Source organism: Equus quagga, chromosome 11, assembly GCF_021613505.1.
Source record: "Equus quagga isolate Etosha38 chromosome 11, UCLA_HA_Equagga_1.0, whole genome shotgun sequence".
Taxonomy (NCBI): Eukaryota; Metazoa; Chordata; class Mammalia; order Perissodactyla; family Equidae; genus Equus; species Equus quagga.
The window spans coordinates 59,642,066-59,713,968 of record NC_060277.1 but is presented as its reverse complement, the minus strand read 5'-3'; the positions used below and the strand labels follow the sequence as shown (position 1 = coordinate 59,713,968).

The following is a 71,903-nucleotide window of genomic DNA, read 5'->3' as shown; positions in this document are numbered from 1 at the left end:
AAGGGGCCGCAGGTGCAACAGCCTTGAGAAGGAGCCTGGTGGCATGATGGAGGCAGAGCGCGCAGGCCAGGCAGTCTGCAGCAGTGGGAGCAAAGGAGAGCGTGGGAGGAGAGCGGGCACAGAGCAGCTTGTGGGCTGTTTGAGGGACTCTAGCTCTTTACCGAGACGTGACAGAATCTGACCTCAGGTTTTAAGAACATAACAGAGAAAATCTCCAAAAGGATGCACACCAACCCGTTAACGGCAGTCACCCCCAGGGAGAGGCATGATGGCAGGCAGGCCGGGAGCGGGGAGGAGGGAATGACTTTACATTATGTTCGTTCCGTGGGCTGCTTTGTTTCTTTGTTATGCCGTGCACGGATAGCTTTCTTCAGTCTTTTAAAGAGCCCCTTTGCCATGTGTGAAATGCAAAATAAAGAACTTCTCCCAGAAAGGAACCCCTTTATTCCTGGATCGCTGGATAATCGAGGGATTGTCCGGGTGACGTTTCAGGTTGGGTCCCCTCAAAGCAGACTCTGAGATGACGATTTGAGAAGGAGTCAACTTGGGAGGTGACCCCAGGGGACACTGGTAGAGGAGTGGACAAGTGAGACAGAGAAGGAATGAGGCCAGTGCGACCGGGGCTCTGTCCTCCTGGGAACTCTGAGAGACAGCAGGAAACCTGCCTCAGAGTTATCCACCCAACCCAGGAGCCAGGAGGCTGGCTGTTACCCTCCACCTCCTGCTCACCATTACTGAGGGGGGCTCCAGGGACCTCAACTCCCCGGCCCCTCCAGGGTTCAAGAGGAAGCTCCCAGGTGGAGAGTTGCTGGTGCCTGGGGTGGGACACCATCGGCACATGCAGGCGTGGGAGGGGACGTGGGCTACCTGCTACAGAGCACATTCTACCTTTTAAAAATTACGATGGTTTGCCCCTCAAGTTTTTTTCACCCAACTTTTTACAATGGCCGCGGCTCTTTAATTCACAGGAAGACGGACGAACAGAAGGAACGGGTTGGGCTGAGAGGTGAGCTCAGGGAGTTGCACAAAATGCGCATCTCTCCTGCCTCTCCTGGAGCCCACGAGAAACCGAGAACACCCTAGAACCAGGGCATGGGTGCAAACACCATCTGCCTAGTATTCCCTGGTAGAAAAAAAAATGTTTAAAAATAATCTCTTTGGAAAAGTCTGTGTTTACCAATTTTTTTTAAGAAAAGGAATTATAGACAGCAGTATACTTTTGGACTTACCTAGGACGCCTCACTCTCTCCTCCACACCCATTCGTGTCACTCTCCTTCTTCAAGCCCAGCTCTAGAATGCTCACCTCTTTCAGGAGCCCTCCTGAAGGAATTCCACCTGCCCCCATCCAGTCTACCAGGAGGTGCTTAGCACTCAGCCCACCAGGCCCTCTACCCTTGTCCATGACACATGTCAGCAGTGGACCTGGAACACTTGGAGGTATTGAATTCAAATACTCAACCAAATCCCTGGTCCTCTCTGACCCTCTGTTTCCTCATCTTCAAAATGATCGGGTGAGATTACAGGAGCTCTGTCAAATGATCTTGAATAACCATTCCACTCACTCGATCCTTCTATGGTTTTAAAGCAACTGCTTTTAGGGATCGCTCATGAACTGACTCAGAAAATGATTACCAAAAATGGAGCCCAAAAGACTCTGAGTAGTCCCAGCTTTGTTGGAATGAGGACGCAGCCTTTCACGTTGATGACTTTGAAGGGGACAGCTCTCATTGAGCATGCGAGTTCCTGTACACACTTTTTAAAATTATTTGTGGGCACCTCAAAGGCAGGTCTTAAATCGCCTCTGCCTCATCTCCCCATGTTTAAGGTTCCACATCAGCTTGTTGATAAGCCAGGTGGGTGAGACACGACAGCCCGACAGGTGTTACCTCCATTTATGGATTCAGCTCTTGCCCTGCCTAATCTTTACAGTGGCCATCCACAGTTCTTAAGAAAAATATTTGTTCTTTGATTTGGTTTTTGACAAACAAACCTCCCTCCCTCCCCAGCCTCAACCTGGGTCTCTTGGCCCACAGCGCCCCCCCCACACCGGGCTTCTCCCAGCATGCCCCTCCGGCCCCGCATCAGGATTATCTGAGATGCTCGTCTCCAGGCCCCAGCCAGACCCGCTAAATCTTGCTCTCTGAACACGGATGCCAGGAATCCGCGTTTTTAGCACATGCACAAGGCAGTTCTTAAGAAGTCAAGTGTGGAAGCCACTGCTTCTGCTAGGCCGCCCTGACCTTCCTTTAAAGTCCGGAGTGAGCTGAGCCCCTTCCCACCCGGACTGGGTACTGTTGCTGCGTAACAAATTGTCCCAAAAGTTAGCAGCCTAAAGCAGCCAACACTTCTTCTCCCACAGAGTTTCCGTGGTGAGGCATTTGGACCGGCTTAGCTAGGCACTCTGGCTCAGGGCCTCCCATGTGATTCCAGGGTGTGGCCAGGGGCCCCGCACCTGAAGGGGCCAGAGATCTGCTGTCAAGCTCACTCATGTGGCCGCTGGCAGGAGGCTGCAAGGGCCTCTCACAGGGCTGTTCACACGATGTGGTGGCTCGTCTCCCCAGAGAAGGTGACCTGAGGCGCAGAGAGTGGGCCCCGGGGGGACATACTATTGTTTCTGCCATATTCTCCTCATCAGAAGTGGGTCCTTGAGTCCTGCCCCACACTCGAGGAGGGAAATCAAGTTCTTGAAGGGAGGAGTATCAAGGAATTTGTGGACATATTTTTAAACACACAAATCCAAGTCAACACCTTCTGTGGTTTTTTTAAGTGAAACGCCCCCCATCAGCTGCACACACACACACACACGCCCACGCACGCCCATGCACCTGCTTGCCAGGCTAAATCCTGCTTACGCGTCGTGTCAATCAAGCGTGGCTTTCTTCCAGGGCCACCCTGTACGGTCGCACAGGGGGGCAACTGCACAGCTGTAGTTGGTGCTGTGTACCCAGCAGTCATTGTAGATTCATGTGTTTATTAAAACAATTTTTCAGCAGGTGACTGACAACATGAGCGGCCGTATTCTCAGCTACCAGTCCCAATCGGCAGGGAAGTCTTTGTCCAGCTGCAGGCCAGTGAAGAGATGTCTCAGGAACCCCAGAGTCCCACCTCGCATGGCCCCCTGCCAGTCCCCCACACTCATAGCAGAGCTCTTACAACAAGTGTCCCCTACGAGGATGTTCCCAAACCCAATGTGCCAGCTGAGCTCCTGGCTGGGTGATAGCTCCCGGGCAGTTGGCAAAACTGGTGAGTGTGAGTTCTGGTTCTAATCGGGTCAGAATTCCTCGGCAGTTTGCCGGGCCCATGCATCCTGAGCTGGGTGGCTGCACCAGGCCTTTGCTGGAGGAGCGTGAGCTATCACCTCTGGAGGATCCAGAGCAGGCACCGCGGAACGGGCCAGGGCCAATGATGCCTGTGTGGCAAAGCCGCTACGTGGTGAGCAGAGCTGAGGCCCGGCAGTCAGGCGCAAGCTCTCTGCTCGTGTGAGCTAACGAGAGGCTCTTAACTCGGGGCTTCCCCGTCTCCAAGTGGTCAGGCATTAAGGAAGGTAGGTGAACACTCTGAGAGGTACACTTCCGTACAAATAGAAGGCATCGTGACACGCAGCCAAGACGGGCAGGTCGGGGAGAAAGGATCTCTAGAGCTCTGAGACTTTGTGGAAATTAAATAGTCAAATCGAATCAGGAAGCACAGATTGCTATGCAGTGTCACCCAGCCGTTTAAAGCCATTTAAAAGAGTGACTCAAATCTCTACCCATTGACTTCAAGGATATTTGTGACATATTGCCAAATGAGAAAAGCCTAAAAAATATATTTTGTAAGATCCCACCTTTGTAAAAACAAAGATTTCTTTTCTAAAAAAAGGAAACATTTATTTAGCCTTTTCTACCTATAAGGCCAGGGCTGTCATTTACACTACTCTAGGGAATTTCATTTCTCTTATAGTCTATGTGAAATTGCATCCCTACGCCCATCACTCTGGAGTGGTGCAGTTCTCAGCATGTGCAACTGTACAAGGAACCCTACAATGTGTGCAGGCACCTAGAGAGCATAAAAAGCAGGGTGCGAGAGTCACTACCCCTGCTTTGCTTCATGATTGTCCCATTTGAGGTCGCTTGAGCCCCAGGACCTCTGATCATCCCTGTGAGCACTTTGGAGGCCAGAACTCTCCCACCAATAGGCACATAGGCTTCCCAAGAGCCTGCAGGAAAAGAAGCTCAAATATGGGGCGTCCAAACATCATAGCCCACCACCCTCAATTTCCTCTGGATCAGGCCCTAGAGAGTGGCTAAGACACTCAGGAAGTGGGCATAGAAGATGAGAGGAGGAGACCCCTCAGGAAAGACACCAAGATCCACCACAGCAATAGCTGTAATAGGGAAAAATCGGAACCAACCTGGATACCCCTCAGGGGAGGAATGGATAAATGAACTCTGGCACCTCACAGCACCCAAAAGGATGGAGGCAATTTATGTGCATCAACAGGGAGAGATGTCTAGTGAAAAAAGCAGGCTGCAGAATACGTATAGTGGTCCCATTAAAACTGACCATGTATTGAAGCCAGCCCAGTGGGGCAGTGCTTAAGTTCGTGTGCTCCACTTCAGCGGCCCAAGGTTTACAGGTTCGGATCCTGGGCACGGACCTAGCACCACTCATCAAGTCATGCTGTGGCAGGCATCCCACATATAAAATAGAGGAGGATTGGCACAGATGTTAGCTCAGGGCCAATCTTCCTCACGAAAATAAAATAAAAATAACTGTGTATTATGATATGCATGTATTATGTATACACATACATTAGACATATCTGTATTTGCATTGAAAAAAAGAGTCTGAAAGGATACACGGCACTGTGAACACTGATCTTTTGCTGGGGTAGACGTCAGGGAGAGGCTTCTACTATGCACCTTACATGCTCAATGCCCAGATCTGACAGGTGTCGACGTCACAAACACTGACCTATGTCAGGGGTTTTCAACATCTTTTACATAAAATATGTAGGACTACAAAAGGAAACAAATTACTTTGAAACTAAATAATCTAAGTATTTTTAAAATAGATGTGTGCTAAGTGTACTGCAGGTTTTATTAGTGTGTCAAATAACAAACCACAACAGCAAGTCAAATGACCGCCATAATTCCAGAGCAGCAATGAGCACAGGCGATGTTTCGAGATAGCCACACTACCACGTGGTGCGAAAACATCTGTGATACCTACTGCAAACAGCTCACTGAAGAAAGGCTGAAATTCAGGGAGAGGTTAGTGAAAATAAAGATGTGATTTTTTTACCATCCAAGTTCACGGACTCCTGAATTCTATCTGTGAATCCCTTGAGGGTCCGTGGACTTCAGTTTAAGGACCCTGATGGTTTCTGCATTCTGGAAGGTCAGCTCTAGTCTCTCGGTCAGTTCCTCCTTTTCTTCTGAGAGGGACCCCTTTGGAGAGTTTGTTTATTCGTGCAGATGTCAGGGTTGTTCTTGCGGTGTCCAGGGGCAGGGAAGTAACCCAGATGCGGATGCCTCTGATAGCCATGTTGGATGTTCTGTTAGCTGATGTCAAAGAGGTCTTTTCTTCCAGCTTTGCTGAGATATAGTTACTATGTAACATGGTATAAGTTTAAGGTAGAGTGTGCTGACTTGATACATTTATATATTGCAAAATGATTACCACCATCGCATTAGTTAACACCTCCATCTAGACACATAATTATCACTTCTTTTCTTGTGGTTAAAACATTTAAGATGTACTCTCTCAACAACTTTCAAGTATATAATACAGTATTATTAGCTATAGTCACCATGTTGTACATTAGCTCCTCAGAACTTAATCTTATAACTGAAAGTTTGTACCCTTTGACCGTCTCCCCATTTGCCCCACCCCCAGCCCCTGGCAACCACTCGACTCTGTTTCTCTGAGTTCAGCTTTTTCAGTTTCCACATATTAGTGAGATCGTACAGTATTTGTCTTCCTCTGTCTGACTTATAAAATAGGTCTTTTATTGAGACTCTGCCTTTGCTGGTGTAAAGAATAATTCTTCAATTAATATATAAATAAGGACTGTACTTTCATAAATTTATTCAGTGGTAACAGTGGTAGTGATGGAGTTGCAGACAGATGGTAGTGGTGATGGTAATGGTGGTAGTGATGGAACTGCAGATGGAGATGGTAGTGAAGCTGATGGTCATGGTGGTGGTGGTGCTACTGCTATTGTGTGTGTTCTGTGAAGGAGCTACCCTCTCTTGGACGTCAGTAGGCATAACTTCCCCACATTCTGGCAGCAGAACCCTAAAGAGGACTAGACGAAAGCCCTCTGCTCTACCAAGCTGTTCTGAAGCCCCAAACACATAGTGTTCTGTTGAATATTATGATTGTCTTTTCCAGACCAGGAGAACTAAACCACATCTTACGGATGAGGCAGTTGGTATTCCCAGTGGCAATTTTGTCTGTGATCAAGACAAGAGGGTGGCTATCGACAGGGGAAAGTGAGGTGGAGGTGGCTCCAGTATCTCCTGCATGAAGTGGGAATCGGGCCTGGAATCTGAGTTAATGGAGATGCACTGAGATCCGTGTTGGAGGTGGAGCTGGCCCTCACCAGGGAAGAGAAATCAGATTAAGGAATGTGGGCCTCCAAAAGTGGGTGCTTCTGGTAGCAGTTGTCATTTACTCTGTCACATTTCTGCAATCCCCAAGCCTCAGGACAGACTTGTTGACTGTGGCAACCAGGGCAGAGCTGTGCTTTGGGAAGCTTCAGGGGCACCCAATGGCTAGGTTGGGGAGAAGCCATATAGCGATGCCCTGGGACCTTGAAGCAATTTCTTCTGGAGTGAGATGGATGGCCAGGGTGACATGTAGCCACAAGGATGGTTTTGCAGAATATGTAAGCATTCCCCAGAGCCTCCCAGAAAGCACTGCACCTGGGAACTTCCCACTGTCCTCAGGAAGGAGGCTCAGACTCTCCATATCTGACTATTAAAGGGACATACTTCTCCTAAAGTTTGTGAGGTCAGGGTCATCTATACTTCATGGAGCCTGAGTCGCTTAAAACAAGCATCATTTAATTTTGCAAGGACAAAAAGATAAATAACAATGAAGGTGAAAAAAGCAGGGAAGGAGAGAAAGAGAGGGGAGGGAGGGATGGAGAGGGAGAAACTGTATGATATAACCAGAGGGGGAAGGAGGTGGAGCTAGAGCAATGTCAAGCAGAGGTTCCAGCACAGAACAGTGCCTCTTCCCTGGGTTGAAATGTGCTCCCTGCCCCAAGTCTACAGAGGGGCCTACAAAAACCTGGAAAAGCTGGTGGGAAGCAGGGGCCATCTGTCGTAGAGAAGAAATGGAAAGCCAGAACTGGTCTTCTTACTCTGGAGGTCTGGGCCAGTTGAGGTGGGGTTCCGTGAGCCAGGCGCCAATGCTGAAGGCTTGGACCTGGCCCTTGCCTGAGGTCTGGTGGGGACAGTAAAGGGGGTCCTGAGGTCTCCTTGAAGCTGCCCAGCCCAGTCCTCCAGGACAGAGGCAGGGAGGGAGGGAGTGTCCCGGAACAAGCAGTGTGCAAATGTGGACCCTGCCTCTGTGTAGCTGCAAGGGGTCGAGAGAGAGGCCCTAACCCAAAGCATGGAGCACACCTGCGCCAGGTGGTGCCCCTGGTGCTACAGACACAGACAGGGCCGCTGGGGCCAGACGCAAACTGAAGGCAGCTTTGCAAAGTTTGAAAAACTCACCAGGCCACTAAACTTCAACTTGGCCAAAACTTCGCCATGACCTCACTCCTTTTTATGAGCAGCTGTCCTGACACTAACCCTGCCTCCTTCCATAAGCCCTTTTTCATGAGCCTGGAGAGAACAGGTCAGGAGCCGAAAGCACATCCGCTCTCACAGAACCCTGTGCTTTGGGACACGCAGCCCGGCTGCAGTAGGAGAACGTGGTTGTGCCACGTCCCCACTGCCAGCTATGAGGCTGAGCGTGTCTGCCATGTTCACAGCTGGGCCAGGGCACAAGCCAGAGTTCAGTGCATATTTGCCAGGTGCCCATCGGCATGGCTGTAAATGGGATGAGAGAACAAATTAGGTCTGTGCGGTGATGTCCCTCCTGAGGAAGGCCAGAGAAAAAACATGATCGACCTGAATCTCATCCTCTGGGCATGGATGGGTCATTCAAAAGAACAGAAGGACTAGACGTTAAGTTCTAAGATACTGTGATTCCTCTTCCTTCTGTCCCCCAATATCCCATAAGGGAGGGCACCTCAAAGGTACCTACTGAATCCCTGATTCGAATCACACCATCAGGACGAGCGCGCAACTTTACGGCAAAGCTGCCTACTCGATGCCTCAAACTTTCTGCAAAACCTGGCCAAGCGGCTTTTCCAGCCTCTGCACCTTATGGAAAAAGTCACCTCTTCCCAGGGCATCGTGCTTCAGAGGTTGGGACTTGCTGTTGTAAATCGTTTGCTCAAGAAATAGTTGAGCACCGACTACGTGCCAGGCTGTGGACGAGGCTCCAGGAATACGACAGAGAACACAACCAGCCTTGTCTACATCTCAGGGCACTCTCAGACTCTCCATCCTACCTCTGCTGGTCCGCCAGCACACAGAGAAATTGCCCTAAGAAAGTGTGCCACATAAGGAGGGGTTTCTAATAAAACCACTTCACCACAGAAGGCGCCATGGCTAAACCTGTGGGCCAGCACATCTTTGTTTGGTCATCTGCCCTACCTGAGGATACACCAGCAGGACTGCCATTGATGAAACCGAGGAGGAGGAGGAGGAGGAGACCTGAGTCAGGGGAAGCAGGCTGGGCTCGGAGTTGAGAGCCTGGGTTGCAGCCCCAAGGGGGCTCACTCGCCTCAGTGTTAGCTAGTCAGCCAGGTAAGCACGGTAACCGCCTATGGGCAGTAAGAGAAACTCTAACACACGGAAGTGTGAGCAGACAGCCTGGCGCACTGAGGATGAGCTTCCTTCCAGCTGCAACTCTCTCTGGTACTAATTTTGCTCTCCGCAAAGATCCTCCCGACTGACAGACACAAAGAAACGATTCCACAGAGGTGGCTTCTCACATCCCTTGTCTCCCAAAAATAATGGAACATTCTGGGCGGCTGAACAGTTGAATCTAGAGAGGAAGTGAATTGATACCATGAGCCCGGCTGGGCCGAGCAATATAAGCTTCCTAGAAAGGCATCCGGTGGGGTGGGACTTTTCATTTGCCCCGGCATACAGAGCCTGGGAGAAGAGACAGGGGTCTCAACACCAAGTCTAATGTCCTTTCCATGACACCATTTATCCTGCCCTGTCCCCTAGGGAAATCAGTTCACAGTGGGGATCAAGGAACAGACTCAGGGGTAGGAGAGGACGTCACTGAAAATTGAGGTGTTCCTGCCTCCCCTGCTGAGGCTGCCTGTCTCCTTAGGCCCAGCGCCTCAGAGGAATCCCACATACATGCGCAATGCCAGGAACAGGCCCACCCAGTCACGCCCTACAGGTTTAGGACATTGTCGTGCGATTTCCAAGTACCTAACTAGCTGGCTGAGGCTTTGGGTCCTGGGTAAGAGATGGGAGGAGAGGGAGGAAGAGGAAGAATTTCCTGATTACTTGACAAACGTAAACCCAGGCCCGAGCTTTCCTTGGGGCATCACAGTAAATCTCAGGGCCCTGGTTACTTCTCTCCCCGGCTCTCCTTCCACCTTCTCTTATCTGGCAGTATTAAAGTGCAGGCTCTGAAGATGTGCCCCGTCACTCTAGAAGAGCGGGGACTCCAAAAGCCTTCTGGGAATGAACGGCTCCGCCAAGGCTGAGAAGAGCCATGTCATCTAGACGCGTACATTTGCTCGCACACATCTCCCAAAGCACTTCTGCGGCCTTTCTACCGCTTCTGTTGACACGCTGAGCGAGGCTGCGGGGCTGGGAGTCCTGCTGCTAGTGCTCTGTCTCCACAGACACATCGTTGGTCCCTGGTTGGGATTCCTGTGCTGTATCTCCTGCTCCGTGTGACTTCTCTGCTACCTCTGCAGACACCCATCAAAGCCCAGCGGTCAAAATTCCAGCCTCCAGCTACCCGTTTTGTTCCCCCTGTCCTAAAAAGAAAGACTAAGGGGGCTGGGAGGCATTTGTGCCTCCTCCATTGGGCTCTGGAGCCAACAAAAGGGAGAACAAGATTTGCTATCATGCTGTGCTGGTCACATGCGCTGTTAATAAAGTCCAAAATTCTCGAAGGATTTATTGTTCAGGTCCCACCCTGGCTTCCCATTCCGGTTAGAGAGCTCCCAGGCCACCCCCAAACATCTGGCTTGCACACACCTGCACCGGCAGGGCTATGCAATTATCTCCTTGAGGACCTCTGTTCAGCCTCTTATCTGTTCAGCAGCCTAATGTCCTTCAAGACGTGCTCCCAGGCCATGGCTGGCATGTTGCAGGATGTGGAACCGTTTGATGTGCTTACTGCCCCGGCGGAGTGAAAATGACCAGCAGGCTCAGTCATGTCGCCGAGGTTAAACATCAACTGTTTAAACCAACTGTGGAATTTGCAAATGGGTAAATACCATATTGGGCTTGGGAGCCAAAGAATTTGTTCAAAAACAGCTACTCAACATGTGTCAGAACGGGGCCTTAGCTACAGAGCGACACAGAAGGGCCAACAAAATACATATTCTGGTGTTTAATAATCCTACTACAGCAGGGAGACTAATTAAAACAACTCTTCTGCCAAACAGAAAATTCCAGATGCTGAGGAGATAAATAAAAAGACGCTGTGGGCTGTGGAACATCAGAGCAAGCTAGTCCCTCTTAGAGTAACCCGAGACACCCGAGGCCCCCCCAGCTTGGACAGGGAGATGAGGTTACATCAGGAATGACCCACATTCCATTCCATGCCCCACCTGCTGGTGTCGAACTTCAGGCCTGCGGAAGGGCTCCATGCCTATTCTGGGAGCATCGGAGGTGTCTCTCAGGTCCTTATGAACAAAGCTGGTCCTACCAAGCATCCACTGGGATCTGCCAGACCTGCTTGCTTCTTGTGCACACCCAGGGCAGGGGGACCTTGCAGGCTGGGGAGTTGTGAAGCCAAGGGGAAGCTCTCTCGCCACTTTCTGTTGGTACCACAGGGCCTTCCAGGATTTTAGCAAACAAGACCTTGCTCAGAGAAGGTCTGGACCAGGAGGCAAATCTAAGCCACAGACACCCACAGCTTCCTCAGGATCACCTTCCTTTCCCCAGTGACAAAGGCTCCATCACTGGGTCAGCCATTCTTGTCCAACTGCTTCTTTCCTGGGAGAATTATTTTCCAGCAGCTTCCTCAGTCTTCATGCACAGTCATGGCTGGTCATGTCTCCATGGTGGCCAGATTTGTGAACCCCAGCTTGGGCTATAACATAGTCCCTTGTTTCAAAAGGAATTAGACTTTTTCTTTCTTAAAATTGCCTCAGGAGGCGATGCAGCTGGACTGCAGTCACAGACGCAAGCAATTTTCATCACAACGCAAAGTGTCAATGATGTCCTTGGCTTATGCTTGTGTTGTTATAATAAGCTAAGAATTAAATTAATCTAAACAATGCTATCTAAAAAAACAATCATTTTAATTTACGGAGTATATACTTTTGTGAAAACCACTGAACACCTAGAAATTAAAAACAAAACTGTAATTGCTCTGCCCTCAAAGCAATTAGAAAAAAATCATCGCAGATCCCTATAAACTCTAAGAGTCGGGGAGGCTTCCCAAATATACTCTGGCTGTAAACTCCCATAAAAGGATAGAGGAGATAAAAATTCTTTTGGGAAATTCTTATCACCTGCCTCCATGTCTATAAATGTTCCAGGGACACAAAATACAGTCCTTCAGATTCCCTGGAAACCGCTATATTTTTGCAAGAATTCGTTCTGGCCAAGAGCTGGGAACACAGGAATGGGTCTGTCCCCACACAACTCGCAGCAGCCAGAGCTGAGCGCAGAAGTTTCCGCAAGATTCTTGGTTGGAGAGAATGCATTTGTAGGACGAATTCAACTTCTTCAAGTGGCATTTATAGCAACTAGCCCATCTCATCCTCTACATCTCTGTGAGAGAAGCAGGAGGGGTATTAACTGCTTCACAAATATAAACACAGAAACTCAGCTGAGGTCAAAGAAAAGAAAAGGCACCAATGGAAACCTGCTCCGTAGAGAAACCCCAAATGGGAGACCAGCGGGGTCTACCGGTCAGAACCAGATCCCCCTTGCATCTGAAAACAAAGCCTGTCTGCCTCAAGACTGATTTATCATCACTTGCTTTGGGGCCAATTGGGAACAGCTCAGAGCACGGGTGGACCAATTCTAGCTGTGGCCAGACGAGTAACAGCTGGGGTCCAGCCAGGATCTTCTCCCCCGCCAGCGCAACTCCACAGGCAAGCCTTAAAGAAGTGCAGGGAGAAAATCTTCCATATCTCGGTGGGGGACACCTGGGCCCCTGTTGCCTCTTTGTAAACCCTCCAAGGAAAAACATCTCAGTACGAGGTTCAGGTGCCAAGGGGAGCAGTAAGGTGGGATCACTCAGAACCCCACCATGCTTGCTATTAAGCTAATTTTCTCTTGGCTTCAAGTCCATCCTTATATACTACACTTTGAGATACTGGCGTTGGGATTCTGCACACAACCTGTGTGCTTTCCTCTCTGATCAGCTTTGCCCATAGGGGGCGCTAGAGGGAGCCTGTGACACTGCAAGAGGAAGAAGGAACTTGCTTCTGGTTTGCTTCCTGTTCACCTTCTGTTGGCTTCCCATCCCTGTCTGTTTCCCCTAGCAAATCTTCTTCACTCAGGCAGTGTCAATTCCTTCCAGAAGCATTTGAATCCAGTTTTCCATTTTCCCGACACTCACAGACCAACCTCAGCCAAATAGCTCCCGCTCCTCAGAGGCAGGGGTGCCATCCCCACAAGGACTCCCCTCTGAGCTCAAGACACCAGCACCAGCTGAGGAGCAGCCCCACTCCCCCACCTCGGAAATCTGAGATTCAGCCCACATGCCCCTTCTGCAAGCATCTAACTTTTAATAAGTCCAATACCTTCTCTTTGTTCCCCCAGCCTCAGGGTGGTAACTACTTCCTTCAGGTGCTTCCTCTCCTGAAACCTTTGTGTTCTCCTCCTGCCTTTTCAGTTACCTGGTTGATAATTCTTTATATTAAATTATCTCTGGTTAAACAACTGGTGTGATTTCTATCTCCTGCCTGGACCAGGACTAATTCACCCATGGTTACATCCTAAGCAGCTGCAGTGGGAACTAGAGCCTGTGGCTTCCCAACCTCATCTAACTGCGATGCCAGAGGGGGTGCACCCACCCACCCACAGCCCACATTCTAATCTGGTTTACCTTGGGCAACCGCTGCACAAGCAGGCGCGAGTTCGAATCTAAAGAACATAGTGAAATTTGTGGCAAATGGATCTTAATTGCTGTACAGTCTTGGGGGATGGCTGCAGGGACTCCTTGCTAAACATTTGGATGTTTCTCCTTGCTGACCAGAAGTGAGCCATACGGAAGCATCCTCATCATAGGTTTTCGAGCGAAGATGATTTTGTTATAGTTTGCGGTGGGACTGTCTCTGGAATCTGTATGAACGTGGGTGGGTTCTGGGATAACAGTGGGACCCATGGGCGATACAGAGCAGGTGCCCCACACCGATAACATGGTCTCTGATCTCGTGTCCTTGAACAGCATGTTGCCAGAGGACTTGGATGACTTTTTCCTCTTCAGTTGGATGACACTGAAAGGCTTGTTCTGCCTTAATGTCCGTCGGCTTTCCTCCAGAGCTTGCATGCATTCCAGTTCTCTAGCTTTGCTCTTCTCGATGAGTTTTTTCACAACTGGGGAGGCATATGTGACATAGGCTGGCCAAGGGTTATGTTTTTCCAGCAGATTCAGGGGAAGCCCAATGTTTTCTGTGAGTTCTACCAGCAAAGAGAAATAGAGGCAATTTAGAGACTCACATACCACAACAACTCAATCCTTCCAAGAATTGGAAGGTATTGGAACTACATTTTAAATTTCTCTCTGTCATGCATAGTAGCCCTTCCACTCCTTGTATGCAGTGGGATTAAAATCTCATCCAAAATTGGGAGACAGAATGACATTCCATAGAGTATATTGATTAAAGAACAGCATGACGGCAAAGAGCAGGAACCTGAAGTCAAGCAGGCTTGGTTTCAGATCTTTGTATAACATCAAATTGTTTAACCTCTGAACTTCTATTTTTTTCACCAATAAAAGAATGTTACCATAAGGCTATTGTAAGTATTAAATAAAGTGATATATTCAAAGGTCGTGGAACAGTAGAGCTTAGGGCTTGAAAGCATGGGCTCCACGCATAGACTACTTGAGTTCGAATTCCTTCTCCACCCCCTTAACAGCTGTGAACTGTGAGCAAGTCTCTGGGCTCTTGTAAACTTCAGTTGCCTCGTGTCTAAAACGGTGATTAGAATAAGACCAGCTTCACAGAGCTTTCTTGTGGATTAAAGGAAATAATATGTATAAATCTTTTAGCCCAGTATCTGGCATGTAGTAATCAGTGATTGGTAACTGAATATTTTGGCTTTGTCTCCTTACTTGCGTTATTTCATTAATCCTTGTTACACCTTATAACGAGTATTATCCCCATTTAATAGAGGATGAGACCAAGGCTGACTGGCTTACACAACCAGCAAAGGGTGGGTTTGACCTCAAGTCTAACAGGCTCAATAATCCATAAGCTTTTCACTAGAGCCACTGGCCAGAAGTTTGGGGTGTCTGGGGGTTGAGGGACCTTACTAGGAATTCTCCCCACTAGTTTCCCAAGCAGCCTGTTCCTTTGTGGACACCAAATCATGGCACATCAGTCCTTCCTTCTTCCCTGTGCAGCTTCACTCTGTCCCGCAGAAACGCCTCAGAATGTCTCTCCTGCCGCACTACCTTCCCGTTTCTCAAGTGGTGCGTACGTCCCCTAATCTTACATCTCTGGTCATTTCAGCAGGAATTTGGGAAACAGGGGAATCAAAAGGTTCATCTTGCCATCTCCAACCTGAATTCCATGAAAAACATCATAAATGGGAATAATCAAGAGAAGAGGCAGGTTACACAGCTATTCCCGGGCTGCCTCACGGATGTACAGGGCTGGAGCTCATCTGGGGACAGATCTGTCAGTACAGAGCGTGTTGTGGAAGGTTCCATTTCTTTGTAAGAGCCATGCATTATTCTGCCTGAGGAAGGCAAGATGTGTGACATCACCTCGCATTAGAAAACGCACCTCAGAGCTTCCAAGCACAAACTTGACTGTTCATCCTTGTCTCCTCAAAGCAAATGCAAAATTCAAAGATCTTGCAGGTTATTAGGACATTGGCTGATATCCGGCAGAGGCGAGGCTAAAACTTTCTGGAGCAAAATGAGCAGCAGCCCCCTCCTGTCTCCCCAAGCCCCGCCTCTCTGCCAGGGTAACACACGAGGGGCCACTCCCTCAGCCCCATCTCTTTGCCTTCCCACCCTACATCCTCCAACTTGAGCCAGCCCCGCAGCAGGAGCTCCCATTGTTAAGGCCCCAAGGCCTACCTTCCTCTTTCTTCTTCTTTCTTGCATCAATCCTCTCCATTTTTAGAGAGCCCCTCACATTGGAGGTCCAGATACCTTTGGGAAAATACGCTCGTTAGCCAGGGCCACCACAAAGAGACCTGAGAAGAAAGTGATTAGCAGCCACCCTGGGATCCCAGAGCAAGGGTCTCTGCGTGAGGCTCAGATGACCCCGCCCTCAGAGAAGAGGATGAGCCTTCTGGAGAGCCCAGCACAGGAGGTCACGTCGGTCTCTAGGCCTTCTGCTTTCTGGTCTCCCAGCTTTCAAGGACTGAGTGCTGGGCAGGCCTTGGGGCTATGTGGAGGCTGGCCCATGGGAAAAGGTGAAGAAAGAAACGTCCCCACTTCAAAACTGTGCCGTCTTCTCTACCAGAGTCCAAGAGTGGTCATATTTCTGTGAGTGGGCTGATTTCCTGCTCTCCAAGCTGCACTTCTCAGCCTGGCAGTGGGGAGAGGGGCAGCTGCCAGGAGTCAACTGAAGGGGCCCCAAACACAGGCTGAAATAGGAAAGTCTTAATGCTCTACATGGCCACTCGTGTGAGCAATGAGATGCTCACTGAGGTCTAGTGGTTCTTGCACTTGAGGGTGCATCCACCTGCAAGGCTTGTTAAAACCCAAACTGCCGGGCCCCACCTCCGCAGTTGGTTCAGCAACCAGCCTTCTAAACCAAAGGTGGGGAGGGAAACGCTGAAGATTTGTAAGGTTTTATTATTAACTTCTTAGAGGCAAGAAACAAGTCCAGGAGACCTTTGCAGTTCCTTTCTTATTCTAAGACTGGAAAATGCACATCTGAGAATTTTCGTCCAAGAAGTCATTATTTTGCATGTTCAGTTTCACCATCTCTGTCTCCTTTGAAATTTACAAGTGCCATGGAGCGTTTCCACCATCACCTGCCAATGCCCAGGACCGAAGAGTCTCCAATGGTTTTAACACCTTCCCAGGTGATGCTGGGGCTGTTGGTCGGGAGACGACACTTTGAGAACCATCAGTCTAGGCCAGTGCCCTCAAACTTTGTTGAGCACTAGAATCATCTGGAGAGCTTGTTCAAACACAGACACTGGGTCCCCCCTCCCCAGCCACTCTGATTCAATAGGTCTGTTTGGGGGACCTGAGAATGCGTTTCTAAGTAACTCCCAGGTGCTGCTGCTCGTTTGAGGGCCAGACTCTGAGTAGCCCTGGTTTAGACTAATGGTGCTAAATCTTTCTTTCAGCTGTAACATAGATGAGGGATGGCTTCCTCATGTGTGAAACACTCTCCTGAGAGAAGCAGTTCCAACGTTTCCACCCCTTTTTTCTCCTAATCAAAGAATCATTGTGGAATGAAAGTAAGTGTATTGGCAGGAGCAACCTTAAATTCCACTATATTTGTAAAGTAAATTATTTGTAATGTCAGCATTTTATTATAACACACCTAACAAAGGATAGCATTCTAGAGATTCATTCATACTCTTAAGAAAAAGAAAATAAAAAACTAGTTTTTGTCAAACCTACTCAGATCCAGGTCTTACAAATCCCTCCTGTCAAGTCTTAGGGGCAATCTTTCATAGCAATACATTTTTAGGAGAATTCACAATATTATTTTTCTGAGGCTAGGAAGAAATAATGCTCAAATAGTCCTCTAACCTAGAGACAGCTTCATGTAATAATAACTGTTTAAAAAAGGGAATTGAAGTGTCTTACTTCTCCTCCTGAGACCTACCATAGGATGTCAGAATTTCAGGTCACCCATTCCAAGTCCTTAGTAGAGTATGTCGTCCCAGTGGTCACCCAGCCCGTGCCCACCCACCTCCAATGAAAGAGAGTTCTTCACCTATCTTCCACATGTGTAGAGCTGTTAGAAATGTGTTTGTACTTCTCCCCATAGTACCGTAGGATTAATCAGTCATGTCAGATGGTGGAAAAATGTTTTGAGCTGGTGATATTTGGGGAATTTGGGATAATTCATCCTTGCTTCTAAGTTTCTAGTTAACAAACCCTGAAGTCTCAAAGAAGCCCAGTTATTAGAAAACTCTTTGTTTGAACATGAGTGTGCATTTGTAGGATCCGCCATCTTGCTCAAAGTGTCTCACCATATCTCTGTGGGCTCCTACAGCAGTCTTCCGTCTGACGGGACAATTCTATAGACTGGTAGGTTTTTCTCATACCTGTTGATGCAGGGACTAGGAAACTATAAAACCAAGGGAGGGAATGTTTGAGAGAGCCTCAAAACTCCTGGGGAGGACTTGTTTGTTTGAAAATAAAAAGAGACAAATAGTTGACATTAAGTCTGAAGACAAGCTGTGGGCTCTTAAAATTTCCTTCAACTCTGGCACAAAGGTTCCATTTTATCTGCCCATAAATGAAATGCAAACCAGCAGTCTATGGACAGAAACAGCATTGATGGGAGGGGCACGAGGCACAACATTGAAGTGGTTTTCTTGTTTCTCCTACAGGCACAAAGGCCCATGTTCAATCCACTTAGTTTTCAAGCCCAGCTCCTCCCACCCCCCCATCCAATCTCTTACCCAGTCATTTCCAGAATCTAGTCTGATATGCTGGGTTTGGCTTAAATAAATTCAAAGGAGTGACACTTGCCTGAACCTGACACAAATTTGTGAACTTGATTATAATCCTTAACTTCTTAGGACCTCTGCGATCTCACTGACGAGATGAGGATGAATTCCTGAGCGGCTCCTCTCACAGAGGCATGGTTGTTATAATAAAATGTCTGGAAACCAAAGTGCTTCTAAACCAGCGGTCCCTCGGCTTTGCTGCACATTGGAATTACTGGGGATCTTTTAAAAATTCAAATGCCTGGCTCCCACCCACAACACTGATTTAATTGGATTGGGATGCAACACAGGCATCGGAATTAAAAGCTTGATTCTAATGTGCAGGAAAGTCTGGGAACTGCTCTTCTAGAACCTAAACCAAAAAACACTGAGGATTTATAAGAGATAGTAGACAGGTCCGGGAGATCATTTCAGTCCTTTTGCAGTTCTAAGACATATTTTCATTCAAGAATTCTTCATTACACATATTCAGTACTGCATATCAGTGGCTTTTAAACGTTAAAACGACCACGGAGCATTTCCACCGCCACCTGCCAATACCAGAATTGCCTTAGATCAAAGGAGAACCAGTGCCTTCAAGTACTGAGCTAAGAAAACTGCGTGTGTGGATGGTATTCTCATGCAAAGCTAATCCCACCCTCTGTCCACCACCACAAGCTGCATCCTTATCTGAGGAAATCATCTTGCAAAAGGATTTTGTTGGTTCCAGACAGGATTGATGGGTGAGTGCACTAGCATAAGTCAACACCCCTCAGACTTTTGTCCCACTTAGGCTGTAAAAGTAGTGTCATTTTCATACTCGGGATGGGCAAGACATTATCTTAATTTGGTGTTTCCTAAGCTGTGTTCCATAGAATGCAAGAATCTCTCAAGATGTTAACAGGTGTTAAAGGGAAAAAAACAAAGTCCATGGCAAGGGTCACCCAATAGGGCCACATAGGTTGTTTAATCCAGGGGGCACCATTTACATAGTCTGTCTTGTTGTGCAATATTAATATATTAACAGGAGACCTGTCCTCATCAGGTAAGTTGGAAAAAATGACACGTTAAACAAATTCCTTTAGTGCAGGACTTCTGGAGAGATTATAATAGGTTAACTTGTTCTGTGACTCTCCTAAAGGGAGATCGATATGAAGCCTCCCCGAGTCTCATTTGCAGCAGATTAAAATGCAGCATCCCCTAATCTCGTTTGACCAGGAAACCATTCGCTCACTCATTCATTCATTCATTCATTCATTGTTTAGGGCAGCTCGTGGAACAAGCCAATGTGAGGGCCTAGCGCTCCACTGGAGTCCAGACTGCCTGTTTCCCTCTCTTCCGCCTCTTTCCTCTCTTCTCTGCTCCAATCTGCAGGCATCTTGTCTTGCTTGTGTCTCATCTCTCACTTTTCTCCCTGAGCCAAACCTCAGAGTCTTGTCTGGCCCCAGGAGGAGAGCTACATTTTCCCAAACAGGAGCTGATGCATGCAATCCTCCTCAACCTCCCGTTTCCTCCCCTGCCCTGCCCTGCCCTCTGGCTGGTCCTCATTTATTTTTGGCTGAAGAGGAAGCTGCCATTCAGGCCAGAAGTGTTTTGGAAGGTTTATCTCTAAGATCTGGAGAACCATTCCGGCCTTGCATCAATTTGGTGCAGTGCATGGTTTGCGTGCAGATCTCCATCCCGAGTGGCCTACCCCGGAGACCCACAGAGACCCCAATCTTTCAGGTCAAGTGCATGCTCTGACCCCCTGCATTTCAGAGCTGGGGACATACAGTGCACACCCGACAGACTTCCCGTTAACCCTGCCTCCTCATGACTCTCTCCACCTCTTTACCCTGCCCCTATCCCATGGATGCTATGGAAACTCTTGCCATATCCCCACCTCTCCCTAATGGGCTCTAGGGGGCTGCACACAAGGTAATGGTTTGATGTGCCTTTAGTGACACTGATACTGGGGAGCATGGGGAGTCCTAGAATGGTTAAGACAGGGAAGAGTCGGGGGGGAGGGGCAAGTTGGTTTTGGGAGAGAGGAGGCATTCTTTCCCCCTCTCCCTATGCAACAATATGCTGGCCACCCTCTCTTCCTCATCACTGCCCCTCCCCAAACACACACCCTCCAAGGAGAGGAGAAGCAAGCCCATTACTGCACTCTGTTAAAAAGTCAAGTTGCATAAGATGGGCAGCTTTGGTAGTAGTAAGCATGTTCTAATATAAACCCTGCCTCTTTCCAGAGAGAAGCAACTATCTCTAGCCACATCTAGGGTGGGGAGGTGGAAGTCTAATCAGAAGCACCCATCTTCTAACACAGACCTGGCAGTATTTATTCACCACTCACAGTGTGGGGGAGGGGGGTATGCTGCTTCTTGGTAATGCTTCTGTACCCTACATATTTTCTCTAATGATTATATGTGTACTTTGAGTGACACAACAGTGGAAACAGAGTTCAAGCATCTATGGCCATGCAACATCAATTCACGCATTCATTCATTCATGCATTCAACAAACCTACACTGAGCTTCAAACACTACACTTCCAAGAGGTGCGGGTCTTGTGCTCACCCAGAACCCATTGTGGATTCCCCACACTTAGCTCTTGCCTTGGGAGTCTACCCTTCTCAATGTCAAGGGTCCACAAAGCAGGTTTGTTTCCCATTCCGATAACAAAACAAATAAGAATAATCCATGTCATCTAAGTCATCAGAAACAAAAGCAAAGAAGTCCCTGTACATAGGTCAAAACAAGTGCCATCAGTCACTCTGCAGATGGGTACTGAGTGTCTCCAGGTACCAGGCACTGCAGTAGCTGATGGGGACACAAAGCAGAATGAGGCAGAGCCCTGGTTCAAGGAGCTCAGAGCCCCATGAGGAGACAGACCACAAGCTTCCTCACTCAGCCCGCGTGGGGAGGGATGTCAAGAAACAGGTTCAAGAAGAGAGGATGGTTGTGCTGAGTCTTGAAGGAGAAGAGGAATGATGAGCAGTGGGCATGGTTTAAATGCCACCCTCAATGTTTTCAAATCCTGAGTGAAGTGTTTCTCTGCTCAGGGTCCACTTTCTTCTTCTAGTAGGCGAATCTTATAGGCTGTTTCCAGATGGAGTATTGCCTGCATATGAACTACAATGTTGAGTTGGCTGAATAAACACTTGACAAATTCACTACAGGGAGAAGCACTGGGTATTGTATACTTATCAGGTATAACTATGAATCTGAATTTTAGATGTATCTGAGGAATACTCTATCATAAATATTAAAATCCCCATTTTAAGATGTCATATGAAGACCCATCAGGCACAAAGTACATGTGGCCATATTATCTGTAGATTGTTTCAAATTTTACAATGAAATTTCCAGAACAAGCCAAACAGACATAATCAGAGGAGAGCTTTCAACCTTTCCTTCTGTGGACATTTTGGGGTAGGTTGTACATTGATAGGCTAGACAGGTAGGAAAGATATGGAGAAACAGGCAACAAGAAATAGCCCTCTAATTTCATATTCAGGAAACCAAACATGAAAGGCTTTAAGCAATTTGTGCTCAGAGACCCTCTCTCCGCCTGACAGCTGGCTCAGGAGCAACGGGATCATGAAAGTATGTGGTCTCACAACGTCTAATCAATCAGAAAAAGGAAGTCCTGCTCCACTGGAACAATGGGGCATTGTGAGCCTAGAGGACACATGGGAGAAACAGGCAGGCATTTCCCAGGACGGGCCTCAAACAACGGGCCAGGCCACCTCCTTTTAAAATGCCCAAAGCAGGAGGAATCCAGGCCAGAGTTTGTTCTGAAGAAATTGACTTGCATTTGAGACTTTGCCTACAAGCAAAGAACGGAAGTAGCTGCCTTCTGTAGGATTCGATTATCCCATCAGCCTGTTGACAGCATGTCCTCAGTGTCACACAGTGCTCCCAGTTCATGCCAGAGTGTGAGAAAATCCATGCCTCACACATTGCAGCCAACTCTTGGGTCACAGATAATGCCAAAATATGATTAAATCAAAACTCCCAATTGTCTGGGGTGAGTTGTCCCCAGTAGACGCACAATCCAAATAAGGCACCCTCCTGAAAATTAAGAGTTTCACTGGACTTTGTCCTTAATGCTCTTCATTCATACCCAGCCATAATTTTAGTTCTAAAACAACTTACAAAATGGAAATTAAGTAAAAGGAAGAGGCAACACTTGGGGATGAAGAAAAGGAAAGAAAGCTTTGTAGATGGATGCTCAGCACTGTTAAAGTTGGAAGTTGGAATGAAGGGCCTAATTTCAATGCTGTGCAAAGACAATTCTACCCAATAAACAGAGTCCCGTACTCCTTCCCACAGGGGCTGGCCCCGACATTCACTAGCAAATTGCAAGGAGGAATTAGAACCAATCACCTTTACTAGAAAAGCAATTCAAGGCGTGTGTCACGTCGACGATGACCAGTTGCATTTTGCTGTATTTGTTTGTATATGCTCTCATAATAGGAATTATATACTATCAACATTATAAAAAGTTTGGGAAATGTTATTTTTCAATCTCATAATCCCATTACCATCACACAACTCTTATCTGTATGTTCTCACCCAGTTCTTACATGGTTATGGTCACAAAATGTATATATCCTTTGAATCCACCATTTTAGCTCTAACCTTATGTTATATTTTCTCATGTTCTTAAATATTCCTCTAATTATTTTAGAGGCTGCTTAGTAATCCATCCAGTGAATGAACCAGGATTAATCATGCCTCCGTTTGGGGATTTGAAGGCGTTTCCAATTTTAGATGGGCAGCATCTTATAAAATGAAGAACTCATTGGCATTCTTCTGCTTTTTATAAATCTCTGTATAGCAAGGTGCTCAGAAAATGCTGGCTGCTGAAGGTTCCAGGCTCCCAAAGGTCTCAGAACTGCCAAAGCCATCCCCCTCTCAATGCTGAGAGGTGAACAGAGTCCTCCCTGCTTCCCTCTGTTCATGGACAAAGAGCAGGCAGGGTATTTGCCACTGTGGTCTCTAGGGTTCCTACCAGCTCCAAGGTCTTGGTGATGAGGCCAGAAACTAAAATAGAATCTATGAGAGACTGCTCCTGGCACCAAAGTGAGACAGACTTCAGGCTGGAGAACTACAGCAAAAGTCCCCACTGCCAGCCTAGTCACAGAAGAGTCAGGGAAGAAGTTAAAAAGAATCAGCTCACTGTGGCCAAGACCATCCACGCACAAGGAAATTGCCCAGAAACACACGCTACACCCTGCAATGCTTTGTGAAGACTGGATGTGCCAGCAAACAAGACCAGTGGGATCAATGAAAACTATTCTCTCAGCTTTCAAGCACGGTGCCTGGAGCTCAAGGCACGGGCACCAAGTGAAGACCACCCAGCAACCCTCTCCAACGCGGAGGTGTAAAATACTCCAGCCAACTGTCAAGACATGCATGATTGCTGAGGGAACCAAAGAACCATGAAAAGCAAACCAATTCACTACAAAAGCACAGAAAGCATGAGCCATTTAGTGAAGAGGCCACCAGTCTCAACTCTCCACCCCAGCCCCCAACTGTCATGAGGCCATTCCAACATTACCACTCCCGATAAAAATCACAGATGCTCGTGTGAGCATCAAGAAATTGTCGAATTTTATCCCATATTTTCTACTGAGAAAGCAAGGAAGAGTGAAAAAGACCCTTCCAAAGTTTGAAAGCGTCCTCCCTAACCCTAACCCTAACCACGAACTTGGGAACATCAATATTTGTTCTCTGAGAAGTGAGTCAATAAAAAGGGGGGATCATTAGCTATTTGACTTGATGAAAAGTGGCTCCTTTTGCTCTTATTCACTCAGCAATCTTCTGAAAATTGATATATGAAATAACTCATGAGCATATGTCCCATTATAAATTATAAGATTGGCATCCTGAATTATTAATCATTTTCCTTTGAGTTTGGTCAAAATTAATCACTTCCCTAAGGCCTTATCACTCTACGTCTTTGGTACCAGTGGCGCCTTGATAATCACCAAAAGATGCTCCTAGGACCCATCTGTCTTCTAAGACTAGATTCTTATTTCCAACTGCTAATTAAACAAGTTCCACTAAGTGTTTTGCCTTTTCCTCAAAACAGTATCTGTTGTCACCCCATACTTCCGTGAACATCTCCTCTGTCTTCACGCCCTGTTTCTGTCGATGACATCACCATCCTTCCCAACTCTCAAAGTAGACACTCAACTCCTCCTTCCCTTTTACACCCCAGATTCAGGCCCCACTCCCCAAATATGTCTTCTGACCTCTATTCTCTTTCTCTCCAGCTCATCCTCCCCAGCCGCAAGAATGATCATTTATAAATATATTCACTCAACAACTATTTACTGAATCTTTATTGTGTGCCATGTACTACACCAGGCATGACATTCTAAGCAGAGAAACCAACTGAGTAAGATCTGATCGTGCCACACTTTCTGTTCAAAACTTATTTACTCCCTACGGCCTATGCAGTAAAATGCACATTCCTTAAAATCTAGTCCCAGAAAAGCTTCCCAGTCTTGGCTCCTATCACCACGACTCTTCCCTGTACACTCTCTCTCCTACACACACACACACACACACAGAGCCATGCACGCACACCCAGCACCCCATCGCTCCCCGCACTCGCCGAGCTCCCGTGCCTCGACTCCTTGGCGAGTCTTGCTGCCTTTGCCCTGAATTCTCTTCCCACTCCCCACTTCTAAGGAACTGCATGTCCTGCAAAACCCAGAGCATAGCTCAGCCACTCAGGGAAACCTTTCCCAACACCCAGGAGGAGAATCTGTCCTTCCACCGTGCTCTCAGAGGAAGGCAAAAATGCATTATGTTGAGAAAACTGGCAGGGATCAAAAGCCCTGAGTGAACTGAAAAAATTGTATTCAAAATCTGAAAAGCTGAGGATAAGCAGCTGAAATTTGGAGATACCCCGACCCCCATGCATCCCTGGGACTTTCTGCCGAGAGTGCTCTCACTAAAGGAAGTGGCCTCTCTCCTGGCCTTCACGACACCACGTCCCCTGCAGGCCTCTCCAGGGAGGGCTGTTTCTCCCTCCATGACCCAGAGGTTTCTGGACCTGGAGGGGTACTTGTCCTCCCTTGCCCCCAGTGCCTTTCTCAAACCATTTTCCTTCCTCCTTCTTTGCAGCTCGTGGCCTCAGTCTATAGCACCCCCGACCCACCTGGTTGTTGACAGGTTCTGACGCCTGGCCTCTGCCCCTCAGTCACTGACAACTTTAGCTCCCAGACGCTGGCTTCCTTTGTGCCATTACTCCTACTATCATCAGTGGTTTCTTCATCATCTCATGAATGATCCATACAAATCTCTAGCCCAATCGTCCTTGATCTACTCACCTCCATTAACCTCACCTTCCTCTCACTCTCCACCACCTGCCCTGTGGTCAGTCCATTGTTCTTATTGTCACCAATAACCACACAACAGCCACAATCTCAACTGTGAGCTCCCCACTCTAACTTTTCCCTCTTCTATCCTTCCAGCTCACCCTCAAAGCAGTTCTCGATCTAGCAATTCCTCTCTTTCAATCCACTCTGGCCTCCCTCTGTCACCCCTTCATGCCCTCGCTCCCTGCTTTATCCTGTTTAGATTCCATGGTCCGTTGTTATAATCCCTCACAAACAACCTTAACCTCCTTATCCTTCTGGCCTATCATATTTGCATGACAAAGTCCTAGTACTAGTACTAGTTAAACCCAACCTTTGGGCTCTTCCAGGTGCCTCCAATTCAGCAACTAAACATATGGGAGAGAAAAACAATTGTGCTGACTGGTCTCACATGAAATGCCATGTACTATGTACTGGGCATAGTCTAAGCACCTAACCTATATTAACTAATTGAATCCTCAAAAAATCTTGTGCGTTAGAAACTATATTATCCCCATCCTACAAGCAAGGAAACTAAAGCCCATAGGAATGCCCAGTAGCTTGTCTAAGGTCACACAACCATGGAGGGACAAACCAGGATTTGCACTCAGGCTGTCTAGGTGCAGAATCCTTTTGTTTAACATTCCGCACTCTTGCTCCTCTATCCCAAAGTCAGTCAACATAGCTAGCCCATCCTACTCTCCCCCCTGTCCAAGTCTTTTCGCTTTCCCACTCCCCAGACAACTACCTCAAACCTCCTCATCTCCTCCTTCTCCCTCTCACTCTTGGCTGATGTCCTTGTCTCAACCTCCTTCAGGAAAAATCTGAGAATCCATCAGGAACTCCCTTGTCTCCCCACCATCACACCTATCAACTACTGCTGTGCACGCTGACTTCCCTCCCACTATGATGGATGAAGTGTTCCTATTCTTATCAAAGAACACCTCTCCCCTTGTACTCCAGGGCCCTCCCCTCTTACCTTCCAAGATGCAATGGTCATGGATAGAACAGAACACTCTCATGTTCTTGAAACATTTTCCTACTTGGCTTCCGTGACACCACACAGACCTGTTTTGCTCCCATTGTCACTTGCCACTCTCCTTCTCAATCTCCATTGATGATTTCTGGGCTCCCTTCTCTTTTTTATCTCCCAATGTCCCCAAGGTAACATCAGTTCTGTGGCTTTACATCTCATCTACTTGCCAAATCTTAACTCTAGCCTGACTCCTTCCCCAAGGTCCAAACTTGTATATTCAGCTGCCATCTTTAATCTTTACTTGAGTGTCTAATAGGATCTCAAAGTTTTCATGGCTTAAACAGAAATCTTGACCTTACTCCCTAAAATGTTCGTCTCTGGTCTTTTCCATCTCAAAGAGAGGCATCAACATTCACCAAATTGCCCAATTCAAAAATCTAAGTGTTATCTTTGATTCCTCTTACTTCTTCACTTAGAATACCCAATCCATTATCCTCTCCCCACCACCCTCTGCCACTATTGAACTTTGCTACGTCTCCATCTTCACCCAAGACATCAACACCTATTCGCTGGACTCCTGAATACCTGCTAACTCGTCTCCCTGCTTCCACTCTTGTTCCCTTACAATTCCTTCTCTACAGAGGACCTAGAGTGATCATTTTTAAACATAAATCAGATTAAACCATACCATTGCCAACACTCCCATGGTTCCCACTCCATTGGGGATACAATGCAAATTCCTCCCCTTGACCTACAAAGCTCTCCTCAATCTAGCCCCTGCCTACCCTTCCAGCCTTAGTGCCACTCTCCCCATCACTCACTACACCAGCCACATTGGCCTGCCTTCTCTCCTTCAAACACACCAAGCTTGTTCCCACATTAGGTCCTTCCCCAGTTTCTCCCTCTGCCTGGGATGCACTTTCCCTGATTTTCACATGGATTGTTGCTTCTAATAAGTCAGGATTCAGCCTAAACATAAATTCTTCAGTGAGTTAGGGGACTAGCTAACATAGCCCCAGTCACCAGTCACATCTCCTATTTCAATTCTCTGCCTGGCACTATCCCTGACTGACATTTCTTATGATTTACTCATTTGTTTATTTTCCCTTAACCCACTAGGAGGTCAGTTCCATGAGAGCAGGGATCTCATCCATCACATTCACTGCTCCGTCCCAGGCACTTTGGTCAGAATCACTAGATAAATGGATGTTACTGCAACTTCCCCTGGAATTTTCCCCTAGAATCTCTAAGGACTATTGGAAATCCAAACATCAGAAAGCTACATACTTGTACGGAACACAACAGAAACCATGGACCAGTTGACTTGACAATAGCCACTACCAGAGAAGGTCAAATGGCAAATGTGGGACATTACCCTGATAAATATGACAAACAAATATGGCTCACAGAAGGGCCTGGGTTCAAATCCTAGCTGTCACTTCCTGCTTTTAAGTGGGCAAATCACTTCCCCTCTCTCTCTCTCTGAGCCCTAGGTTTCCCCATCCGTAAAATGGGAATGATATACCTCCCTGGTAGGATTACTCTGAAGACCGAATGAGACACTGCATGTGAAAGCGCCCAGAAAAGAGCAACAATGCCAGCGATTGGAGCCACGACTGTCTAGGATTCAGGCTTCATTGAAGGCCAAGTGAAACCACGTCTAACAGGAAAAGTCCATGGGGCTTAAATGTACCAAATTCCAACTCAAGTCCTACTCCAATTTTCCTCCGAACCTCCATTTCCATTGCCACCTGGTCCAACATGCGCTCTGTCCCTTCCACTCCTACCACACACGGCCAGATCCCACCAGCACTAGACACAGCGCCCGGGGTATCTTCCATCTGTTGTTAGTGGATAGAGTTGCCTTTTTACAAACATATGTTTTCCTCACACAGAATGATTATAAATTCAGCCCCATGGCCCACTCCCTAGTCCCTTTACCTCTCCTTCCAGCACTGCTCCCATGACACTTCTTTGAGGCCAGGCAGCCCTCTGGTGGGCTTACTCACGCCTTCCTCTGTGCCTCATCTAGCATATGCCTCTCTCTCTGTCCCTGAATTGTTTTTCTTAAGGCTCAGAAGTAAGATCGTTAAATTCCAGTCAACGCTTGGCCCACATCTTGTCCACTCTGAGGACTAATTATCATCCCCAAAGACCAGACTGACTTACCACGTTCTGATCTTCTCTTGTCCTCACTCCTCCTGTCTACAAGCTCTCGCAAGTCCTTGATGCAGTTCATCTCACTAGGTTGCTGAGAAACACAGAATGAAGAAGGTAGACTGGCAAATATATAATATAATATAACTAATGCAGATGGTTTGGGGGAAATGGACAGTCCAATATATAGCAATCTGTTGCCTATGAAAATAGCAATTATCAATTCCCCAGAGGTCTTTTGAAATTGGAGAGAAATATTTAGTTACTAGTTTCAAATGAATCCTTCCAGGCACAAATATACACAAGCAGTATGCAGTGAAACGTAACCGCTATCCACATAGAAAATATGTGTGAGTAACACACCAGGAAATCTTGAAGTTCTGACAAAAGGAGTTTTTGTTGGGTCAGAAATCCAACTAAACAACAAGGGCTTTAATGTGTTTCCTTGGCACAGTGGAAGGACGCGTCAAACACTTTTAAAATCTGGGAACGGGCCCCTCGTGGAGTGTGTTGTGTGGATGTCCTCTCCCAGCGAAGCCTGGCCTTGAGGACCCCCCTCCTGCGGCGCTGACAGAGGACCAGCGCTCTCCTTGCCATTCCTGCTTGCGGCTGTGATATCATTGTTCTGCGTTTTAATATCTCAAGAGGGCAAAAGATGAGAGAATTAACCAAAGTTCCTAACGTGGTAAAGCTGCACCTTACACAATTGTTTGGAGTAAAGTATAGCACAGAATTAAGAGCAGGAGTTCAGGACAGGCCAGCTGCTTCTTGGCTGTGTAACCAGAAACGAGATACTTAAGCTTCCTCAGTCTCGCACTCCCATCTGTAAATAGGGACTATGGCAGGAACTAGCATTGGATTGTCATGAGGATTTTTGTCATGAGACAATTCGCATAAAGCATTGAGCACAGGGCCTCGGAACATGAGCCTGTTGGTTGGACTGTTATCATCCGCCTTAATATGCAGGACTGTGACGTCTTTCACAATGCCAAAACAACGTGGTTCAATTTTCAGGCTGGAGAAATTAGTCACAAAATGAATCTCACCACAAATGAGTCAATAAGTTGAACAGCAGGGGAGAGACTGGAGCAGTAGGAGATCAGAAGAGGGGCTCAGGGGACCTTCCAACACAAATGCTGCCACACGGCTATCTCTACATCTCACCCATTCCATCCCATCCGCCCACCTTTCAGGTCCCAACAACCCTGCTTATACTACTTGTACCATCTGCTACCAAAAGAGCACCCCCTGGATAGTATCTCTGATCCTGGGCAGGTCTGAGGCATCCATGTCCACTCGTAGCCACATATGTGTTCACATGCACATATGCACACATAGCCCTGAGTGGGACCACATACTCACCAGGATAAGAAAGAGTCTATGAACCACATAGTTACACACATGAGCATGTGCACACACGCATATACACAAGCACACAAACACACACCCTGTGTAACTCTCCAAGGTCACCAGTTATGTCTACTGCGCAACCTCCAGCTTTGACATCCCCCATCCCAGCTGAATCCTATTTCTCTTCCCAGGTCACTGCAGCCCTGGTCTGGAATGACTTAATGAGCAAAATCGGGCCAAGAAGTCTCGCCAGATTCCTACTGGGAATAATTTGGAGACTTAGGTATGCAAGCAACATTAAAGGGGACTCAGGGTGGGGCACAGATTTTGGAGTCAGGAGACCTGGTTTCGAAATCCAACTTCACTTGTTCATGTACAATCTTGAGTAAGTCACTTAATCTTTCTGAACCTCACTTCCCTCATATCCAGGATGAGACTCATCCTGCCTCATGGGATGTAATGATGATCCAATGGATTCAGGTAAAATATTTCATGATCCATAAAGATCTTTATAACAGTTGGCTTTTGTTGAAGACCAAGAATCCTGAATTAATGGTATAAATTTCATTCTCTGAATGAAATGGGGGCTCATTTCGGTAAAAAAAAAAAAATTGCTGAATAACTTTGGCACCCAAGGTGAGGACTAGATGAGCTCTAGAGAGAGCAGCTGTGTCATGGAACTTTATTTAGAGAGTGACAGAGACCACAGAGAGGGGGTGGCTCACATAAAGGCTGTCTTAGGCTCCTCTGCTTTCCTTGGAGTGGGGGAGGGATGGGTGAGAGAGTGGAGGTTAAGTCCAGTTAGTTTAGAAACTCAGAATTATTTGTCCCTGAGAAGTCTTCAGAATGCTCTGCCAATGAAGGTCTCCACCTCGCGAGAGGAGTAAGAGTGAGCGTGGAACTCATTCCATCTGCCCTCACAGCCACTGGCCTATCAGAACTGCCAATGGGACATAAGGCCTGTGGCAGGCAGCCTCCAGGATGGGCCCAATGATCCCACCTCCTGGTGTTCACATCCTCATGAACCCCTTCCCTTGAGTATGAGCCGCATCTAGCAACTCATTTCTAACAAATAGAATATGGTAAAAGTGATGGGATGTCACTTCTGAAATTAAGTGAGCTTTGGCTCCCATCGTGAGCACTTGGTCTCTCTCTCTTGCTCTCTCATTCACTCTGAGGGAAGCCAGCTGCCATATTATGAGCTACCCCATGGAGAAGTCACGCGGTAAGGAACTAAGGGAGGTCTCCAGCAAACAGCCAGCAAGGAACCGAGGCCCCTAGTTCAACAGGCTGTGAGGAAGTTACCCTTGCCAATAACCTTGTGAGTGAGCTTGGAAGTGGATCCTCCCACAGCTGAGCCTCCAGATGGGACCACAGCCCCACCCCAAACCGTGAATACACCCTCATGGAGAGACCTCAAGAGAGAGACACACGATTAAGTCACACTCAGATTCACGACCCACAGGACCTGTGAGACAACATGTGTTTGTTTCAAGCAACTAAGTTTTGGGGTAATTTGTTACACAGCAAGAGATCTGATACCAGACACTCACCAGACGTTCCAAGGAAACAGTTCCACCCGTGAGAATGAATAGAGGAGAGCTTCCTACTCTGCCAGCAGTGGGAGCAATTTCACTACATAATTCCTCCTTCCATTACACCCCCTTCTCTAGGGGACAACACAATCTCTACTAGAAGAAGAGAATATATTTAAGTAAAGAATTTATGGCTATAATATATCACAGAAATGAAGCCATCCTCCAACAGCCAATTTGAACAGGGCCATTTTGACACAGCAGACATACTGATGTGTCCACAGGGGTTAGGATTGCAGTGAGGGATGGGGCAAGGAGGGAAGTGGGCTCAGAGATGGTGCGAGGGTGCTTGCCTCGCACATTACTTGAGAGGTACAGAAATTTGAAATTTTAGTGGTTTCTTATTTTTTTTTTAAGACCGAGTGAAAATGTCTTGGCATCAAAATGGCTTTGTGAAAGCAGCCAGATCAAAATGTCAAGTTCTATCATGGGACTATTTTATCCAATGCCGCTTCATAAATACTGTGTGGGCTCCACCTAGGTCCTGAAGTCAGCGGGATTGCCACTAATCTTTCTTTCCTGCTTGTGCATACACGAATACACACACACCCCGTAAAAGGAGTTCAGGAGTAGGTTTCCAGGGTCCGAGTGCAGAGGGTCTAAAACGGTTGCAAGGTTACCATCCGCCCCATGCCCTACTCAGATTTGGGCTGTTCCAATTCAAGAAGCTGCCAGGCACCTGCCCAGAGGCTGGAGCTTCACCAAGGACTCCAAAGACAGCAAGTCAGCGTCGGTCCCATGGGAGTTCCCCTGACTTGCTTACCATCCCAGGATACAAGAATGAAGATACTGTTTATTGTGCACAGTGGAAGGACAGAGCACCTTTATCTTGATCCTATTGATCCTATTAATTGATCCTATTGGTTTCCTGAAGTTCTCTCCATCTTCAAAGCCACTGACTCATCAATATTTAATAAAGAGAAGAATGACTTCCATGGCCCCATGTGGTTGTGTGGTCATCTTCCTCAGCAATAAACAGTGGCAATTGTTTCAGGTTACCACACCCGCAATGGCACAGTTCTGTGAGAGCTAACCAGCTATTTTGGGGACAGGTCTTTCCAGCCCAGCACTCTAGCCCTCTTGCTGCTAGAACTCTCTGTGCCTCAATTTCTTCCTGCGTAAAAATAAGGATTCAGGTCTGCCACTCCCCCGTCTCCCATCCAGCTCTGACCTCCTCGAATCTCTGCGAAACCTTCTCACACAGCAGGCCCCAGCAAGCGGAATGCACTCAAGTTTCCCAATATTGCACCAAATGAATTCCTTATGAGCCCAACTTCTGGGTTTATACCAACAGGAAAAGCACCGCAAGGCCTGGCCTTCAGCACCGCGCTTGTTCTCACTCCTTGCTGCCTTTCCAAACAGAAAAACTGACTTTTGCCCTCTAGGGTGGGAAATGCGAAAGGCACAGTTCAAAGCTCAGAGTTGAGACCACAGCAAACCCCTCCTGGAGCCGAGCCCCTGGAGCCCGTGCCGACAGCCTTTCCATCCACCCGGTGGAAATTCTAGCTGCAGAAGGTGCCCGGCCGGACCTCGCTTTCGCTCCCCTGCCAACTGCCGTAAACCTGTTTCTGTCCCGTTGGAGTTGCAACATGGAGCCAGAAATCTGGAAGAATTTAACACCCAGTCGGTTCAGACACAGGAAAACATTGTTCAAAGTAAACACTGGAATCCCTCCCTCATCATCCAGGAATGTGGAGCTGGCGGGGTTGAGATCAGCAGCTTTTCAGAAAAGCCTTTGCTCCGGGTCCCTGCGCGCGGCTGCAGCCGGGGAGGGCCGGAGGGGCTCCGGAGCCCTTTTCGGCTAAGACATGATGCAGGCTGGGCGGTGAGCACCCAGCCATCTCTACTCTGCGCTGCCCAGCCTCGGCCCTGCACGCACAGGCCCCGCGCTCCCCCTGCACTTGGGAAAGGCCGAAGGAGGTGAGGTGCCCTGGAGAGACTGAAGGGGCTCAGGATGCCCTGGGACTTGCCACTTCCTTTGCCCGTGGCAGGCTGTGAAAGAGTCACTCTTCCTCGAGGAAGAAAGAAAGCTCTGTGCGCCGGGCGAGGGGGCAGGGCCTCGAACCAGATGGGATGTGGCCGCCAGCCTTCATTTCCCTCTGACGAGACTTAACTAATTCCATCTCTCAAAAGCCATGAGCCAGGTCCCCGCCCCGTTTCCTCTGGCCCTGGGGAGTGGAGAGGAAGGACTGGCTTTACCCAGGGGCAACATAATGCATCCCAGGAAGACGTTACATGTTAAATCATTTGTGTCACTGTGTTCCTCTGCCTAAAATTCTGCCTAAATTCCACCCACGAACCTGCAGTCCCGAACGGAATTATGAAAATGTTTCTGACAGTCAAAACGTCAAAGAAAACCTACAAGTTAGGCAGGGTTCAAGGAGAAGAATGCAGAGTCCAAAGATGGCTGCCTGCTGCCAGGTGGGAGAGTCCTGCGGTGGGGCTCCCGGGAGTGTACGGGCAGCAACAAAATCAGGTGACAGCATGTCTCTCCCTGACCCTCACCACAGCACTCACCCCATTCCTCAGCCCGGAGGGCTCCACACAAGGCTTACTTAACCCAGTCATTTCTATGGGAGTTTATTGAGTGTCTCCTGCTGAGCCAGGCACGCCAGGAGGACACCGGCCCTGCTTTCAGGGAGCATCGGTGTAATCCAGACCAGAGCTTGTCCAGGTGGTCCTGGAACCAGCAGCAGCAGCAGCAGGATCTGGGAGCCTGTGAGAAGGGCGATCCCCTCCCAACCCCAGGCCCACTGCATCAGAAGCTCTGGGAGGAGCCCAGGGGCCTATAGCTCAGCAAGCCTCCAGGTGTTTCTTATGCCAAGGAAGCCTGCGAACCACCAACCTAATCTGTCCCCACCTTACTGGATAATAGAGAGAAGCTGAAAGGTTAATGGTTTGCTTCAGGGAAGTCGCAGAAATGGCGTGAGTGTTAATATGCTCCTAGATTCAAAACAGCTGTGCCAAGCTGTGGCGTCATTGGAAAACTTTGATTCCAGTTGCAGAAACACATTTTCCACCTCAGTTTGGTCACCCTTTACTCATGGTGTCTAAAACTTTATTTTGAAGAAGAGGCAGGAACCATTTCTTCACTCAGTAACAGGTGGAATTTCTTTGAACCAGCAGCAACCACCCCAACTGAGTGGCTTGCAGCTCCGCTTGAAGGCCGCGCTGAGAAGGCTCTTGGCCCTGTTCTCTCTCAGGCTCCCCCCTCACCTAATTCTTGGCGGGCATCAAGGAGAGGATACAACCAGACTGTCTAATTGAATTGACTTCTGGATAAAATTACCAACCAATGAAATAAAATTTCATTCATCCATTAAGAAAATAACTTCCATGTTGCCAAATTCAGTTACCTACTTGGCGTTTAGTTACCTATCTTGTCTGACCTGTGGGCAGCAATGGAATCAGCTGGCCACTCTCAAAATACCCTCTTCTCTCGGCTCCAGCACTCTCCTTTCTCCTGGTTTCACCGTCTCACCGGCTGCCGTTCCAGGCTCCTTGCCAGATCCTGCTCCTCTGCTCTACCTTGAAAGTGAGAGAGCTTGGGGTTCGGTCCTGGGCGCCCTTTTCTCCCCATCCACACACTCTCGCAGGGTGAGCCCGCACCGTGCCACGACTCTCACATGTGTGTCCCCAGCCATGGGCTCTCCCTTGAATTCCAGGCTCATATATCCAACCCCCTACTGGACATCTCAGACGTTTTACTGGTGCTTCAGAACCCCACTGTTCAACACTGAGCTCCTAAAACACACACACACACACCAAAACCTGCTTCTTCACTGGTCTTCCCCCTTTTATTAAACAGCACCACTAACAAACCATTTGCCAAAAAACTAAGCGTCTTTTTTCCTCTTTCCTTCATCCTTAGGATCCAATTTATCATCAAGTCATCTCAACTTAGCCTGTAGAAATATGTTGAACCCATCATTTTCTCTTCATTCCATAATGACGACAACTACTATTACTGCTGCTACTAATAATAATACTATTATTAATAATAATAATAACTAATAGCCTGGGTGCCAGTGTCTTCCATGTATCAACTCATTGAGCTTTCCCAACAAACGTATGAGTTAAGTGCTACTGTTACCCCCTCTGACAGAGGGTAAAATTGAGGCACAGAGAAATTCACTGATTTACTCAAAGTCATGCATCTGTTGTAGAGTCAGGATTCGGATGTGCATAGCTGGCACTAGGAACCACGTGATTAAACACCACGCTCCCAGTGCTGCCTCTGTAGCCACCAGGATGATCTCATGGCCTCGGAACTGGCCTTCTCACTTCCAATCTTGCCTCCACACAATTTGTTTTATACACACAGCAGCCAGAGTGGTCTTTCCAAAACATGTACCAATAGTCACATTGCTCCCCAACCTAAATATCCCTCCCCAAGGGTTTCCACATAGCCCTGGAAATAAAATCCTAACTCCTAACGTGGCTGCTTTGTCTACCTCTCCGACCTCTCTCTCCCCTCTCCAATCACATGGCCCTCCTCTCTGTCCCCACACTCACCACTCTAGCTTTTCTCCCCCTCTACCTGGAATGATCTTCCCCACAGATTTTCACAGAGCTGGCTTCTGGTCATTTAGATCTTAGCTCAATGTCACCTTCTCAGAAAGGCTTTCCCTAACTTCCTACTCCAAACTAGCCACTCAGTCCATCTTTATCCCAGCACCTTATTTTCATTATAGCACTTATCACTATCTGAAATTACCTTAAATTTGTTTGTTTACAATTTATTTTCTGCCTTCCCTCTTAGAATTTAAGTTCCATCAGAGGAAGGAACTTGTCTGTCTTTTCCCACATGTATTCAGGACCCAAAGCTGCACAGATGCTTACTGAGCACCCGCTCTGTCCCGGGCACAGGCCCGGAAAGGCGAACACAGCAGAATCCCTCTCCTTGAAGGTGCCACCATCTGCAGCTCCACTATAGTGTCACGGGGTTATGACAAAAGGAGACACGAGGTGTCATGAGGACATGAGGAGTAATTTCTCACTCAGCCTGGGAAAGTCAAGACGATATCCTGGGCCAGAATTGGATTCATTTCATTTTGATGAACAGTTACTCTGGGCCAGACCTGCCCGTTACAGAGGTGGGTGAGACCAGTGATCTACTTCCTTGTGCCAGAATCACCTAGAGAGCTTATTAAAACACAGATTAGTGCATCCCAACCCCAGAGTATCTGATGCCCTAGGTCTGGGGGGGGGCCTGAGAATCCGCATTTCTAACAAATTCCCAGAAGCTGGTGCTGCTGGTCTGGGGACCACACTTTGAGAATCATTAGACTGGACCATTTCCTTGCCCCAGACCACTATGAGTATAGCTCAGCACAATGCTGTCTGCCACTTGCTCTGATAGAAATACAGGCTGATGATATGAGAGGGGGTCACCCACCCAGCTCACTAGGAGAAGAAGGAAGCAGAGGGGACTTCTAGGAAGAAAAGGCACCTGAATTTAGTTCTGGATAATGAGTAGGCATTACGGGGTCAAAGAACAGAAGAAAAATAGGAAAAACTTGGGGCAAAGCAGATAGAAGCATGATATGATTTTAAAAAGTAAAATATATTCCAATATTGCTGAAACATAAAGTATAAAACCAAGATTAGCTGAAGGTGAGACTGAAGCAAGGTCCAGATGCAAGTCTCTGAAAAGACGAGCAGTGGGAAGCCAGGCCGAATAAGTGCAAAGTGAGCATGACGCATTCGGAGGACTTCAGCAATGACGGCCAGCACAGGGGGTGCACATAGGTGGAGGGGGAGAGATGTAGGGAGAAGGGGGATTGTAAACTAAGACTGAAGTCAAACCATGAAGGGTCCCACTGTGGGGCTTTGTGCTCCCTGCTTCCTCTGCCTAGAATGTTCATGCTGAAGAGTTCCATCCTGCTGGCACTATGGCGACTGTTGAATGATGTTAAGCAGGTGTTCAGCACTATCAGTTTTGCCTTTTAGAAAGATCCCTGCAGCAGAGACCTATGGCTATCCTCCAAAGATTTGTACTTCCTGTTCTTAGTATCAACTTGTTATGGGGAACCAATTGCCCAGCCATAAACTCTATTTCCCAACGTTACCCCCCCCCCCCCCCACCACCACCTTGTATCTAGGTAGAGCCTTGTGTCTGAGTTCTGGCCACCTGCAGACCTGGCCCGTGAAAGCTCCAACGTGACCTTCATTCTCTTTTTTCCCCCACTCATAGGGTAGAAGCAAAGGAACCCAAGGTCCCAGGAGATTGCAGAGCCACAAGATGGAAGGAACCTGGATCTCTCAATCACTTCATGGCAGTTGACCACAAAACACCCAAATGAATTTTACAGGAATGAGAAATAAACTTCTAATGTGTTAAGTCTCTGAAATGCAGAGGGTTATTTGCTACAACATCTGGGGATATCTTAATATATCCCTATGGCCTTGCTATAATAATGGACTGGAGGCCAGCAAGGCTGGAGGAAGGAGATAAGTAAAGAAGTTGTTAGCAACTGGGGAAAAAATTATGAGAAACTGAAACAAGTTAATGGCAGTGAGAATGAACAGAAGAGGATAGAACATGATCACAACTAACTACGGGGATGAAGGAGAGAGAGAGGCCTAGGATAACACTCAGACCTCTGACTTTGGGGTGGAGATAAGCAACAGAGAAGAAGAGCAGGTTTGGGAAAAGGGTGCTTAGTTTTATTTGGGGCATTAGAGAAAAAGCAGGTAGTTATTCCCAGTGAGCAGCTGTCCATATGAACCGGGAATCCAACATGGCCAGGGTTGTAGATGTATAGATTTGATAAAAGATGAGGCCAAGATTGTCATATCTCTCATTTTCATAGGATGAGTTGAGAAGAGGGATGAGAACTGAACCTTGAAAAAAAATCCACATTTAAGGCATGGGAGGTGAAGAGGAGCCTGAGAGAAGACTGGGTGGAAACCACGAGAGAGAAGGAAGGAGAAGTGGGGGAGCAGTCTCAGGAAACCAAGAGAAAACTTCTGCCAAGAGACTGTGGTATAATAAAAAATAAATATTTGGTCTTTGCCCATTTCTGGAACAGAGCCCTGAAAACTTTTGGAACTTATTGCCTTTTTTACACTAACAAGATGGCTCCTCGGGGAGCCCTAGATAGCTTCAGGATGGGGGCTAGTGGCCAGGAAGATCAACCAGGTAATTAGAGGGTTAGAACTTCCAGCCCCACTCCCAACCTCCATAGAGGGGAGAGGGCCTAGATATGGAGTACACGGCCAGTGATCTCATCAATCATGGCTTTATAATGAAAGCATCATAAAAATCTCTGAATTCTGGGGTTCAAGGAGCTTCCGGGTTCGTGAACATGTCAATGTGCTGGGAAGGTGGCGCACCTGGAGAGGGCGTGGAAGCTCTGTGCCACCTGCATCTCTTCCATTTGGCTGTTCGTGAATTGTACCCTTTATAATGAACTAGTAAACACAAGAAAGCATTTTCCTGAGTTGTGAGTCATTCTAGCAAATTACTGCACCTGAGGGAGGGGTCATGGGAACCTCTGAATTTACAGCCAGTGAGTCGAGGTACAGGTGTCTCCTGGGACTTGAAAATGGTGTCTGAAGTGAGAGCAGTCTTATGACACTGAGATTTTGGTTCAGAGTACATTGAATCTATGGCTTAATTTAGGATAATTGATATTTTTACAATGAACATGGTACATCTCACCATTTATTTAGATTTTTAAACACGTTTTTTCAATAATGTCATACGATTTTCTGCAGAGAGGACTTGCATATCTTTTGTTAGTTTCATTCTTAGCTTTGATGTTTTTTAAGCAATGTAGACTGTATCATATTAGACATTTTATTTTATGTTTATGGCTGATATTTAGAATGTACATGATTGTTCGTGTATCTAACAGACTTGCTAAACTCAGTAATTCTAATAGTTTATTTGTAGATTCTTTTGGGTTTCTACATATACAATCATAGTATACTAGTTAAGAACACTGGTTTTAGAATCAGACTGCCTTGCTTTTAAATTTTAACCATTTACTAAATGTAGGACTTTGAGAAAGTTGCTAGATTTTTCTAAGCGTCATTTCTCCCTCTACAGAATGGTGACACTCTCTCACAGGTTTACAGTGAGGACTAAATGAAACGAAGCACATCACATCTGGAGGCAGTGCTGGCACCCCTGGGCCTCCATTTATGGTTTGCTATTACATTCATAGTCCTCGTCTTTCCCATTAACTCCACAGCTCTCCAGATTCTGGCTTTTACTCTGTCATTTTATGGAATCACTCTCCAATGTGTTCCCTAGTGTCAACTTTAACAGGCTCCTTTTGGTCCTTGAGTTTCTTGATGTTTCTGTTGCCCTTGACATCTCCATCTCTGTGATGTCTTTTTTTCTGACACCAAATGTATGGGATTTTCTACCTGAACCAATTCTTGGACTCTCCGACACCAGCTGGGTGTACTACAATCCATTCCATTCTGATACCAACCACCTGGAGTGAGCACAGACCCCAGAGGTCTCCACAGCTCTGCAGAGCAGTGAGTGAAGGACAGTATTTTCTATAAATGCTGCAAGATTACTTGAATATCCACGTGGAAAAATAACTACCCTTAACTCCTACCCTCTCACAATACCCAAAAAATCAATTCCAGGTGGGTCATAGTTCTAAATGTTCGAAGTAAAACAATAAAGCTTCTAGAAGATGACATAGGAAATAACTTTATGCCCTCAGGGTAAGACAAGATTTCTTAAAGAATTTCTGTTCACAGAAAGATACCATGAAGTGAATGAAAGGCAAGCCTCGGATTGGGAGAAGATTTTTGTACTCCGTGTAACCAAAAAGGGCTTGCATACAGAATATATTTTAAAATTTTTTTAAAAATCTACAATCAATAAAAAAAGACAGGAAAATAGAAAATTGGTCAAGAGACTTCAGGCACGTCACAAAAGACAATATCCAAGTGACAAAAAAACAAGTGGAAAGGTACTCAAGCTCCAGGAAAATCACATTAAAACCGTGAAGAGAATAAGAATAAGAATGAGTAAGAATGGTTGAAATTTTTTATACTGTTAACGCCAAGTGGAGAGAAGATGCAGAGCAATGAGAACACCCCTCACGCTGCCAGTGGGAGTGTAAACTGAAACGGTTTGACATCATCTGCTAAAGACAAGCATACACCACCCAGTGACCCACCAACTCCACACCCAGGTTCAGAACCGTGTAACGTGAAAACGCACAGTCAAGTATGCTTGTAACTGGCGAAGCAGTTAAGTCCCTGCGCTCCACTTCCGCATCCCGGTGTTCTGATCCTGGGCACAGACCTATCACTTATCAAAGTCCCACATATAAAGTGGAGGAAGATGGGCACGGAGGTTAGCTCAGGGCCAGTCTTCCTCAGCAAAAAGAAGAGATTGGTGGCAGAGGTTAGCTCAGGGCTAATCTTCTGCAAAAAAAACCAAAAAAGAATGCTTGTAACTGCATTACTTATAATAGCCAAAAGCTGGAAATAACCCAAATATCCATCTAGAGTAAAGTGGATAAATACACAGCGATAGGTTCATTCAGCGAAACACTATATAGCAATGAAAATAAATATGCTCTACCTATGTGCAACCACATGAATGAATTTCACAAACAAAGTATCGAGTGAAAGAAGCCAGGCACAAATGAGTAAATGTAGTATGAGTCTATTTACATAAAGTTCAAAAAACAGTCAAAATATGACCAGACCGGTGGGGCAGCAGTTAAGTACGCACGTTCCGCTTCAGCAGCCCAGGGTTCACCAGTTCAGATCCTGGGCGTGAACCTACACACCACTTGTCAAGCCATGCTGTGGCAGGCGTCCCACATATAAAGTAGAGGAAGATGGGCATGGATGTTAGCTCAGGGCCAGTCTTCCTCAGCAAAAAGAGGAGGATTGGCAGCAGATGTTAGCTCAGGGCTAATCTTCCTCAAAAAAATAAATAAAAATTAAAAATTTTTAAATTTTAAAATAATTAAAAAATTTAAAAAACAGGCAAAATATAGTGCTTAGGAACACAGTTCCTTGGTGTGAGGCAAGAACATAATTACCACAACTTCAGGAAGCAGTTACCTCTGAGCATTAGAGAAGAGGTAAGTGATGGGAGGAAAGAGGGGAGCTCCTACCCCCTGACCGAGGCAATCACAGAGGCAAACTGGATGTCTTTGTGCACTTATGGATTTCAAAATTTTTAAAAAGTTTTGTGGATATAAGGATGGGCACGGCTGGGGAAAGGAGTGAGAGGAGTGGACAAGCACGAAGCAAAAGTTGCTAAAAGGAGGAAAGTGGAAGGTCGTGTGGAAGAATTGCTGAGTGTCACTTATAACCCAACCGCTGTTAGAGAGCATGATTGGAGGGCTACCAGTGTGTGTGTGTGCATGCCGGTGTTATCAGTGTGTGTGTACGGGTGTGTGTGTCTTTGTATGGGTGCATGTGTGTGTGTGAGTGCAGGTGTAGGTGTGTATGTGTGTACATGGATGTGTGTGTGAGTGTGTGTGTACATGGGTGTGTGTGGGTGGGTGTGAGTGTGGGTGTAGGTATGTATGTGTATACATGGATGAGTATGAGTGCGGGTGTGCGTGTGTATGTGTGTACATGGATGTGTGTGTGTGTGGATGTGTGTGAGTGTGGGTGTGTGTGTACATGGATGTGTGTGGGTGTGGGTGTGTGTGTACATGGATGTGCGAGGGTGGGTGTGAGTGGGGCATGAGGGTGTACGGGGCTGTGAGAGAGACTCTCTTCAGCATCAGTGAGGAGACCTGATTGAGGGGTGAGGACGAAGAGGAGACAAAGGATCATATGTGATGGAAAAACAAGAGGCCCGGAGGTGAGGACGGTCAGAGCCTCCGAGTGTCAGGGAGACAAGGGGTCACCGGGCCAGGCTGGCGACGAACGCAGCACCTGGAGATGCACCACGGGCGCCCACACCTGTCGAAGCAGACGGCCATCAGCAGGACTCTCAGGCTGTCGCTACCAAACTGGCCCTGTCTCCCTACGGCCAAAAGTACGTGTCTAAACCAGAACAAAGTCGTTCTTACCCATGTTCCCAAAAACGTTAAGAATTTCAAAGGTAAAATAAACATTTATTTTAGAAATAAACAATGAAAATTGAAAATCAAAGTAGGCCAAGTATTTCCCAGGCAGCAGGCCTGATCTGCTACACATTCCTGGTGTCTGGTTTCAACTAGGCACTCACTGCAACTTGGCAAAGCTTTTCTTCCTTTCTCGTTGCTTTTCGGCACATTCCACGCCACTCCACCCTCTGCGAGCGGGGGGTTCTCCTCCCATCTTCTCTGCCACGGCCCCCCCCACCATGCCGCTTACCAGAGGCTGCAGATGTGAGGTGGGCCCGTTCCAACCTCAAATGCCTCCTCCTTAGCACCCTCGTCTGTGCCTATCTTCCGGCCGGTCTGCCCTGTCATCAGAGATGTGCTGGCCTGAGAAGAACCAGGACTGGGCAAGTCCCATGAGGTCTGGGGAACAAACATGGCAAGGGGCCAGCCAGGGGCCAGCAGCTGGTAGAGAAGTCTGAGCTGAGACGCACAGGCTGGCTGAGATTTGAACAGTGAGCACCAAGTCAGGCGCAGGCAAAGCAATGCTAGAGTCAATCCAGCAACGGAGCCAGAGGTCCCGAGGCCCAGGAACCCAATACCGTGTGGGAGTATGGCATGGGAGTTCAGAGCTTGAGCCTTAGTGTCAGATGGTACTGGGTCCGAGTCCTGATTGTGGCATCTGCCACCCACGTAACTTTGGGTTAGTTACTGACCTCTCTTGGTCTCACTTTTCTCTGGCAAAGTGGGCACTGGATGAGCACGTGGATGGGATGGGGGTGGGCATGGGATGAGGAAAGGGATGGCAATGGGGGTGGGCATGGGGATGGAAATAGTGATGACGATGGGCATGAGTTTGGGGCTAGAGTGATCATGGGCAGAAGGGAAGACCCACGGGCCAGGCAAGCCTTCAGGTGTGAGAGGCTGATTCATCTATGTCCTAAAAGATCCTGAGCTCATCAAAGGCAGAGCCCAGCTCCTGGCCGAGGCTTGGCCCCTGGCAGGAGTCAAATGAGGACACGCAGGGCACACGTGCAGGAACAACATTATCAGCCTCACTTGAATGTGTGCTGCCTCTTCAGTCTGCTGCTTTGCTGGTGCGATCTCATTTCTGACAGTGACACACCGGATGCTGGGAGTATTAGCAACTTCACAGCTTGGCAACAAGTCCTGGGACGGAGAGCGGTTGTGCGGACATGCATTTTCTGCTCTTGGTCCCACCCTCCTCATGCCTCTCCCCTTCAGCCTCGCTCTGCCTCCTCACCAGCATTTTCATAATGTTCTGTCTCCATCGCCCCCTCCCTTTCTTCTTTTAAACATTCCCAAGTCTCCCTTCCTCTAAAAAATTCCTCCCTTGACCCGAAGCTTCCCTCATTTCTATTTTTCTCCTTTTCTTTGCCAAAATTCCCCTAGGGAGCGGCCTGTACCAGCTGTGGCTCTTTTCCTCGCTCCCCAAGGCCCTGCAGCCTGGAGTCCATCCTCAAAATTACGACTGCCTCTGGGCAGGAAGGAGCAGAAGGCACAGCCAGCGGGGGCTCTAGATGTGCAGGTGGGCAGGCACACACACACACAGATGCACACGCGGAGACGCACACACAGACACAAACACAAGCACATGCACACACACAGATACATACAGAGACATACACAGAGACATACAGCCATGCAGATAGACACAAACAGAGAAATGCACAAATACATACACACACAGACCCCAACATACAAACACACACACACACTAACTAACCCATTCCAATATGGCAGCCAAAGGGCTATCAATTTGATTAGAGATGAGGAGGAACCCCAGGGCCAACCATTGTTCAGCTTGAAGACCCCTGATGGTGGCAGCACCAGGAGGGCAAAGCGAGGATGCTAGAATCGATTCGCCTAGAGGTGGATCCAGGTTGCATGGGGCCTGAACGTTCATGACTGGGGGGGAAGCCGTCTTTGTACCTTGCACAAGCCCCAGCCATAAGCACTCGGAAGACATCCATGAAACAATGTCAGCTGAGAAGGACGGAGACAAGTGCTTGCCAGGAGACCAGGAGGAAGTCTGTGACCTCAGGCCCCAGAAGGTCAACTGTGCAGGAAGCAGCTCTCTGACCCCAGGCCAGTCAGTGACCTCTCCCAGGCAGTGGCAGAGTCTGCATCAGAACAGGGACCTCTGGCTGCCGGTGTTCTCACCCTTCCTCGCCCTTCTGCTCCTCTCATACCAACTCGATGCAGCTCGAGCAAGTGCAAAACCAGAGCCGCCAGCGTGGAGAGTGTGGCCTCCGGGGTCTCAGGCCACCAGAAACACCACCTGGGGTGGCTGCCTGGGTGCTGGGCCCAGCCTCCGCCAAGCAGCAGCAAGAAGGGGAGCACCTCCTCATCTGTGGACAGTTTCCTCTCCCCCTTCCCCCGTCTATACCACAGCACCTTCGTTGCCCATAAAGTTTACTAATTGTTTTTATTTACTGACACCTTTTATTCCTTGTTCTTAATTATTTTTAAATAAGCAACCTGAATACTCATTATTCCTTTTTAAAAAAATCTATTGTCCATGTGGCTCTTCATAATCTTCTTCCCTATGGGTTCTTAATAGTAAAGGCATTTACCAATCCTAGCTTCAGGTTTCCACCAGGCTCCGCCCCACACCGCCAGAAGGACACGTGCGTATATTTTGTGTGCGTTTGTTTATTTTCCTGTTAAGTCGAGCTGTCACCCTGACTGCACAGTAGAATCACATGACCATTTTTAAAAACATGCCCACACCCAAACCCTGTGTAGACGGACTTCATCAGCCCTGGGCAGCAGGGGTGGACATCAGCATGTTTTACAGAGGCCGCAAGGGGTGTGCGACCAGAGCTGGGAACCACCGAAGGAGAAGAATGCCGGAGACTCTGGGAGTCCCTAACAGGCCACCAGCTCCAACAAAGGGTGTGCCCTCCCGTGTGGGGTCCCTGCGTTTTTACTCTCACCCTGGACTCTCCCCACTGGGACACCTGGTGTTCCGGCGTGGGAGACGGGATCCCGCCCTGTTACCTGAGAGGTCCCCGCGATTCCCCATGCTTCCCTCGATATCTTGGTGCTTCTCCTGCCCGGTGCTTATTCTTTGTCTGCAAGTGCCCCCCGTGTCCTCGACTCTACTTCCCCCTTCGTCCTCTCTTTGCTGCTGCCAACCATCCCCTCTGCCAACCTCAAGTGGCCCAGGAGCCTGAAGTCAGGGGTAAATGGGGGCATTGTGACATCAGCAGCTGCCATGCTCCCCGCCCATGACTCTTCTTTCCTTGTTCTCTTCCTCCTCAGCAAGCGCATCTGCTGCAAGGGTGTGGTCCTCAAACCCTGACGTTGGAACTACCCTTCCGGCCCCCATAGTGAACGCTACTCTGTGCTGGCACGACACGTGCGTAATCTCATTCAGCATCTCTGATCCCAGAGGAGCAGGTGAGACACTTGAGTTACTTTCTCTTTAGCAAACTCTTTTTCTGCGCCACACCTGGGCAGGAACAGAGATGGATGAGACCAGCGATCGACTTCCTTACTACCAGAATCACCTAGAAAGTCTGTTAAGACCCAGTTGGCTGGGTCCCACCCCAGAGTTCTGGTTCAGTCGATCAGGAGTGGGCCCTAAGAATGTGCCTTTCTAACAAGCTCCTTTCAGCGTTCTTCTAAAACAAGATGCTCTGCGGATGAACTGGAGAGAGAACTGCTGTCACTACGAAGCTGTTCGGAATCAGCCCCCTCCCCTCCACTCCAATGACCTGTCCACATTTGCAACAGGGAGCATGTGCAGCTTCCAACCTAACGTGCAACCCCAACTCTGAAAAATCTCCAAGATTCAAGAAGGACTCGGCACACAGCAGACTGGGCAGTCTGGCAGTTTAATTGCCGGTGTCAGCTTGGGACAGCATCTGGAGCCAGGCTGGACTCGTATATTACAGAGTCATCATGCCCTACTAATAACTCGTCTGAAAAGTCTCTTTCAGTATCCGTTTTTCTCGACCCCCCCCCCCCCGACCACTACTCCAATCCCTGTCCGGCCCGGAATCTGAAGTCCTCTGGCCTCTCTGCAACCAAAGCAAGCGCGTCATCTTCCTCAAAATTGCCAGCAATTTCCAGTTATCTCCTCGTCTCCAGGGTTCTCTGGAATCTTGAGAGGGAGGCACACACTGGAAAAATCCCAGGCCTGGAAGGCAGGAGGTCTGTCTCTCTGTCGCAGTGTTATCACTTAGTGGAAGGAAAATGCACATCAGACGTTCCCCAACATGAGCCTACCTCTCCTTACCGCCCGCAAGCAACAGCTTTATTCAGACCCTTCCTTGTCGCTGTCCTTCTCCAAGTCGTCCTCTGTCCTCTCCAGCCTCCCTTCTCTCCAGGCTCCAGGTCCTCTTCAAGTCCAGGCCCCGACTCCCTTCTGATCCTATCTCACTCTAAACTTCAGCAGGGCTGTGCCTCGAACCTCTTCTCACGCATCATGAAGGACACTCCAAATAAGGGACGGAGCTTGCGTGGCCTGGCTGTTTGGGGATGCTGTAGGCATGCATGGGCGAGGGAGGAGACGAGGTCTGAGAAGTTTTTGTCCTCTCTCCTGGCAAGTCTAGGGAAGACTGTGGACATCTTTGTGTGCAAAGGCCAGGGGCAGCAATAAGCGTGCAGTGTAGGGGATGGCAGGTGACCTACCCCACATTTCACGAGAACCAAAGATGCAACCCTTACAGCCTTCCACAGCTCGAAGTGGCTCTTTGAGCTGCTTATAGGCCTGATGCTACAGGTGACAGGGGCCAGGGCTCAGCACGGAGCCAGACCCCTGGACCAACCAGTTAAAGAACCATTTGTGAGTGACATCAGCCCCACCACCTGCCAGCACACAGCCGTGCTTCAGAGGCCATGATGCTAGTCGCGTCTGTGTCTATGTTGTTCATGGCAAGACTCCCAGCCTGGCAAAGGAAATCTATAGACCGAGTTATTTTCCTCCCACAGGCTTGCCTGGCCTTTGTTCACTTTAGGGAGGTGCATTTTTGCCTCCTCTGTGGGCAGCAAATTCCCCACGAGTCAGCATGATGTGAATCTGGACTCACCCACTGGCTCCTATGGGCTGTGAGAGGGACAGACTGAGCAAGTGTGCAACACGAGCCTCTGTACCTCCCTGGTGCTGACCAGCCCGAGATGCCTCGTGGGCTCCCAAGGACCCTGAGTGCACTCACTGGCCTCGTCACTGGCACTCCTTGTGACCCCCAAAAGGCAGGGGCTGAGCACGCCCCTTCCCTTTGTTCAGTACAGAGTGACTTAAGGCCCCTGGGGTTCAAAAGCTGGCTCTAGGTGTCGCCCGTGCAGGCGCCCTGTGCAGGGTACTGTTCTCAACTCTCCACACGCTGACTCCATGTTCACAATCTCTACACGGACCTAACAGGTAGGGTCTACTCTTTTAATCCCCATTTTAGAAATGAACAAACTGAGGCACAGAGATGTTAAATGAATTGCCCATCGGCACACAATTCATAAGTAGAAGAATCAGATGTGCAAACTCCAGAATGTGTGCCACTAAGAAGGGGAAACCCAGGCAGCCCTCTGCATCAATTCAACGTGAGAACCCACTCGAAACCCATGGGGGGCTTGTCCAGACCCCCAGCTCCTGCCTCTCCTACACCCGCTCCTCTTTCCCTCCCCCATCCCCAAATCACTGGCTAAGGACTCAGACGTATCTTTTTGGCCTGCACACACAGATTTCCTATGAAAACTGAAAAGAAAATCAGGGAGAAATCAATGCTTTGGGTCAGAAGTCCATCAACTCTCCCTCGGTCCCCAAGTTGCCTTTCAGGGTGTGAAACATCAGCACACATCTCTCCTTCCTAGTGGAGCCTGCAAGGCCGGCACCTCCAGTTGACTAAGTCAAAGATGGACATCTGATCAAATCAGGCAGATAAGAACTCCCCACCATGCTCACCCTGCCCCCTGTGCTGCCTCTCTGGCTCGTGCAGAACCAAGCTCTAAGTTCCGCGTCAAAGGCCATCTTCCACAGTGGGGCACAGAACTCAAGGCTCTTGAGGAACAGGCTGGGAACGTAAATCTCCTAAACAAATGAGCTTCATTCACTAAGGCGTGGTGGGGTGACTGCCTAAAGGTGCTGAATTTGAAAGTCTTGGAAACATAACAGCAGCCCCAAAATACATCTGTGTAGACCAGGTCTGAATTTGGGCTCCAGGCTGCAATCCTGCAGAAAAGCCTCCCCGCCCCCCCCCACGACCCACCCCACAGAGAACCAATCGTTGCCTTCGCTGTGCCCGTGGCCTCGATCTTGCGTCTTCTGATGCTCTTCTACTGCACTACCATCATTCATGTGCCCATCAGACCACAGCTCTTTGAAAAACTAATGGCAATCACTACCAGCCTTTATTGAGGGTTTCTCAGGGGCCAGGCAATATGCCAAGAGCTTTACATCCATTATCTCACTTGGTCCTCATAGCCACCCTAGAAACCAGGGACAATTTTTTAATCCCCATTTTTCAGATGAGGAATTGAGTCTGAGAGAGGTTAAATAATCTGCTCAAGGTCATACAGCTAGAAATGAGGTGGGATGGGCAGAGGTGGGATCTGAGCCCAGGCAGTTTGGCTCCAGAATCTGCCTGCTTGACCAGCACTTTATTTTGGAAGACAGGACTTGTGTCCCAATCCCACTGAGAGATTCAGTGCCCAGCACTTTGGTGTAAATAAAGCAAATTACTTCAACAATACTTTATTGGGCAACCATAACACGAAAAGGTTGCTTCCCTGCTTCCACAGAGGCAATTACAGGGGCTCATTTCCATGATGTCTCCCCTGACCCACAAGTTCTTCTCAAGAAAAATGGCTCCTATGTGGATAAACCTTGAAAACATTAGGCTAAAGGAAAGAAGCCAGTCAGAAAAACGCCATATTATAATATTCCGTTTACGTGAAATGTCAAGAATAGACAAATCCATAGAGACAGAAAGTAGAGTGGTGACTGCTTAGGACCAGGGTGGGGGGGGGGGGTGCCGTGGCTGGGAGGGTTGAGGAGGTGACAGCTAAAGGCCAGGAGTTTCTTGTTGGGGCGATGAAAATGTCCTAAAAATTGACTGTGGCGATGGTTTCACGACTCTGTTAATATACTGAAAACCACCGAATTGTATAATTTAAATTGGTGAATTATATGGATTGTGAACTATAACTCAATGAAGCTGTCTAAAACAAGAAAAATATCTACTGAATTATCTTTCCAAATGTATGTCAAAGATTAGATGGGAAAGAGAATAGATGAAAGATAGTTAACAACAGATAATGATAAGTTAGATAGCTGGCTAAGTAGACCCGCATCTAGGTAGAGAGATTTAGACATGTTTCTTGTTTATTTTTTCCCTCATGTTCTCCCTTCCAAGACCAGCAACCTGAAAGAGTGGAAGATCTATTAACAAATCTTGAGAGTTACTAAGTTATTAAGAAGACGGCAAACAGCAAACACAGAGCATTAGACATTCAGCCATAGATACACACATGTGCTCCCTCCACTAGCTCCCTCAGCACTTTCTTCCCAGCTCTGACATCCCAAATCATTTGGGTTGTCTGTTACTTCTCTTAGATGTGTCTCGAAACTCCCAGCTTTGAACAGTGTCATCATGTTGGAGCTCAAGATGAATTTTACCCAGTCAACCCTCAACTTTCAACTCAGGGAAGAAGGCTGCAATATAGTGATCCAGAATAACGAGCAAACCCACAGGAATTTCTTTTATCTTTAGGAAACTTTACGTAATTTATTTTGCAAGAGCTCTACATACCTAATTCCATCTTTTACTGGCATCTATTCACATGAGTTTATGCTCCCAGAAGAAACTCTGGATCTACATAGGGTGCTGGTGGAGTGACTGAGAGGAGAGATGGGAGAAAGAGCACATTCTCTGAATCAAGAGTCCTGGAACGCAGAGAGGAAGGGACGCTGTGTCAAGCCTACCTCAGCTGTGGACCCTTACTGACCCATCAACTATAGGCATCTACCCTTCAACAGCCCCCAGAACAAGCAGGAAGAGGGACTCAAATGCCTCACAGGGGGTTGGAGACATGAAAGCAAAATCCTGCCCCGTAGGAACTAAACAAAACCTTTTGAGGATTTCCCTCTGGGCCAATCAGTAGGGTCAGTGTGACGCTCCAGAATGCTAGCCATTCCCAGCTGCATCAGGCACGTTCCCGCTGTTACCCCCATCCGGATTGCCCTCTTCTCCTTCTCTGTTTTGCAAAACTCTACCCATCCTTCAAGGCTAGCTTCACCTCTGTGAGGCCTTCTCTGCTCCCATCAGGCAAAGCTAATCACTCCTCCTTTGAAGATCCCCTAACACAGCATTCACACTCACCTCACGGTAAGAGCGTGGATTCTTCCCGTGCTTGTTTACAGCAGGCGAACGGCTTCCTAAGGGTAGCAACCGTGTTTTAGTTACCACTACATCCAAGGCACGAAGGGCTGGCAAGGTGCCTGGCACACCTCCTGCCGTGCATTAGTGAGTTATTATTTTTTAGAAAACCTATAATTAATTTAAAATAGTGCAATTATATTGCATCACACTTTTAGTATATTGAAAAGCATTACCTTTTTTAAGACTTTATTTTATATATGGTATAGATATACTTTATATATATGGTACAGAGATTTCCCATTTACTCCCTGCCTGCACACATACATAGCATCCCTCATTATCAATATCACTCACCAAAGTGGTACCATTTTTACCAATGAATCTATGTTGACACATTATAATCACCCAAAGTCCATAGTTTACATTAGGGTTCACTCTTGGTGTTACGTATTCTATGGTTTGGGACAAATGTATAATGCCATATATTAATCATTATAATATCATAGAGTATTTTCACTGCCCTAAAAGTCCTCTGTGCCCTGCCTATTCATCTCCCTCCCCCAATCCCCTGGTGACCATTAATCTTTTTATTGTCTCCATAGTTTTGCCTTTTCCGTAGTATCATATAGTTGGAATCATTCAGTATGTGGCCTTTTCAAATCAGCTTCTTTCACTGAGTGATATGCATTTACACTTTCTCCCTGTCTTTTCATGGCTTGATAGCTCATTTCTTTTTAGTGCTGAATGATATTCCATTGCCCAGATGTATCACAGTTTATTTACGCATTCGTCTGCTGAAGGACATCTTGGTTGCTCCCAAGTTTGGCGATTATGAATAAAGCTCCTGACAAACATCCGTGTGCCAGCTTTGGTGTGCACGTAAGTTTCAGTTCAGTTGGGCAAATACCAAGGAGCACAATTGCTGGATCAGAGAGTGTATTCTCTTTTGTAAGAAACCACCAAACTGTCTTCCAACATGGCTTTACCATTGTGCATTCTCACCAACAATGTATGAGAGTCCTGTTGCTCCACATCCTCACCAGCATTTGGTGTGTTCCAGTGTCATCAGTGTTCCAGATTTTAGCCATTCTAAAAGGTTTGTAGTGGTATCTCACTGTCGTTTTAATTTGCAATTCCATGATGATATATAATGTGGATCATAAAAGCATTACTTTTTCATCAAAAATGTCACAATGAGTTTAGAAAATTGTTTTCTCATTCCTGCTTTTTATAATTTCAGGAACCCTGAAGTAGCCTGTGGCACTCTTGACCTTCAACAAACCCTATGCATACATCAAAGTCCTACACAGAAAGTGTCCAGGAAATAACTGCTGATCGATTGTTACTTTATTGCAGAATTCCTTTAAGATGGACCAATACCAGCAGATGGTGTTTTGTGTATAGGAAAACAAACTGGACACTTTTCCATTTCCTTTCGGGCCCTGGATTACAGGATGCTGTATGCCCATACTTATCCCATAAGGCATGTCTCTGCCTACTGACCCGCACAGCAGCAACCCTTCCCAGCGTATTTCTCCCTTGGCTACTGAAGACCTAAAAGCCCCAGGGAGTAAGTATTCCACTGCCAAGCACCCTGTGGCACAGTAGGAAGGCTTTAGGCTCTGCTTTTACTAATCTGGAAGCCTTAGGAAGGTCCCTTTCCTTCTCTAAGAGAGCAATTGTTTCGTTATAAAAGAAAGATCATAATAACACCTTGCCCTATTCACTTTGCGAGGATGCTTTGAGTATCAAATTAAAGAATGGATTTGGAAATGTTGATAAACTGTCCAAGGGCCTGCAAATGTAAGAGTTTTGCTATCTGCTTCTCCTTTATCAGTGGATGAGCCAGGCTTGGTATAGACAATAGTTCCATTTACATTCGAAACATATTTGACACAGAATATGCTCACCATTATATGAAGCAACAGCTAAATCACAAACAGGGTAATGGGCAAGCCCAACCTTACCTTGTAGCAGGCAACATTTTTTAACCTAATCCTTCTTTTGAAAAATGAAAATATAAAAACTACATATATAATTCCTTCCTTTAATGTTATTTGAAATTTCAAATTAAAAAACAACATAAATATCATGATTCCAATATGATCTCCTACCCACTCTCCCCAGCTGAAAGCCACTCTTAAGGTTATTAGCTATTTTCCAATGGGGGCTTTATAATAACAGCTAACATTTATTGAAAGTTTACTACGTGCCAGGCACTGCTCTAAACATTTTACGAGTACAAACTCAGTAAAAACACCAGCTTTATATGTATTCATATTTCTCCCATTATACAGATGAAGAACCTGTTGCCCAGAAAGGCTAAGTAACTTGCTCAGACACACAACTAGAGAGTGACAGAGCCAGACTTCTGAGTCCCTAAACTCTGATCGGTTTACCCAACTCCCTACATAGCACTGATCGTTTGAATCGATTCCAATTTGGTTTTCCTTCAACGGTGGATAAACCTTTTGGGGTATCTACAGATCAAGCTGCTGCCACAGGAAGCCCACCTGGGAACAGGGTGAGGCAGCACTCCCAGCAGAATAGCAGCTCGGGGCACTGGTTCTGAAGCCCCCTGCTTGTCCCACTCAAAACCCACAGAGTCCTCCTCTAAATAATCCCATGAAATGGGTATTTTTTTCAACGTCCCTAGATGAGAAAACTGAGTCCAGTGGGACTGACCTCAAACACGACAGCTGTGAAGCAGCCAGACAGAGATCCAAACCCAGGTGTCCCGTGCAGCCACAGTCTCTCCCCTCCTTCCCTCACCACCACCCCAGAGAGAGCCTTTGAGATTCCCAGGGCCATCCACAAACCTGATCACCCCTGGGGAAGAAGCTACTCTGAGCTCTCATTTCCTGGGACAGAACAGAGGTCATGTCTATTTTCCTTGGCCCAGCTCCCTTCAGGGGAGTCAACCTTTGCCCAGCCTGAGAGCTCAAAAGACTTTTCAAGAAAAACGTTAAACACTGTACGTTTGAAGCATTCGTTACATTTCCAAAATGTTTGCGCTACATTTAATGATGGAGATTTTTTTCTTTTACAATGGAGCTAAAAGCTGCTGCATATAAAAGGACAGAGACTCTCAGGGTACATGCTGGTTTGAGGCACCAGAAAGCACTGGAAATAGATTAAACCATCAAGATTTTCAGAACAACCACCAAACGTTACAGCTCGCATTCAGACTCATTACTGGCCTTTGCGTCCTTTGGGAAGAGGTCGAGGTGACATAAACTCCGGAGGAGGCCTGGTGATGGAGTGGCGCGGGGACAAACACAAGCAAACGGAAATGACAGCAGGAAACCAAACCAGGAAACGCTACCTGGGCGTGGGCAGGATGCCATCCTCATCCACGGCTGGGTGGAGAGCACGCAGGACTGGCCTGAAGGAAGCCAAGGCCAGCCCAGAGCCCACTTCTGTGGGAGGAAGAGCAGTGCGACTAGAGGCAAAGCAGAAGCCAGGAAGACACCATGACTTCTCCCGATCAGGAGGTGCACAAACTGGAGGCGAAGCAGGCCATGGCAGGACTGGCACCCACACTCTAGAAGCCTGAGGAGGAAGACTGGTCATCATCACCCACACCGAGCTCAGAGCACAGCGCCATCACCCCTAGAGTAACACGAAAGCAAGACCTTGCATTCTCACTGAAACGTGTGCTGGGGGCTCTTCGTGGTTTTGGATTGCCTTCCCCAGAATGAGACAGAGACTCCACTAACCCCGCTATAACGTAGGCTCCTTAACATCCAAGGCTTTCTCTTGTTCACTGTCCCATCCTCAGCACCAAGAACTGTGCCTGACACGGAGAGATGCTTGCTATACTTTTGTGGACTTGCTAAGAAAACCAGCCAAAGAGAGAAGTGCAGACATCCTTCATCATTCTGCCCCTGGTGCATCTGTCACAAAGGAGATGCCAACCTGTGACATCAGCGCCCTGTGCTAGGACAGCCCCCAACTCCAGCTTCTGCTCCTCTCTTAGATCTCAAGCTGCCCGGTGACCAGCAGCCTGGGGTGAGGTTTTAACAGCACCTAAGTAAATAAGGAGAATTCCTTTTAGGGGGACCAATAGTAGTTAAGTTAGATATGGTTTATCCTAGGATTAACATATGAGGAAGAAAGCACAGGAACTGTGAAACATTCTGTACCATAAGGGTGTAGATTGATTGATAGAATTACGTAGAATTCATATATATACTCATATGTGCTTGTGTTTGTATATATGTGCGTGTGTATTTATATATAATATATCGCAGGAAATATATAGTGCTGACTTGTTCCCGTCATCCAGTTTGTTGTTTGTTTTCTTTCTGGCCTCCTTCCTCCCAATTACATTCAAAAATTGTATGGAAACATGCCTGATGATTCCATCTGACAAGTGGAACGGGGGTGGGAAGGGTAGGTGTGAGAAGCTGACTGCTTCTAGTGAAGTTAAAAACTAAATTGTGACTATATCAGAAACAAGAAACGATTTTTGAGACTGAATTTTAGATAAAAATCTCAGACTTACAAAAAAAAATTGTATGGAAACAAACGGAAATTTCTGCTCTTTATTTGATGGATTCCTATAAAGTGTGGGATTTGTCCTATGGAACTGAAACACTAAGTGTGTAAGGCTCTCAGCTGTGAGAGATGTGCTATAGGCTGAATTGTGTCCTCAAAAAAGATGTTGAAGTTCCTAACCCCTACTACCTGTGTATGTGACCTTATTTGCAAATAGGGTCTTTACAGAGGTAGTCAAGTTAAAATTAGGTCATTAGGGTCGGCCCTAATCCAAAATGACCGGATTTGTAAGCCACCCACTTTACGGTACTTTGTTACGACAGCGCTAGGAAACTAATACAGATAGACACTAGCTGAAGCAGAAAAAGCGGTGTCATCAGCACTCGATTTTTTCTCGATTTCCCTAAGCTCTGCTTGCCTCAGTCTGGGCTGCACTCCCAGGCAAGCCGTCACTGCACGGTGGCCCCCAGAAGCAACAGACTGACAACCCTCCCGTTTCAAGTCCTCTCAGGGGAGAGCTTCTCCTCCCGGGAATTCCAGCAGGAGACCTGGGATCAAGTCTAAGCAACTTGAGCCCTAGGGGTAGGGTCAGCCTCCGCCACACCCCAGGGCTGAGAGTGGGAGAAGGATGTTTCCCTGTGGAAAACTGGAGTTCTAATCCTAAAAAGGAGGGAAATCCATGCTGAATGCTAGGCAGGCGAAACATAGGAAGGTATCTAGAATACATTTTAACATAAGAGATCATGCATCCATTCAGTCAACAAGTACTTATTGAGTGCAAGGCATATTCTAGGTGCGTGAGATAAGTCAGTGAGCAAAAGGGACGAAGATCCTGCCCTCTTGGAGCCTACGCTCTGGAAGGAGGAAGAGGAAATCATTGAAGGCCGGGAAAATCACTGCGGCAAATTCAGTGCCTGCTATCCTGTGGGCTCTGAATGTTTGTTGAATGAATAAATGAATGGAAATGAGAACAAGTGGATCTGCCAACTGAATTCCAGCTACCTCTAAAAGCCCATGGAGACAGAAGATTATGGGGTTCCCAAGGGCTATGTAGGCTGGGACTTCAGTAGAGACAGAGGCAGGTGGATCTCTGAACCCCAGGAAGGTGATAAATGACTTAATCTGTACTGGAGAACTTAATCCCTGGTGATGTGACATTCTGTGACAGACACGCTGGAAATGGACATGTAAAACCCCTATTACAATTATCCTTTCATGGAGCTGAAACCGAATGTCCCTTAAATACTGTTTTTCTGTTCCTTCAGGAAACTCGTCGCCAGGCTGCCTCAGTGTGAAAAGAACTGTGCTTATTCTAAGAGGAAAAAAGAAGAGCATGAAGTCACCCTATTTTGCAATCAGGATTCTTCAACAGCCAAATGTGCTTAAATCCAAAATGCCCCCTCCCTGAGTGAGATCACGGATGGAGTGAGCGCTCGCGGCTGAGTCGGTGAGCTTTCGGAAAAAGCAGAGTTTTACAATAACAGCCTCAACACACGCAGCTCCCTCTGAAATTCTCAATCATCCAAACAGGTTCCTGCTCCCCAAGAGAAGGACACAGTCTCTTTGTTTGCTTTAATCCAAGGACAAAGATGATGACCACTGGCGACGGCTTAAGTGGATATTCAGCCCATTCAAAAACATCAGGGATGTTTTATTCATTGACTTATTCACTCATCAACAAACACTTCTGGAGCACTGTGTCCAAGCTTGAGAAAGAACGATCAGCAAAAACAGACTCAGTTCTACTCTGATGGAGCTTCTGGCTGACCCTAGCTTATAGTTTGTGGAGCTTACAGGCTGACATCAATCAATCACAAAGAAACACACAATTTCAAGTTGCCTGGAGCATAAATGTGGAGATTTGATCCAATTGAGAAGATCAGAGAAGACTTCTCTGAAGAAGTGATAATTCAACTGAAATTTAAAGGATTGAGTAGAAAGTATCCAGCGAAGAGAAAGGAGAACAAATTGTTCCAGGGGAAGGAACACAATGTACAAAGGCTAGTAGTGAAAAAGAGCAACCCTCAGCATGCCTGAAATACACAAGGGGGATGCAGTGGGAAATGAGCCTGGAAAAGTTGGCAGGGACAGACACTGAAGACAAGTCACACGAAGAAGCTTTGTCTTCATCCTAAGAGTAACAGGAAGGCATCAAGGTTCTAAGCAGGAAGTGGTACACTCAGATTTGTGTTTTGAAGCCATGGTAGACGCAACATGGAAAAGAATGGGAGGGTCAAGATGGAAGCAGGCAGACCTTTGAGGAGGCCATGGTAGCAGTCCATGTGACCGTTCATGGACCAGGATGGCGGTAGAGGAGATGAAGAGGAGAAAATGAATTTGGAATTGTTTAGGACGTCAAAGCAGCAGACCTTGCTGATTAATTAGATGCAGAATTGAGTGTGAGAAGGTATCAAGGTCAACTCCTGGGTTTCTGGCTTGTGTGATTGGATGTTTGATGGAACCATTGATTGAGATAGGGCTCACTGGAAGAGGAGCAAGTTTTAAGGAGAAATTATTTGGTGAGTTTTGTTGTTGTTGCTGTTGTTGTTTTAATTAATAGACTTTATTTTTTACAGTAGTTTTAGTTTCACAGAAAAATTGAGACGAAAGTACAGAGAGTTGCCATACACTCCCCTTCCTGCCATGTAGCCACCATCTCAGGACCACACAGAATAGTTTCACTGTCCTAAAAGTCCCCTGTGTTTCATCCATTCATCTATCCCTCGCTTCTCCCACCTCCTGGTGACACTGACCTTTTTACTGTCTCCATAGTTTTGCCTTTTCTGGAATGTCATATAATTGGAATCATACAGTAGGTAGCCTTTTTGGATTGGCTCCTTTCACTTAACAATATGGATTTAAAGTCCCCCCCCCCCCAGACTTTTTATGACTTGATAGCTCATTTCTTTTTAGCACTGAATTATATTCCATTGTCTGGATGTATCACAGTTTGTTTATCCATTCACCTACATTGGCTGCTTCCAAATTTTGCCAACTATGAATAAAGCAGCTATGAACGTTAATATGTAGGATTTTGTGTGACAAGTTTCAAGCTCATTTGGGTAAATACCAAGGAGCACAATTCCCAGATCACGTGGTAAGAGTATGTTTAGTTTTCTGAGAAATTGCCCAACTGTCTTCCTAAGTGGCTGCACCATTTTTCATCCCCACCAGCAATGAATGAGAGTTCCTGTTGCTCCACGTCCTCACCAGCATTTGGTATTGCTCGTGTTTTAGATTATAGCCATTCTAACAGGCGTATAGCGGTATCTCATTGTTTAACTCCCAATTCCCTGATGATAAATGATGTTGAGCATCTTTCAGTTTGCATATTTGCCATCTGTAGGTCATCTTTGGTGAAGCGTCTGTTCAGATCTTTTGCCCAATTTTTAATTGGCTTGTTTGTTTTCTTATTGTTCCGTTTTTAAAGATTTTTGTATATTTTGAATGCGAATCCTTTATCAGATCATCTTTTGCAAATATTTTCACCCAGTCTGCAATTTGTCTTTTCATTCTCTTAATAGACACTCTTGCAAAGCAGAAGTTGGTGAGTTTGATTTTGAACTTGTTTGCCTTGAAGAGCCTTTGTGGCATCAAGGGGGAAATGCCAAGCAGGCGGGAGAAATCCTGGGACAGGAGAGAGCGTGGTGAGTTCCAGGAACCCAAGGAAGGGAGTGTGACTGGAACGAAGAGAGAACAGGACACAGCCAGTCCATCAGGGTCCTGTGGGTTTGGGTGAGGAGCTTGGTCTTTATCCCACTGAAGAGTTAATTCCTGAAATTCTGATGAGTGGCCTTTGAAGCCAAGCCCTTTGATTCTGATAGAGTTAAACATCCCAGCCAAATGCCCTTTTCAGAGGCAGTGAGGCAGTGAAGAGCAAGTCACATCTCAGTGTTTCATCCAGTGCCTTGGGTTGAACATGTGTTTAATCAATATTTGTTGAGTAAATAAATTAAATGTCTAATATGTTGTGTGGCATTTATAAAAATATCCACATGATAAATTCATTGATTTATTCAAAATAAAAAAATAAAATTCATGAGTGACTAGTATGTACAGTACCAGGCACTGTACTAGTTTCTGTGAACAAAACAGACGAAGATCATGGCCTCCCTAGAGCCTATATCCTTGAAAGAGGAAATAGAAAATAAAATACAAACATAACAAGTGAATTATATTGGACACTAAAGGGATTATCAAACTCTGGGAGAGAAGAAATCGTGAAGAAAGGTAAGACAAGTATCTGTTTATGATGTTAAATAGAAGGCCACAGCATGCTTCATTGATGAGTAACATTTAAACAAAGATTTGAAGGAGGGGAGGCAATAGCCATGTTGCTATCAGGGGAATAGCATTCCAGGGCGAGAGAACAGCCAGTGCAAAGGCCCTGAGGTGGGGAAGTGCCTGGAAAGTTCAAGGAACAGCAAGGAGGCCTGGCAGCTGGAGCAGAGAGAGCAAGGGGGAAAGAAGCAACAGATGAAGTCTTAAGTGACAGGAGGCCAGATCCCATAATGTCCTGTAGGCCAATGTGTGGACTTGAGTGAAATGGGGAACTGTTGCTGCGTTTCGAGTGGAGGAGTGATGTGATGTGGCTTGCATTTTAAAAGGATCCCTCCAGTCTGTTGAGAATGATGGGAGGAAGGAGGCCAGTTAACAATTGCAGTAATTCAGGCAAAAGATGATAGTGGCTTCACTGTAGATAGACACTGAAGAGGGAATTGATAGATTTTCCTGACAGACTGGATATGGTACGTGAGCGAAAGAGAGAAATCAAAGATGACTTTCAAGGTTTTAGAGCTGAGGAACTGGAAGGATGGACCTGCAGTCCACCAAAATATGAAAGGAAGCAGGGAGAGCAGATTTGGAGTGGGTGTGGAGGGAGTCCAGTTTGGCAGATGTCGAGTTTGAGATGCCTTGTAGAGAATGAATGAATAGAGATGTCAAGTAAGGGCTAGAGGGAGTCCGGAGATACGCAGTTGGGAGTCTTCGTACCTAGAAGATACACCATGACCCTGAGCCAGATCCCCCAGGAAGCGACTGTAGATGGAGAAGAGAACCACAGACTGAGCCCTGGGGTTAACACCTCGCTCCTTACCACCTCCACCGCTCCCACCCTGGCCCCAAACCCAGCAACTGCATTTCAACAGCGTCCCTGGTTCCACGCTTGCCCACCTTCAGCCCGTTCTCCCCACTGCGGCCTGAGTGGTCCCATCAAAGTCAGGTCCCGCCACTCCTCTGCTCAAACACTGCCATGGAAAACAACCAAGATGTCCATCAACGGACAAATGGAAAAAGAAAATGTAGCATATCCATACGATGGAGTATCACGTGTTCATCTGCCTGGTGCTTGTCCTGAATTGTTTATTTTGTAATGAAGTATGAATAATAAGTAAGTGCATTGAAATAAGCCCGAATGGGTTCGGTAGACTTTCATGTTACACTTCCAGCTTCTGCCCAGTTCTTCTCTACCAGGATGTAAAGCTCATAGGCAGCAATCAAGGTTCTCTTTTAACATGTGATTAAATAAAAAACATGATCAGCAATAACTCAGTTCTTTTTCCTGACTCCTCCCAAACACAGCACGTTGTGTCTTACAAGGACGTAATGCCAGGTTCTTGCTGATGCTAAAATGCACTGTGATGTTGCAGGCTTAGGTCAGCTCACTCCTTCTGACTACAAGTGGTGGTAGGAAAAGAAGTAAACAACACTGCAGGAGTGGTGAGGTATTTAAATTAATGGACAACAGTCTTACATGGTTTTTTCCTCTCCAAAGTATCATGATGCCCCATGGAAACTCATGTGCATACTAAATCAACTTTGCATTTCAGCAAGAACATATTTCAAACTGATTTTTTTCATTAACAGGAGAGGGATAATCTTTAAGGTAAAAACTCACAGCACAACCTCTTGGTTATGCCTAATTTTGTCTGTTAGTTTCAATCATCTAACAAAATAATTGAGAAGGAAACAAAAGCACCATATGAAAATGGCACACGATGACATATCAGCAGAATTTGAAACAACCAGACAGAATGAGGAGCCCCCAAGGGAGAAGAAAGCAACTTGGCTGCTTGACTAATTACACGCACTAATAGATTTCCATTGGGCCTTTGGATTCTGAGTTCATTTAATCGCTGGATCAAATTAGAGGTATTTCCAGACTCTTCTCATGGCCACGATGTATGCGGAGCAATATAACAAGATCAGGAATCAGAAAACTTAAATTTAGACTCTTCCATTTTCTAGTTTCCTTTGAATACTCTGAGCTTCACTTTTGTGACCTATAAAATGGAGATAATAATATTTAACCCAAAAAACCTGTTCTGAGTGTGATCATGAGAAAAATAATTATAAAATGTAAAGAATTATACAAGTACAAATGTTGTTATTAATCTGAATTGACTGGAAAAAAAGGAACTGAAGTGTGGCTACGCGCTACAACACGGATGAACCTTGAAAACATTATGCTAAATGAAAGAAAACCAGTCACAAAAGATCCCGTATCATATGCTCCACTTGTATGATGTGGCCAGAATAGTTAAATCTAGAGAGACGGAAAGTAGATCGATGGTTGCCAAGGGTGGGGAGGAGCGAGGAATGGAGAGTGATTGCTAACAGGGAAGGGCTCTCCAAAATTACACACTGGGACAGTTGCATATCTCTGAATATACTAAAACCATTTGATGATACAGTTTCAACAGGTTAATTGTATGGTACGTACATTGTATCTCCACACAGCTGTTTAAAAACCCTGCTCTGACTGCCCATCACACGCAGACAGAAGCCTTGTCATTCAAGGCCCCCGATGCAGCTGACACTATGTATCTAATCTCTGATCTCTACTCTTCTTACCTCCTTCTCTCTCCTCCCGCCCCAGCCTTCTTGCTGTTCCTCAAAGATGACACTCCAGACTCAGTCACTTGCACTTGCTGTTCCTCTTCGTCCATTTATCTGCATATTTCACTACCGTGTGTCCCTCAAGTCTTCATCCAAACGTCACCTTGTCACCTTGCCTGCGAGTCCTTCCCTGGCACCCACACATGCCTACGGGGGCAGGGCACTCCCCTTCCCATCTTCTTGCTTCATGACCTCTTCCCCATCTAGCCCACTGTATACTGACCCATTTTGCTCACTGCCTGGGTCCCGCCTGGAGGGTCAATCCCATGAGGGTGGAAATTGTCATTAGCTTCATTCACTGCTGAATCTGCAGGACCTAGACGAGAGCTTGGCACCCAGAAGGCAGTCAACAAATAAACATATGTTCCCTGAAAAAAATAGTTATCTCCATGCTTCGCCTATGTGTACTTTCAGATTTCTTTTCTGAGGTGTTTTTCTCTTTCCTGCAAGTTTTCTCCAATGAATGTGCATTATTTATACAGTCAGGGGAAAAAATGTTGCATAAGAAAAAAAGAAAAATCCCGCCACTGCTCTCCACTGCCCACAGGATGAAATCCACAACTCTTTCGCAGACCCTGGCTTTTCTGGAATGCAAGCTCCCTATCCCCTCCCTGCCCTGGGCTGGAGTGAGCCCTGTATGGCTCTGGTCCTCCAAGATGAAAGTAAAAATTTTCTGAAACAAAAAGAAGGGGTTTGCTTTACTTACAAACAGTTAAATAAGTTGTGTGTTATTTCCTTTTGTTTTGTTTTGCTAAGAGCTTTCAACATACTTTTGTGCATGGTGGAACTCCAAGAAGGCCGCATAGCAGGCAACGCGCCCTCACATATTTGACCCAGGAACCTGGTCAAATCCGGTGGCTCATCTCCCAGGATTAGAGTTCCATGGAGGAAGCCTTAGGAACACTGCCCTAGTGCTGCAGGACCCCTGGCAGTCCACAAGCATCTCAGATTCTCTCCAGATGACGCTGCTGGACTCCTCCCCCTTCCCCACCTGCAGACGCCGCACTTGCTTCAGAGCCCAGTCCAACAACGCCCGCCCAGAGGTCTCCCCTACCTCCTGCTCCAAATTAGCGTCTCTCTCCCCTGTGTTTCTACAGAGCTTTACTTAAATGATCAAAGCTCACAGTGTCCCAGTCATTACTTGAGCTGTGTCAGTTGTGTAAATATCTGTCTCTAACACCAGACCACGAGCCCCTCGAGGGCACAGTGGTGCCCCCTCCCCAGGTTTCCCAAGGGCCCTGCGGGGCTGGGCTTGGGGAGTGCTCCTGCTCCTGGGACTGACTCTCCAGAGCCAGGTGCCTGTGAGTGGCAGTGGCGGCGAGCAGCTAGGAAGCAGGCTGGAGAGGCATTCCACGTGCGTGCCCTTTCAACTCTCCCTTCTCAGGCTCACCGGCAACTTAGGGATGAGTGTCTCAAACATCTTTCTTAGTTGTTCTCTTTCTTTATCTCTGGAATTTCTTTAAAAAGCTGGTTTTCCCCCCAGTTTTATTGAGATTTAATTGACATAAAACATTGATGTAGGGGCTGGCCCCGTGGCCAAGTGGTTAAGTTTGCGCGCTCCGCTGAAGGCGGCCCAGTGTTTCGTTGGTTCGAATCCTGGGCGCGGACATGGCACTGCTCATCAGACCACGCTGAGGCAGCGTCCCACATGCCACAACTAGAAGGACCCACAATGAAGAATATGCAAGTATGTACCACGGGGCTTTGGGGAGAAAAAGGAAAAAATAAAATCTTTAAAAAAAAAAAAAAGAACTCTAAGGAAGACCAACTATCCATTAAAAAAAAAAATTGACATAGTTTCAGGTACAACAATGATTGCACATTTGTATGTATTGTGAAATGATCACCACACTTAGTCTAGTCAGCATCTGTCACAACACATAGTTACAAATTTTTTCCTTGTGATGAGAAATTTTAAGATCTACTCTCTTAGCAACTGTCAAATATAGAATATGAGTATTGTTAACTATAGTCACCATACTGTACATTACATCCCCAGGACTCATCTATCTTATAACTGGAAGTTTGTACATTTTGACCTCCTTCACACGTCTCCCCAGCCCCACCCCCTGCCTCTGGCAACAGTCAATCTGTTCTCTGTATCTATGAGTTCAGTTTTTCTAGATTCCACATGTAAGTGAGGTCATACAGTATTTGTCTTTCTCTGTCTGACTTATTTCACTTAGCATAATGCCCAAAATGTCCATCCACATTGTTACAAATGGCAGGGTTTCATTCTTTTTTATGGCTAAATAATATTCCATTGTATACATATACCACATTTTCTTTATCCATTCATTCGTCAATGGACACTTGGGTTGTTTCCACATGTTGGCTATTGTAAATAATGCTGCAGTGAACGTGGGGGTGTAGATATCTTTTCAAGTTAGTGTTTTTGTTTCTTTCAGATAAATACCTGGAAGTGAAATTGCTGGATCATATGGTAGTTCTATTTTTAATCTTTTGAGGAAATTTCATACTGTTTTCCATAATGACTGCACCAATTTACATTCCCACAAACAATGCACAAAAGTTCCTTTTTCTCCATATCCTTGCCATCATTTATCTCTTGTTTTTTTGATAACAGCCATTCTAACAGGTGTGAGGTGATATCTCACTGTGGTCCTGACTTGCATTTCCCTGATGATTAGTGACGCTGAGCACTTTTTCATGTACCTGTCGGCCATTTGTATAAAAGGGTTGTTTTTAAATCAGATGATCTGGGTTCTGGAATTAACCTGGCCTGGCTATGATCATCACATATTGAGCCTCACTTCTTCTACCAACTTATTAGTCGGCAAAGGATCTGTTTAGAGAATAAAAGCTCCTGCTCTGTGGGAGGAGGGTTGATCTGCTGGAGAAAGCGCTGGACTGGGGGCTGGGAAGCTTACACTTGAGTCTGAACAACGCCGCTAATATTGTAAGGGTTTGGGCTAATCGCTTAACTCTTCTGAGACTCTAGTCCCTCGATTTTAAAATGAAAGGATCTCAGAGATCCTTAACAGCTCTAAGACTAAAGATCAACTTAAAAGGAAGAGCCCTCAGGCTATATATTTACAGAGAACTTTCTTTTAAAACAGCCTAATGGCCACACAGTACCACCTTGTTTGTAATGCTCCGTGGTCTCCACCACCATCAACAAGAAAAATCAGATGAGATTTTCGTCCCCTTTGCCAGCCCCTTCCCGGAAGGTCTTTGAGGAGGTGTGCAGTCATCTCCCATCTGGGTAGAACATTGGTGACTCACATCAGAGAGAGTTGAGTGTGACTTACACCTACCCTACACCGCCTCCCTGTGGGCAAACGGGAACCAGAGAACCCACTCACAGGTCAATTTAAGACACGTGGTCTGCAGGTCTCATCAGTACCCTCTCTGCATCCAGGCCTCTTGTCCTGATTTAGTATGGAAAAAATGGTCACTATAGCAATGGCTCTGTTCCTCCGACAGGCAAGAAGTTTGTAGGGAGCATGAGTCAATTCTGCCTGGACTTTCAGGAGCCTCTGAGCAGAGGGGGGAGGACAGGGAAGTGGAAACAAACAGAAACCCTGGAGAGACAGTCACCAAGCCTTCGTCATGGGGCCATTCTATGACCCTCCCTGCAGAGCAGTGAGGGGCCATTGATCTGGCTGTGGGAGGGAGTGGCCATGAATGGGTGACATCGCAGGCAAGGGAAGGCACAGATGCTGTGTTGGCTGAGATAAGAGGCTTCTCAGGAAGTCTGAGTCACCTTGGGCCGATTCTCTCCGAGCAGGGAGACCTCACAGCAGTGCAGCCTGGAGGCAAAGCCAGCGCTTCCTCTCAGCTTGAGGACCCTGGGAGTCAGTATTTCCTGTTGGTGTCCTTTGACCTGGGCAGCCACCACCCCTGGGACATTTCCGGCCACCTTCACCCATGCACCGGGAGCCTAGTGTTAAGAGGTCTTTGTCTCTCTGCTCATCTTGAATTTGTTTCCTCTGGAATGTTCCAAGCCCCTTGTATCACCCTGTGCCAGGAATCTGAACATTCCAGGGTGGGAGAGGCTTCGGGTTACTCATCCCTTCATGTGATTTCCCAATGGAGGATCCAGAGACCCGAGTTCTGGTTCAAGTCTACAAATACTGACGCTCATGGTCAAGGCCCCTCTCTGAGCCTAATTTCCTCATATATCTAATGGGGGTGAGGAGTCGGATGGAACAATTTGGGAAAACAGACATTAGAACTAGAATGATACTAGGACCTCTATACCTCCTACAAAGGATTTGCTATCTGCTAGCTGATGCCTGCCAATCCATCATTAGATGGAAAAGAAATACTTTAAGCTGCTACCACTCATGACTCCTTAGTGTAAGTGACAGATGCCAGAGGGTTTCTGATGGGAGCAGAAGTAACAGTAAATTACACAGAGGCACTGAGTCTCTTCAGGGGATGGAGTAAGCCCTAGTGAAGGCTGGGGAAGGGAAGCAGCACAGATAGAAGATTCCACTTCACACATTTCTTAGGATGTGGCCTAAGTGAGGGGACTTTCAGAGATTATGACATAAGGGAATGTGTCTTAGAGCAAAACAAGTCATGGAAGGCAGTTAATCCACTGCTGATTTTCCAAGTAGGAGGACCGTGACCTCAGCACCTTACCAAAGTTCGTTCCCACAGCCAGGAGCAGTGCCTGGCATCTCAACTTAATAGCTTGTGACTTTCGGCAAGCCATTCAACCTCTCGAGTCTGTTTCCTCAACTGTCAAGTGGCAATGACAGTAGGATTGTGAGAAATAAATGGGACTATACGTAGTGTGTCTGGCAATTTTAAGTGTGCAGTAAATGCTAGCATAATAATAATAGCAATAATAGTAATTATAGAATAATAATAATGCCACCCAGTTCTCCCATCAACAAGTCCTTCCCCCAGGACTAACCGCCAAGCCATCCTCCTAATCAAAACTCTATACCCTTCTTAAGATTTTTCAAAATGGAGGTCATCTAAAATGGTCCTTAAATGAAGCTAACCTCAATTTCTCACATTCCCGTTTCCCCTAGACCTACCTGTGGCAAAGATGGAAAACCATGGATCACAATCCTATCCCCTCCATAGGGGTCACTATGGGGGTCATTCAAAGGAACAGCCATGCTGTAGCCTCCCACAAACGGACCCCCAGACTCCCAATGGGAAACAGGCATGGTTGTGTGATCAGACAGCACAGGGGCTGAGGGGACGGAAACAAGTGTGTTCTTGGAGACTTTTCACAGGAGGGAGCAGACCACCCCCACCAAGCCTGGCTCTGGCTTAGAAGCTAATCGGCCAGAAGAGGGACAGCTGCTGACTGGGGAGGACAGCCTGTGCCCTCCAGGGCACCAGAGAGCAGGCACAGGGTCCAGAGCCTACCCCTGGGTGGCTGCCAGAGACAATGCTGGGGGCCGGCTTCCCCTGCTGAGCTGTCCTGTGCCCTAAGAGCACTAGTCTTTGTCAAAAGAATGGATTTGTGAGGCTGAAACCCCCAGGGCTTGGGCATTGTGGACCTGTCTGTCTGCATTTCAACTCTGGGCTTCACCCTCTGGTGAAAGTGATTCTCCCGGCGCACAGGCATCCAGACCGGAAAGGCAGCAATATGCAGCCTCATCCTTTTATGCAAAGAGATTTGTGCAATTCCCATCAGAGCGGTGTGCTGGGGGCAGTGGGGAGATTCACAGGAATCAGAAAACCCGCCCCTGCCCGCAGGGAGCTTGCCGTCTCATCTGGAGAAGGAGCCATAAGCATCTGAAGTAACAAGAAGAAAGCACTGTCTTCCTCGGCTCTGTCATTGTCATCTGAATTAACACGATTGACACCAGGTCAGCCTTTCTTAAAATGGGCCTTGAAAACCAACAGTCCTCCTGGAGGCCACCTGACAGGAACCTGAAGAAGGTAATGATAATGGTGCTATCCTGGGAAGATGTCATGAAAACAACCATTCACTACATTTCACACATTTGAAAGATAAAATTAAGTAAGAGTATGCTCCCAGTAGTCGTTACAACCTAAATTGTTAAACCTAACGTCTGGGGACAAGTTACCCAGACTGCAGTAGGTCGCGCATCTTGGCGAACTCTCATTTGGTGAGCTGTGGTTTATCTCAGCCAACGTCGTCTCATTCTCGGCAGGTTGTTTCTCATGATATGGAGGTTGTTTTGTTGTTGTTGTTACTGTCGTCTCATGGCAGAGCCCCAAAGCACCCAGTGACCAAGAGCAGTTCACTGTGGAATGAAGGAGTGACGGAAGCCGTGACACAGGGTGTGCTCAGAGTAACACAAGAGAAACACAGACCGTGTCTTAGAATAACACGATAACCCCTAACCGTCAGCGTGAGCCCAGTGGGAATATAGACTGAGAACCCGGAAGAACCGTGACTAGTAAATCTGCAAAGTCACTGATGTCCTACAAAAAAAAAGAAATACGCGAATACGAATTAGAGTGAGTTATACCTTATCATTGAATTTCATTGAAATAATGATCCATTCCAATCCCCAGTGGGTTGTCAGTTAAGAAACTTTATTAAATCGCTTTCTGGTAAATCAGTTCACTTTTTGCAGAACAAGTGCAAAATCGTTTTCCGAGAAAAAAAATTAATTTTGTCCCTAAAGGTAAAGAAGAGACCAAAATGTAGAGGCATCATTTTGGGTTCCTCTTGAGTAGCAAAGACAGTTCACATTATTTCTAAGATGCTGGGAAAAAAAATAAAGACTTAAAGATAATGACAAATGTTGGGCTTAGAATAGAACCACGTGCTTTCATTCTAAGTTATCAATGAATTTCTCTATCAGATGATACGATTGGACACCATAATAGCAGTCTGAAAGAGCAGTTACCACTGAATGTGACAACAGATATTTTCATTTGTAATTTGTCTAAACCAATGGTTCTCAACTGAGGTCAATTTTTTGCCACCTCCCCCTGACCTGGGGACATTTGGCAATATCTGGAAATATTTTTGGTTATTATAGCGGGGGGGGGGGGGGGGGGGGGGAGTATTCCCGATGTCCACGTAGAAGCCAGGGAGGCTGCTAAACCCTACAGTGCAAAGGACAGCCCCCCACAGCAAGGAGTTATCTGGCCCAAAATGTCAATAGTGCTGAGGTTGAGAAACCACTAATGTGCAGAATATGAATCAGCTACGTAGGTAGATAGAGAGGAGAGAGGCGAGGAGAAGAGGGCAGGGGAGGTAAAAGGGTCTGGAGAGCTTGAAGACTTTCTGTTCTGTTTTTTCTTTGAAAATCCATGCTATAAAAGAAGAGACATTGTTGGTAAGAAACTGATTATTTTCTGATTCACAATATTCGTAAAGCACCCCAGCCTCCACATGACAAAGAATCAGATATTGCTGCAGCCGCCCTACATACACCCTGCCTGAATAGTTGTCTAGGCCAACAGATTCCCTCCCATAATGACTCAGTGTGGAAGTAAATCATGAAAACTGTGAAGATGGTCAAATTGTGGTCACTGAAAGTTCATCTTTTAAGCTTGTCTTGTGAGGAAATGAGCCCGAGTTCAAGACTCTCTTTTTCCGCCCTGGAGAATACAGACACTCAGGGGGAAAAGTACTTTCTTGAGGTTTTGGAAGGAGTACTTCACCTTCATTTTTTTTCTTGATGAGAATTATGTCAAGAAAGACCATTTTCAGGATTTCAAGTAGCTTACAAGGGGGGTGTAGCTCACTGATATGTTGAGAATGAATTTCCAAGGCAAAAGCTACACTCCCACTTGGAGCAAACAGAGATCAGAAGTGGGCTTGCTGCCTCCCAGGGCCCCAGAGGGCAAGCCCAGGGCGTGCCCTCCGCTGTTGGGTTTCCAAACCCATTCTGGGGCTTCTTATCCTCCCCACCCCCACCCCACGCTTTGTAGTTAACCTTGTGGGAGGGGTAGAGGGCCTTCTAAGGGAACTTTACTCTTTCCTTCTTCATCTTTCTCTCCTCCATACCAAAGAGTTTCTAATCCTCTCTTAGGTGAGAATATATCCATTCCCCTATGGGAAAGTGGCCACCTGGAGAGTCAAGTAGAGACTCCTGCATGGGGTGCCCAGGTGGCTGACTTCCTCAGAGAGTCCTGCACACCCCTGGGATCAGGGGAGTAGCCACACGGTTTGAGGGAAGGAGGCAGGAGACTGAGAGCCAGTGGACCCGAGATCCGAGGGCCAGGATGCCAAAGCACGTGCCGGAGGGACTGAGTGACTTGAAACCCGATAGGAATAAGGATGCATCACTGGGTACCAGTGTGGACTGCAACATCCCAGGACTGATGCTTCTCCCCACTGCCCTCTGCCCCTGGTAGATAATGGGTGCCTGGACTCACACACCTTCCTGGAAAGACAAGGGAAGCAGGAGAACCCTAGCCTTGAATTTAAACAAAAGACACAGAAAATTCCTGATGTGACCAAGAGGACTCCGATTTGGCAAGGTTGTGTTTTCTACTCTCAGGTGGAATTGAACCTCAGAATGGAGAATCTATGGTGTTAATTATACTAATTTGATGATTGTAATAAACAGAGCTCCCTTTCTTGCAAAGCCGAGTACAAAGTCTGAAAACATGAGCCCCCTGCACTCCCGAACTCAGTGGGAATGTAGAAGGTCAAAGACGCACGCAGATTTCTATCCTACAGAGGGGGAAAGGTTTAAGAGGCAGAATACCTGCCCTTGAGGCATCAATGTCAGATGATTAAAAACCCAAGCGGGGGACAGCTGTTCCTGAGTGGCTTTCCCCCCAACTTCCACACAGTCACAAGCTCGATGTCTGAGCTACCAGTGCTCAGTCCAGACACACTAGGAGAACATTGAGCAAAAACATCTGGCACTTAGAACATTTCCCTGGAACAGATTATTTGGGCGTTGGGGTCTTCAGAAACTTTAGAATTTCCTTTACAGAAAGCAATGTGAAGGTCAGGAACTGGGAAGAGGGGATGGTTAGGAGAACTCAGAGTTCCAGGAGCCTGGGGATTCCTCCAACAGAAGAAAACAAGCAATTTCAAAGTCAGACCTTGGAATTTCCATACAGATGCAAATCCCCAGAAAGCAGCAGGTTAATCCTGTCAAGTGGCAGCCATGGCCAAAGCAAGTTCTTCTCTCTCCGAGAGTGGGATGGGGCATAAGCATACAATCCCAATCGTTTTCAAAGCCATCCTTTAAAGCTTACTCCAAATTAAGCACACACCCACATAAAACAACGGCCTACAAAGCTCATCAAATGTTAGAGCTGAGAAGTGCTTCCAACATTATCCAGTGTGGCAACCTCATTCTGCAGATGAGGGCTCAGAGACCCAGGGACGACATGCCCTGATCTTTGTTACCAAGCTAGGTTTTGAGAACAAAATTGGGAATAAAACTCTGGTCCTCTAATTCCTAGTGCAGACTGCTTTCATCCATTACTACCACTTTTTAAAACAAAACCAAAAAAATTTTTGAGCTTTTTTTTTTTTCCAGTACTGACCTCCCCTGGTATGACAGCAGGATACAGCAAGGAAGTAAAACATAACAGTGTGACCTGGAGAGTGGGAAGGGGACAAGGGGCTCCGGTCTGATGGGCACTGGTCCCGAATGAGAAACAGAGTTGGTCCCAATAGTCTGGAGCAGTGGTTTCCAAGTGTTTTGATCGCCTACCATTGAAAAGTTTGAGCATTAAATTATAGACATG

At 46.9% G+C, this 71,903-nt stretch overlaps 1 protein-coding gene across 2 annotated transcripts; it reads right to left on the bottom strand.

Moving 5' to 3' along the window:
* Nucleotides 1-13,347: 13,347 nt before the first annotated feature.
* Nucleotides 13,348-50,901, bottom strand: CDRT4 (CMT1A duplicated region transcript 4). 2 transcript variants are annotated; one of them, XM_046676907.1, is made up of 4 exons: nucleotides 42,809-42,889; nucleotides 28,572-28,653; nucleotides 15,521-15,595; nucleotides 13,348-13,890 (listed from the first exon to the last, which is right to left on the bottom strand). In XM_046676907.1, exons 2-4 carry the CDS (start codon nucleotides 28,639-28,641, stop codon nucleotides 13,433-13,435), a joined length of 603 nt encoding a protein of 200 aa, XP_046532863.1. In that variant the 5' UTR covers nucleotides 28,642-28,653; nucleotides 42,809-42,889; the 3' UTR covers nucleotides 13,348-13,432. The 2 variants fall into 2 exon arrangements, with proteins under 2 accessions (XP_046532863.1, XP_046532864.1); XM_046676908.1 differs by lacking the exons at nucleotides 28,572-28,653; nucleotides 42,809-42,889 and adding an exon at nucleotides 50,877-50,901.
* Between the last annotated feature and the right edge of the window lie 21,002 nt (nucleotides 50,902-71,903).

Excerpts from the sequence above, each read along its gene's own strand:
- CDRT4 (XM_046676907.1), bottom strand. The coding sequence starts at position 28,641 with ATGAACTGCATCAAGGACTTGCGAGAGCTTGTAGACAGGAGGAGTGAG. Across the intron at positions 15,596-28,571 it reads CAAGAGAAGATCAGAACGTG|GTATCTGGACCTCCAATGTG; the intron begins GTAAGTCAGTCT and ends ATTTTCCCAAAG. Across the intron at positions 13,891-15,520 it reads AAAGAAGAAGAAAGAGGAAG|AACTCACAGAAAACATTGGG; the intron begins GTAGGCCTTGGG and ends CTTTGCTGGTAG.